We start from the raw sequence: 72,089 nt of genomic DNA on the forward strand, positions 1-72,089 counted from the left end.
GATGTTGTGGAGGATCCAAGTTTGAAATAACATTCACTTAGATCTACCAGAAATTAATTCAATAAACATTATGGGTATATAGATGCTTATTTATCTTATGTGTAGCTAAATCTACCTCTTGGGGTTATGTGTAAATACGGATTAAAGTGTGTGGGCTGTTATTGTTAGCATCTATTAGGTAGTTCTTATTTATGGGTTCTATTATTGCTATGCTAGTTTGTTTGGGATTTGATGGGTGAAAGCTCCAAATACCCACATGGGTTTGATGGGTGAAAGTTCTAAGCTCTAGAAAACCCAAGGCTATCTTCAAAAGAAGGGCTTTAGGTAAATATTAGGAATCTATATCATCCTCAAAGAGGGATGTGGAGACCAAAGCAATGATAGAAAATTATGTGTGTAGTTTCTAAATTGTCACTATATTAGAAATAAAGGTGAAAGTGAGGTTGACTATACCCTGGGTGTCATCCTAGAAATACAGATGCCTTGAGTGAGGTTGTGGTTGTTAATTATTGAACACATCAATTAGGTATTCGAAAGAATCAATGGGTGAATGTTTGGTATTTTGTTGAACTAGCATAAAAATCTATAACCAAACCAACCTATATTTGACTTACTAAATCTATGTTGAAGACTAACTCCCATATGTCACTCCCTTAGTAATGCATGATCCCAAGATCCGTGCATAATTGTTACAACTCTAATTATTCGTAGCCCCAAATTTATATAAGAAAATCCCAAAAAGAAACATTAGTGTAGGAACTCACTTCCCACATTTTATCTTTTTGTACTATTTGTTTGAATTTAACTTGTAACTATCATTTTGAATCAATTTGATCACCACTCACATTGTTCCTTGTGGATTCAATCCCGACTCCAAAGTTGGGTAAATATATTAAAGACAACCGCCTTGCACTCAAATCGACGTGTAATTTGAGCATTATCAGAGATATCCATATCATTACTCGACCTAGCTGCCTTACATTCCAATACCAAATCATGGGACAAACCAGAAGCAAACTTTTTGTCATGGCCTGAACTAGGGCCTGGCTATGATGGGTATCTCAATCCCACAATGGATCAAAGATGTTCCCCATTACCTAACCTCATCAGCACAAAACAATGATGAAAACAATGAGGAAGCCAATTAAGTAGAAATAAAAGATGAATAGTACTCAATAAAATTAAGAGTCAAAACAATAACCAATTAATCCACATCTATCCATAATAGTCTCTATAACCAAAATACCAATTAGGTCAAGATATGCCCTCAACCATGAATAAAAAAATCCAAAAGCACTAAGTCAAAATGAAAATAATTTGGAAATAATAATGCCTTTTGAAGGATGGGGGATCACCACTTCACGGATACTCAACGAACGTGCTAATCCACCTAACACTTCACAAGGGTAAAAGAAGTGTCTTTGGACCCTACATTATGAAACAATATATCTTCCTAGGAGGGCCATTGGGATAAGCACTGGCATGTAACTTAGGGAAAGTGATAACATAATGCCACGTTCAAAAATCAGCCAAAACCACAATGCACATATTTGTATATACAAATATAGGATGCCGGGATAGGGAACAAGGTTTAACAATGAGATTTAAAATCATTATCCTGGAATGTATAGATCTGTTCATCCTAAGGAAACCCAAAGGCTATATAGGTTCATCTCCCCCTATTGATAGTGCCCAATGCTTGTTACCAATATGAATTGGAGAAATCTGAGGAAGGGCCAAAGCCATCGAGGCTCCAATAATTCCAAAATATATATGTAATGTGTGAACTATGCACAAGGTCATAAATACCACCATGCTGGACCTCCCTCCACCTTTCACGGCAAGCTACACAACCCTTTTTAAGCTAATATTAAACCATTACACATATAATTCTAACCATTAACCCAGGAGTCAATCATCAAGGAATTTAAAACTTGGTATTGTCATACCAATATGCTTGCAAGCTAAAATAAACATGCCAAACCAATTCAAAAAAAAACAAATTGAACCCCTAAGTTCCATTAAAATTCAAATCATTTCCATCAAGGCCATCCAAATTTGTTTTTATCCAATTATCCATTAATACAATACAATGAGTTCAAAAGTAAGTTAGACCATGCAATTTTCTATACCTAAAATCAATCAAACAAAGTGGGTTGAGGTTCATGCAATTCCAAGCCAAAATTCATCCAATTTGGGAAAATCCATGTTCTCCATTCCAACCATTTTATTATAGTACGAGTTCAGTCCTAAAAACAATAGTTTAAATCATGAATAATCAATTCAAATCATACAATAAGTAATTCAATCAAAAGCAACCAATATCGCTCAGCCCAATTTCAAAATCCCTAATTTAAATAACATGAAAATTATAATACCCCACAAGATCCTAGATAAGCTTCCAGCTTTTAGTCACATGTTTAAAGGTCTCCAAAGAAATTATCACACTAAATATAAGTGACACGGACATTCTAACACCCCAAGATTTGAAATATTTTATTTTTGTCCATTTTGAGTTTCAAACAATGATTTATTAGCTGAAATATGTTTTGGAATGTTAAAAGGGTCATCCAGGAGAGTTTCAAAATTTTTGAAAGAGGTTCAGAGTGATTTTGGACCATGAAGATAGTAAGCTTCCACGATTTCAATGTGTCATAGAGGATAGTCTCCACGATATGCAGTGAGTAACAGAGTTTAGTCTCCATGATACACAACATGTCACGGAGGTTAGCCTCTATGATAGGCAGTGTGTTATAGAGGCTGGCCTCTATGATAGCTATTGTGCCACACTACAGTGTAAAATTATGCAGCCTTTATTAAGGGGTGAGGGGCATTTTGGTCTTTTCCCTCCTGCCAAAATACCCAATCCATAACTTAAAACTCAAGAGAGGCATTATTTTCCCCATTCATCATTTAACGACGTTCATTCTCCTTCTATTCTCAAAAACACAAAGAATCAAAATCTTCTTCCAAGAGTTCACCTATCGAAGGTCCCAATTCTAACTCTTCTTTAAGAATTCAAGCAAACTCAGGTGTGTGGGGTACTCGTCAATAGGTTCCTTTCACCCATTGAGTCCCAAAAGTCCCTTATTTTTTCAAGTGAAATCTTTTTTCCCTCTTTTGATGAAATTTCAATGTCAAATATGAATTTGTGCAACTTTCTCCTAACAGTTTTGAATAGAAACCATGAAAATGTGTTTCCCCATATGAATTATGTTCTTACATGCTTTATAAACTCAATCAACAATATCTTGTTCATTTGACACCAAGTTGATTATCAATTTATGAATTTAACTATCTGAGCATATTATCCATATAAATTTAAGATCTTCCCATACTCATAATCATGGATTTCATCAGTTTAGTGAAATATCCTATGTTTGGATCTATGAATCATGAATATCCTTACTGTATTATGATGATGTTATTATACATAATTTACTATTCAGTACTAGTGGGTTATGAACACCCGATACCTATATGTTTATGCATGTTTCCAACTTCAAGCAAAAAGTTAGATCTTTATTTTATCTTCGTATTTAAATTATCATATTCATGTTGAGAAATTATCAGTTGTGAGTCCTATTAACTTTATCAATACTAGTTTAAGTTAAATTAAGAGTAGGATTTAGCATCGAGCGAACCTAGGGATAAAGGTTAACCCGCCAGTAGAGGACCAAGACCTTTAGTAGTAGTCCCTACATTCCAGAACTACATAGCCAGCATAGGTTATGGGGAGTCACCCACCAGTAGAGGACTAAAACTCTCTTAGGGGTAACCCTCCAGTAGAGTATTGAAACCTTAGTCCTTTAGGACACCAGGTTAATGGATCCACATAGCCAATATTAGTACCTGTGGTAAGGTACTGACACCCTTCCAACTGGGGTTACAGGTTGGACCCTAATTAGCTCAGATTGTGGAATGTTGGTTAAATAATAGCTCCCACCTTTTTTTGGTACTCAAATTATATCATTTCAAGTTTCCATAACCAAGTTTTCAATTTACCAGCTATTCAGTCAGTTTTATAGATTATTGTAGTACATGCTTTACTTGGTCTTTCATTCATTTTACATGTACATGCATTCATGCTCAGTATCTATATGTACTTTATTTAGTCCTTATATTATTTACCAGTATATTTAAAGTACTGATCGCATACTCTCTTTTATTCCATGTTGTCTTATAACATAGATTTGGATGCTCAGTTCCTCGATCGCCCTTAGTCAGTTTAGTTCTACTCAGAAGCAGTTATGGTGAGTCCTCATCCATCAAGGATAAGTTATTTACAGATATTTTTAATACTCTCTTTATTTAAGTCAGTCGAAGTAATTTGGGGTTTATCCCATCAAATCCTTATTTTTAGAGGCTTTCAGCAAGTCAGACTTATTTCTTATTTTTATCAGAAGTTCAGACATGTTGGGTATTATTTCAATATTACATATTAATAGAATTTCTCATCATTTTAGCTTCCACATATGATGTTTTATTATTAATTCATTCAATGTACACAGATGGTACTAGATTTATGGGTTAGTTTAGGATTACTTGTGTCCTTAAGCATCGTGTAATGACTAGGTGGACCAGATTTAGTGCACATAAAAGAGATCTTAAGTTTCATTTGGTGACTTGGTTTATTTAGAAATTTCACCCATTATAGTGGTAAATACATTAGGTAAGAAAGGGAAGCTCAGTGCCCGCTATATTAGCCCATATAGGATTTTAAGCCATTTTAGAAAGGTAGCTTATGAGTTAGAATTGCTTGTAGAATTGACATCAGTGCATCCGGTGTTTCATGTCTCTTTACTAAAGAAATGCATTGGTGACCTAAATTTTGTCATTCCTTTAGAGAGAGTGGGCGTGAAAGAAAGACTTTCCTATAAATAAGTCATAGTTCAAATCCTTGACCATCAAATTCATAGGTTGAGAGATAAGAAAGTTTCCTTGGTAAAGATTTTGTAGAGGAATCAGTTCGTTGAGGGAGCTACTTGAGAAGCAGAAGCTGATATGCAAGCCAAGTATCCCCATCTTTTCTTTATAAATTCAAATTCATCTTAAGGTAATGGTTTCCCTTAAATTAATTCTCTTATTTTCTATCTCATCTATCAAACCATCCTCATGTCATAGCATGCATTCATAAATTCAATTTAGTCCATGCATCATGTTTCAGATTCAGCTATGTAGTCATGATTCAGCTTATAAGTATTCAATACATGATCTCAGTCTTCCTAGTATCTCATCTCAGATAGTTTCATTCGAGGAAGAATGATCCCAAGGGGAAAATATTGTAATACCCTGTAAGATACTAGACAGGCTTCCAATTTTTAGTCACATATTTAATGGTCCCCAAAGCAATTATTTCACACTAAGTACAAATGACATGTCCATTCTAACACCCTAAGATTTTGAACATTTTATTTTTGGCCTTCCTGAGTTCAAAACATTGATTTATGAGTTGAAATATATTTAGGAATGTTAAAAGGGTCATCCGAGAAAGTTCCCAAATTTTCGAAAGAGGTTCGGAGTGGTTTTGGACCACAGAGACAGTAAGCCTCCACAATTTCAGTATGGCATGGAGGATATTCTCTGTGATACGCATCGTGTCATAGAGGTTAGTCTCTACGATACACAGCATGTCATGGAGGTTAGCCTCTGTGATAGGCAGCGGGTCATGGAGGTTGGCCTCCGCGATAGCCGTTGTGCCATACTGCAGTGTAAAATCGTACAGCCTTAATTAAGGGGTGAGGGCTATTTTGGTCTTTTCCCTCCCCTAAAACACCTAATCTAAGACTTAAAAACCAATAGGGGCATTATTTTCCCTATTAATCACCAATTAACGATGTTCATTCTCAAGAACATAAAGAATCAAAAGCTTCTTCCAAGAATTCACCCATCCAAGGTCTCAATTCCAACTTTTCTTCAAGAATTCAAGAAAACTCAGGTATGCAGGGGATTCATAAATGGTTTCCTTCCACCCATTGAGTCCTAAAAATCCCTTATTTTTTTAAGTTTAAACTGTTTTCCCTCTTTTGATGAAATTTCAATGTCACGTATGAATTTATTCAACTTTCTCCTAATAGTTTTGAATAGAAAACATGACAAAATGTTTCCCTATGGGAATTATATTCTTACATGCTTTATTAAATCAGTGACCCATATCATGTTTAGTTGACACCATGTTGATTATCAATTTATAAATTTAACCATGTGAGCATGTTGTCCTTATAAGTTTAACATCTTCCCATACTCATAATCATGGATTTCATCAGTTTAGTTTAATATACTATGTTTTGGGTCTACAAATCATGAATAAAAAAGGGCAACCCAGTTCACTAAAACTCTCTCTATGCATAAGGTTCGGGGAAGGGCCCCACCACAAGGTATATTGTACACAACATTACCTTGCATTTCTACCAGAGGTTATTTCGAGGGTTCAATCCATGACCTCTAGGTCACATGGAAGAAACTTTACCAGTTACTCCAAGACTCCCCTTCATGAATATTCTTACTATATTATGATGATATTATTATACTTAATGTATTATTCAGTTTTGGTGAGTTAAGAACACCCAATACCTATATTATGCATGTTTTCAATTTCAAGCAACAAGTCAGTCAGATTATGATTTTATCATTATATTAAGATAATCATATTTATGTTTAGCAACTATCTGTTGGAAATCCAATTAACTTTAATCAATACCAGTGTCAGTTCAGTTGGGAGTATGATTTAGCACCGAGCAAACCTAGGGATGTAGGCTCACCCGACAGTAGAGGACTAGGACGTTTAGAATTTGTCCCTAAGTTCCAAAACTATGTAGCCAGTGTAGGTTATGAGATTTCACCTTCCAATATAGGACTGCCACTCTCTTAGGAGTCACCTGCCAGTAGAGAAATGACACCTTATTCTTTCGGGACACTAGTTTAGGGGATCTACACAGCCAGTGTTAGTACTCATGTTAAGGTACTGAGACCTTCCAACTGGGATTACAGGTTGTACCCCGATTAGCTCAAATTGGGGCCTATTATTTGAATGATAGGTCCTACAGTTTTAGTTTTGTGCTCAGATTATAGCAGTTCAGGTTTGCATAACCAAGTGTTTAGTTTACCGGCTATTCAATCAGTCAATTTTATAGATTATTTCAGTACATGCTTTACTTGGTCTTGCATTCATTTTACATATTCATACATTCATTCTCAATATCTATATGTACTTTAGTTATTCCTTATCTCGCGTACCAATACATTCAAAGTACTGATTGCATACTCTATTTTGCGCTATGTTGTCTTATAACATAGGTTCGGACACTCAATTCCCTAATTTCCCTTGGTTAGTTTAGTGCCACTCAGCACTAGTTGTGGTGAGTCATCATCCAGCGAGGACAAGTTATTTGCAGTTATTTTTAGTACTTTTTTATTTCATTCAGTCGGAGTTAGTTGGGGGTTTATCCTATCAACTTCTCATGTTTTAGAGGATTTCAAATAGTCATAATTATTTACAATTTTTATAAGAAGTTCAGACATGTTGGGTATTATTTTAGAATTACATCTTAATAGAATTTCCAAATTCATGGGATAGTTTAGGGTCACTTGTGGCCTTATGTACTGTGTTATGATTAGGGGGTAGTCTCTGGTCATGACAAAAATCCATCAAATCAATACCAAAATGTAAAATTCAAGTTTTCGGAAGAGATACATGCCTAAAACATACAAGATTTTGAAAGAAATTTGAAGTTTGGAGCCCAGATAATGAACCATAATAGCCTTGAATGTTCTTGTGTTTTGTGTTTGGGAGTGGAATAGGGGTATTTGATCTTAAAAACTGATGAAAATGGGATTATTTTATGTTTAAAAGTTGTACTAGGGGTACAAAGACCAAAAGCACCTCATCCCAAGTGAGTAAAAATAAAACTGCACAAAATTTTCACCATGGCATGGAATGCCAATATTGCAGAGACTATCCTTCATGCCTTGCCGATATCGTGGAGGGTAGCCTCTGTGACACGGTGATATTGTGGATCCTTACTGCCTCAGGTTTCCCAAATTACCCCAAACCACTTCCAAAAATTCTAAAACATTCCCCAAACACCCTTTTAACTTCCTTAAACATAATTCAAGTAAAAAATGATATTACGAACATAAGATGTGATGGAAATTTTTAAGGGTCTTACATTATTCCCCCTCACAACCCCCAGGGTCATTCATCCCTGAATAATGAGATAGGAAACTTTTAGCATGAGAATAGCAAGAATACACCAGAATCAAATGGAAAACTCAGAAAATAACAAAAGGAAACCAAAATTCATACCTTAAGCGCTTTCATCCAACCTGGGGAACAAGAAGAGATATTTAAACTTCATATCTTCCTTAGCTTCCCATCTACCGTCTTCTACATTTTGGTATCTCCCAAATACCTTCACCAAAGCTACATCCTTGGTTCTCAATCTACAAACTTGCCTATCCAATACCTCAACTGATACTTTCTCATAAGATAAGGAATATGTAATAGCAACATCCTTAACAGGCACTATCATGAAAGGATCACCTATACACTTTTTCAGCATGGACTCATGAAATAGGAGATGAATAGAACCCAAACTCACAAGTAAGTCTAACTCATAAAAAATGTTCCTAATTTTCTTACAAATATGGTATGGTCCAACATAATAGGGAATGAGCTTCCCTTCTTCCCAAACCTCATGACTCCTTTCAAAGGAGACACCTTCAAGAATACCCAATCACTTACTTCAAACTCTAATTTCCTTCGCCTCACATACCCATAAGATTTTTGGCAACTTTGAGCAGTCTTAAGTCTCTCTCCAATTACCTTTACCTTCTCCATGTCTTGGTGAACCAAGTCAGGAACAAATAACCTAGTCTCACCAACCCTAAATCGTACAATAGGAGACCTACACCTCCTACCATAAAGAGCCTCAAAAGGAGCCATCTGAATACTCAAATGATAACTATTATTATACCCAAACTCAATAAGTAGCAAATAATCAACCCAACTTTCCTTAAAGTCAATAACACAGGCCCTTAGAATATCCTCCAAAGTTTGAATAGTATGCTCCGCTTACCCATTTGTTTGGGGGTGGAAAGGGGTACTAAGGTTCACCTGTATACCTAAACCTTTTTGAAATAAATTCCAAAAGTGAGAAGAAAACTATGTACCTTGATCTAAAATAATGAAAACTGGTGCACCATGTAATTTTACAATCTCTTGAATGAATAGCTTGGCATAATCCTCTCCTGAGTAGTTAATCCTTACATACGAAAAGTGATCAGACTTAATCATCCTATCCATAATGACCCAAATCGAATCATTTTTATTGAGAACCTGTGGTTGAGCCATAATAAGATCCATATTAATCATCTCCCACTTTCACATAGGTAACTCTATCTCTCGAGATATGTCACTAGGCCTCAAGTGTTTCAACCTTAACTTGTTGACAAACCATATACTTAGCAATAAAATTTGTTGTAACCCTCTGCATATTGTTCCACTAATAGATTTCCTTCAAGTTGTGATACATCAATTTTGAATCTAGATAAACGTATATATGGACTAATAAGCCTCGATCAAAATCTTTTCCCGTAGCCCATCAACATCAAGAACACTTAACCTACCTTGATACCTCAGAATACTATCTCCTCCGATCTCAAAATCCATAACCTTTTACTTACCCATATAATCCTTAATCTGCATAAGTATAGGATCCAAAGCTTGCTTGTCCTTTGCTTCAGCACCAAGAGATGATTTGAACACTTCTTGAACAATCACTTCCCTATCCTCAGAGTCCAAAACATAAACTATAAAGTTAGCCAATCTATGAATGTCCTGCACTACTCCTCTTTTCTCTTTATCATCATGGGGTAAGCTCCCTATAGACAACCTGCAAAGAGCTTAGCAACAATATTAGCTTTACCTGGATGGTAGTGAAGACTCATATCATAATCCTTAAGCAATTCAAGCCACTGACTTTGTTGAGATTCAAATCCTTTTGAGTTAATACATACCGCAAGCTCTTATGGTCTGAATAGATGTCTATATGCACCCCATACAGATAATGGTGGCAAATCTTTAAAGCAAAAACCATAGCCTCAAACTCTAGATCATGAGTCAGATAGTTTCTCTCACAAACCTTAAGTTGCCTAGAAGCATAAGCTACAACCTTACCATGCTGCATCAAAACACAACACAGTCCCATATGGGACGCATCAAAAAACACAACGAAACCATTAGTACCCTCGAGCTGGGTCAAAACTGGGGCAAAAGTCAACTTATACTTAAACTTTTTAAAGATAGCCTCACAAGCATCGACCATAAAAATTTAACCTTTTTCTGAGTCAATCTAGTCATCAGAATGACAATACAAGAGAAACTTTCTATAAAACTCCAATAATACCCATCCAAACCTAAGAAGCTCCTAATATCGGCAAGAGTTGTGGGTCTAGTCCATCTCTTCACCACCTCAAATTCTTGTTGATCCACCTGGATCCCCTTACTAGAAATAACATGCCCAAGGAAAGTGAAAGCATTCAGGAGAAATTTGCACTTAGAAAATTTAGCATACAACTTCTGATCCTTAAGGGTCTGCAACACAATTTGAAGGTTGTTGGTATGATCCTCCTTACTCTTAGAATACACCAAGATGTAATCAATGAACACTATCCCAAACAAGTCCAAAAACTGCCTGAAAACTTGATTCATAAGATTTATGAAAGATCTGAAGTATTAGTCAACCCACATGACATCACCATAAACTTATAGTAACCATATTAAGTTTGGAAAGTAGTCTTGGGAATATCAATCTTCCTAATTTTCAACTGATAATAGCTTGAATAGATATCAATCTTAAAGAAATATCTATAACCTTAAAGCTGATTAAAAATATCATTAATCCTAGGAAGAGGGTACATATTTTTCACCGCCATCTTATTTAACTGGCGATAATCTATACACAATCAAAGAGACCCATATTTATTTTGCACAAAAAGCATAGGAGCACCCCAAGGAGAAACACTAAGATAATTGAAGCCTTTATTAAGAAAATTTTTCAATTGCTCCTTTTATCTCCTTTAATTTAGCTGAAGCCAATCTATAAAGATGAATAGAAATAGGATGAGTATCTGATAGAAGATTAATCCCAAAATCTATTTTCTTATCGAGAGAAATTCTAGGAAGAACATCAGGAAACACTTTAGAAAATTCATTAACCATAGGTACAGATTACAAGGAAAGACTTTCAGAGTTATAATCCTTACCAAACTAGATGATACAGACACCTTTTTAAAAGTAATTTTGGAGCTTAACATAGGAAATAAACCTCTCTTTTGGTATTAAAGAACTTCTCAACTATTAAATTACTGGTTCATTGGGGAAATAGAAACTGAACTTTTGGATCCTACAATCCAAAGATGCACAGCACGAATGAAGCTAATCCATCCCTAAGATAATATTTAAATTCACCATATCCAGCTCTATCAAATCTATCAACGTCTCCCTATGGAAGATAGACACCACATAATCCCTATATATTTTTTTAGCAACTATAGAATCACCCACCGAGGTAGACATAAAAAGGGGTTAGAAATACTTTCAGGACCAAAACCAAATACACAGTCGTATAAGGGGTTACATAAGAAAGGGTAGAACTCGGATCAAGCAAATAATAAACATCAAGGGAAAAAAGTTGTAAGATACTAATAACAATATCAGGAGATGCCTCAAATTCTTGATGGGTAGAAAAAACATAGAGAGAATTCCAGCCAGTGTCGGTACTAGAAGTAATGCCCATTAGCACAGGAGCTGAAGACATGGTAACCGAAACTTTACTATCCCTAGTTGTGCTATATCTTGTATTGATGATGATTAGCTAATAACAAGGGACCAGGTCCCTGGGTCTTTATGGAAATATATAGCTGTCACATGGCCTGCACAGTTTTATCATCTAGTGTAACAAACTATGCAGGTGAGATATGTACCAGTTAGCATGCTTGGCCCAATTAGTTTTCTACCCTAATTATTATTTTACTATAAAAGGGAAAGAATTCTTCTAAATTGAGTAGTTTTCACAATCATGATTATTCAAAAAGTGAAAGAGGCGAAAACTCAATTTTGCAATAGTGCTCAATTTTCTTTGTATGTTAGAGAATATGTGTGCTCTTGAGTCGAGTTTTGGTTTGTAATTACATTACTCAAGTTATAAGAGTAATTTTTTCCTTTCTTTCTTGAGAGTTCTTAGGTAGAGTTACTTAAGTTTAACATTGGTTAGAGTTAATCAGTATTATGGTGTGTTCTTGGCAGAGTTGTCAAGGTAGGCTTGTAGTAGAGTTATAACAAGTAGGTGGAGCCTAGATTTAGAATCAAATTAGATTTGTAATCAAGAGGCTAATTAGAGTGTATTTTTAAAGTTCTTGTGAGGGAAAGGTCTTGTTTTTCCTCCCTTGAGAAAGGAGGTTTCCATGTTAAATCCTGGTGTTTTTAAATTCCCTGCAAAGTTTTATCTTCTTTACAGCTTTACTGTGTTATTGCCTATGACTGACTTTATGGGACCTGGTCCCTTCTAGTATGGTATAACCTTTCACATTTCAATAATTGGTATCATAGTAAAGTCACTCTAAAATGTTCATACCTAGAGTGAGTTATTAATTATAGCTACTCCACCTAATTTGGAAGAAAGACAATATACAACTAGATCACCCCAACTTAATAGGAAGTACTATGGGTGGTGGAAAACCAAGATGTTTGACTTTATTATGGCTAAGGACAGTGATTTGATGGTCCTCATGTTCTTATTAGATAAGTCAAAGAAGGAGACATAACAAGGATAATTGTCAAAAGTAGGAAAGAGTTTAATGATTAAGATCAAAAGAAAGTTGAGAAGAACTATAAGGCAAAAAAACTACTTGTCTGCGTGGTACACCTAAATTACACCTCTCTTACAAGAGAGTAAGAGATAGTTGTCAAATATATAACCCAACTAGGTTGGGGTCAAATCCCAAAGGAAATATTGTGTTCACTAAGTATTGTGGTTGTTACTAGATTGTTGATCAAAGGTTCTGAGTTAAAGAGGGGTTTGGGTTTATAAATTTTATCTCATTATTTGTAACAGAAAGTGTTCTAGATAGTGATTCTTATTGCAAATAGTAATTCAATCAGAATAGACAAACCAGAGTTATGGTTACCAAGTTATTTAAGCAGCTAGGGTTGTGAATTATTTTTAATTTCTAATTAATCACTTCTTGCAAGAGTTATTGAATCCTATAATTTACCCATTTGTTTCTCAACCTAAATGAGTAGATTATCCTTTAATTCTCTCAAACTTAAAGAATACGTTAATTTATTCAATTATTCTCTTAACAAACACTTTTCTATTCGAACAAGTGATGTTCTTAGCTCATCCTTCAAGTTTGCAACCAAGAAAGGTCATTATTATGAAGAAGGATTTATACAACTATAGTTAATCATTGAAATCAAATGTTTTCACAACCCCAATCAACTTTTCACATCAAGTCTCCCATAACCCTAGTTATGGGAGCTTAGCCACATATTTCCATAGAAGAAGAAGAAGAAGAAATCATTCTATTTCTCATGAATAAATTCAAAAAATACTTACAAAAATCACAAGATTTGTTATTGAATCTTTAGAAGAAAATATGCATAAAATTTTTAGATCCACAATTCTTTCTTGATACTCAGAGAAAACTACCTTACAATCAGTTTAGCAGATGGAAAAATGATAAAATATCCCTAAATAAAACCTAAATTGGGTATTTATATGTTCACTGAATGTCCCAGGATGTCAATTTCTATTAAGGGCTAACGGTCATGTTAGCGGACTGTCACTGGACTGATGGTCCATTGCATAGACCATCGCTGGGTCTTCTGAAATCCTGAGTTCTGTTTAAGCCTGACGGCCAAGTTGCCGGTCCGTTGAAAGGTTGACGGTCTGCCACTTGGGCCGTCGCATGAGTTCTTTACTTAGAGAATTTTTTTTAGCTCTAACAATTATCCTAGTGGTCCGTTGCATGGCTAACGGTCCGCCAGTTTGATCGTCAGTGGCCTTTTTCTGCTATTTTTGTAAGTTTTCTCTTTCAGCTAACTTCTTACCCTAAAACACTAAAATACAGTATTAAATACAACATCGGTTTCTTGAAAACATAAAATTATCCATTGAAAATGATGTAAATGTTCCATCAAAAGTTGGAACATCACTGTGGCAAAGGACCTGATGAGTATAATAAGATTTCTGCTTGTGAAAACGCTAAAGAAATATGGGATTCCCTGAAGATAACTCATGATAGAACAACTAATGTGAAGGATTCTAAAGTTGATATGTTGACTATACAATATGAAACCATCACCATGAAAGAAGGAGAGACAATTTAATAAATGCATACAAGATTCACTTTTATCACAAATGAGATACACTTCTTAGGAGAAGTGATTCCTTTGTATAAGCAAGTGAGAAAAATTCTAGGTGTTCTTTCTAAGTCCTAGGAAAACAAAGTTGATGCTATTACTGAGGCAAGAAACCTAAAGACTCTCACTATGGATAAACTCATTGGTAATCCAAAGACTCGTGAGCTTAAGAAATAGTAAGGACAAGAGAAAAAAAAGCAAAAAGGGAAAAATCTCTGGCACTAAAGGATTCAAAATCTAATTCAACTCAAGGATACACTAATGTGGCCTATCTAGCAAAAATTATTGTTAGAGCTATGGAGAAAAAAGGACAGTTTCAAAGAAGAGAAAGCAGCAGCAAAAAAAGTGGCAATGTTGAAGTTTGTCTCAAATATGGAAATCCCATGCATTTCATTAGGGACTATCCAATGCACAAAATGGATTATTAGGAATACCTCAAGACTGGAGGTAACAAAGGAAATAATAGGGACCAGTTCCCTATAAAATCAAGAAGAAAAGTTGAAGCTGGTTATATAGTAAGGCAAGCTCTAGCAGTATGAGGAGATTCCTCTAGTGAATCTGATGAAGCTGAGAAGGTCGAAGATGTGTCTATGCTGGAAATGGAGGAATGTGAAGTAACCTATGATTCCTTATTTATTCTCAGGGCAAAAACTAAAGATGAATAAGAAAATGAGGTGACTCTTTTTGATATTAAGGAAAATTTAGAAAACTACTCTACTAGAAAGATAAAGAAGTTGGAAAATATGTTGATTAATTCCATATGTGACATGACTACTAAGAAAAATGCTCTAGAAGAAAAAGTAGAGAATCAAGATCTTGATTTAATTACTTTAACCCTCCAAATATCTAAAATAGAAGAACAGTTTACTAAGTTAAAATCTGATAATCTGAGTCTATTGAGTCGATGGGAGAAAGTAAATGATTCTGATGATAAAAAGAAGAAAAAAGTTTCAAGCTTCATATTGAACTAAAAGATAAATTGAGAAAGTCTCAAAAGCACCTTATGACTACCCTCTATAAGAATGAAGAGTTAGAAATGGACCTGGTCCGTCTAAGAGAAGAACTTAATAAATAACTAAAATGAACCACTTCCTCATAAATCCTTTCTAATCTAACTGGTTCAAAGCTAGAATGAGCAGTGCGAACCACATCCAGTAGGAGAATAATTTTCCCCTAAAGGTTTTACGTCCTTGAAAAATGTGAAGAAGAATTCTCTACCTAGATGGGCAAACAAAGATTTGATCACACCTTTGTTATCTTATTGGGAACTCAAACTCAAGTGGGTTCCCAAATCTAACAAATGACTATGTTTATAGGTAGGAAAAGTGGAATACAGTCAGAACTGGTTCATGGATAGTGATTGTTAAAAGCATATGACACGTATGATTGACTTCTTTCTTTCTCTCAAGACACTTCAAGGTGGATGTGTCTTTTTTGGAAATGGTAAAAGGGGTTAGATTCATGGTGTGGGAAAGATTAAAAGATCATCAGATCAAGCAATAGAAGATGTGTACTATGAGAATGGGCTGAAGTACATTCTTTCAAGTGTTTCTCAAATTTATGACAAAGGCAATAAGGTTAAATTTTAGCTGATGGATGTACTGTATCAAGATTGAAATCAGGGGAAGTTATTCTCAAATACAAGAGAACCAAAAATATGTATGTGGCTGATTTGGAGTCTGTGGTTGAAGGGGAATTAACTTGCTTAAATGTTCTAAAATGATGATTATGGCACAGAAGGTTGGGACATGTAAGTTCCTCTTTACTGAACAAGTTGATTACAAAGGACCTAGTTTGTGGCATGCCAAATCTGAAATTTCCAGAGAACAAGGTTTATAATGCCTATGTTAAGGGCAAATAAACCAGGTCTTTTTTTAAGCTAAAGAAGCAAGTGAATACTTCTAGACCCCTAAAGATGCTACATATGGATTTATATGGACTTGTTAAAGTCCAAAGTAGAAAGAAAGAAGCATGTGTTTATGATTGTGGATGATTACTCAAGGTTCACCTGGACAATGTTCTTAAGAATAAAGGATGAAACCTATGACGTTCAGGTTACCTTTGCCAAGCCAATTTAAATGAAGTTGAATTATAAGATTGCTCCATTCAGATTTGATCATGGAATCGAATTTGAGAACTTCCAAGTTGAAGGATTCTGTCCTAAAAATGGAATCAGTCATAACTTCTTTTCTCCAAGGAATCCTCATAAAATTAAAGTAGTTAAAAGAAAGAACAAAACCCTCATGGAGATTGCCAGGACCATGTTGATTGATAGTGGGTTTCTAAAGAACTTTTGGCTGAAGTTGTAAACACTGTTTGCTATGTGACAAATAGTTGCTTGATTAGATCACTCTTGCACAATATCCCATATGAGTTTGTTTTCAATAGAAATCCTAAGCTTGACTACTTCAGACCTTTTGGGTGCAAATACTTTATTCTAAAAAATGGGAAGAATGATCTAAGAGAATTTGACTCCAAAAGTAATGAAGCAATTTTTGTGGGATATTCCTCAATAAGAAAAGCATATAGAGTTTTCAACAAAATAACTTTGTGTGTTGAAGAAAGTGTGTGTATGGTCTTTGATGAGTCAGGAAAGCTAATGAATCTAGATGATGGTGACAAATCAAAAATTGAAGAACTCGTTCATATTAAAAATAATGATACTGCTGAAAATGATGGTCAAGAGGTAAATGATGCATATGAGATTAATAAAAGTGACGGTGATCCTGGATCTCAGCCACAAAATCCAACTTTAGTTGAAGAACGACAAGAAGGATTTAGTCAAACTACTCAGGGACCTAGTCCCAGTGGAACTAATCTCAAAAGGTCTAACTAGAGGCATATATCTTCTCATCCACTTAAGAATCTGACTACACCTTTGGAATTTGGAGTCCAAACGAGAGATCAAGCTATAAATTCTATGGAATTCTTAGCTTTCCTATCCTAAATTAAGCCTAAATATATAAAAGATGCTAATTAGATCAATGCAATGTAGGAGGAGCTTCAGTAATTTAAGAGAAGGAAAGTCTTGCACCTGGTCCCTAGACCTATTGACAAACTAATTATTGGGACTAAGTGTGTGTATAGAAATAAGCAAGATAAACAAGGAACTATCAACAAAAATAAAGCAAGGTTGTTGGTTCAAGGGTATAGCCAGGAGGAAGGAAATGATTATGATGAGACATTTGCCTGTGTTGCAAGAATAGATCCTATCAATATTATTAATACTTTTGTTAACTATATAGGGTTTAAAATATTCTTAATGGATGTCAAAAGTACATTTCAAAATGGAAAAATGAAGGAAGAAGTCTACGTCAAACAACCTCCAGGTTTTGAAGATAGGGATTTTCCTCATCATGTACTCAAATTGGACAAAGATATCTATGAGTTGAAGCAAGCTCCTAAGGCTTGGTATGAGAGAATTTCAAAGTTTCTTCTAGAAAATGGCTTTAAAAGAGGAAAATGTGAAAATACTCTATTTTTAAAGTCCATAGATAGCATCTTATTTATTGTTCAGAGATATGTTGATGATATTATCTTTGGAACTACTTCTGAATCTATGTATGAAGATTTGCGAAGCTAATGGGGAGTGGATTTGAAATGAGCATGATGGGAGAACTGAGTTTGTTCCTAGATTTGTCGATCAAGCAAACTTCTCAAGGGACAATCATCTGTCAAGAGAAGTATATTAAGGATCTATAAAAAAATACAACATGGGAGATGCCAAGACAATTGAAACTCCAATTAGAACTAGCTCTAAGATAGATAATGATGAATTTGGTTCCTCAGTTAATGAGACCATTTATAGAAGGATTATTGGATCCTTACTATATCTCACTGCAAGCAGGCCAAACATTGTGTTTAGTGTGGGAATATGTTTAAGATTTCAAGCATGTCCTAAAGAGTGTCATTTTAAAGCTGCAAAAAGAACTCTTAGGTACCTGAAAAAGGTACGGGCGACCTGGTCCTATATTATCCTTTTAGAGATAGTTTTGATCTGATAGAGTATGTTGATACTAATTATGTTGGATATTTGGTAGATGAAAATGTACCTTAGGAATGGCTCAGTTTTTCGTTCTTCCTTAATCTCCTAGGATTTTATGAAGCAGAATATAGTTGTTTTATCTACTGCTGAAGCTGGTTATGTGACTGTTGCTTCTTGTTGTGCTTAAGTTTTGTGGATCAAATAGCAATTGAAGGACTTTGTGATTGTATTAGATACTATCTCTCTGACGTGTGACAGCACAAGTGGTCTTAACATGGCCAAGAATCTAGTGTAGCATAAGAGGACCAAGCGTATTGATTTGAGACATCATTTTTTGAGAGATAATGTTGAGGAAAATAGAGTTATTTGCATGAAGTTTTACAAGACTGAAGATAAAATAGCAGACATATTTACTAAGGCTCTTCACAAATAACAATTCGTGAAAAATAGGATGAGGTTGTGGTTGACCAAAATAACCTGACCTACTAGATGAATTAGTTTTTCTCCCTAGAAATAGCTATGATCAGGAGACAGGTATCCTTGGTAGGGTATGTACTTGTTGGTTTAACTCAGTATCATCTCTTTGCAGGTTCACACCTAAGGGAACAACTTTAGAGGGGGACAAATGTGACATGCACAAAGTTGAGGATTCACTCAAGAGAGAGAGGGGCCTGGTTTTATCTCTCAGGTTAGTATCATAAATATGCATTTTTTTATTCTATTAGATAATACCGTGTCCACTCTCTCATTGTGCTAGAAAATTATCCTATTCTAAGAGAAAGGATGAGTCACCCTAAAATTGAAATTAATCACATCTCATTCTTAAAAAATCTCTTTCTTGTGCTTATTTGTTCATTTAAATGTTTTTGTATCTACTTTTTCTCTTGTTAAAAGAAATAATCTAGTCAAAAACAACCCTCTTCTGAAAATAATGTAATGCCCCAAAATCTCATCCTGAAGCGTCACACCATGCTTAAGGCTACAAGTAGCCCCAAGCTAACCCTTTGAGCCTATTGCTACATATAATAACCTATGTGGAGATGAAATAAACAACACACTGGTACTTTCATATCAAATAATAGGAAATATGAAGAAAATACTTGGACCAAACAACCACAATACTAGAAATCTCAACATACTAACAATCTGATAACTAGTCTGACAAAGACTCTACTACTCCATGACTAGAGAGCTATTGGCACAGGCCCCCAACTGACTCAAACTAAACTGAAAGCAATAATATATCTACTAAAATATTGAAATGCTTGAATATAGGTCCTTGAACCATGAGGACTCACCATGTTGGAGATGTAGACAAAGGTACTTGGAAATCACTGAAGAGGCTGGGACTGAGAACCTGAACCTATATTATAAGACAATGTAGCACATAGACGCATATGTGGATCAGCACCTGGGATTGTACTGAGTATATGGGGGTGTATGCATTTAAATAAACATTATCATTACTCTTTATAAAATCATGCATGCATATATGAATAACTCACATGGCTTGAATAAATCTCATGAGTCATTATACTTAACTTTTAAAATCTCTACTCTCCTCTTATTCTCAATACTTGATGGCTAAAGGAACTTTAAACTAAACTTTTAGACTCCTACTTTTATCTCATGAAGAGTAAAACTTCTTTAAAACTCAAGGACTCAGAACTTTTAGGAACTTTCAACACTTGGGAACTCTAGAACTGTTTTAGACTTGGGACAATTAGAACTCGGGATTATATAACTTTGGACACTCGGGAGTTTCTTCTAACCGACATAAACTATGTGAGATACATGGAGTCCAGCATCTTATCCTCCTAAGAAATAAACCTCACATTGGGGAGAGGCATCATACTATTGCCAGGGAGTATAACCTTAACTCAGTAATCACTATCTCAGCCTTGGGCCCATAAATCTAAGTCCTACAGTGGCACGTAGTTTTGGGGTATGAGACCTCAAAATCATTCCCAACTCGGTGCTAAATACTACTCCTATACTCAGCTCAGAACTCTTAGGAAATCTACCTCAAATAAGTCAAGGGTCTATACTGAAGACCAAAATGTATTACTATTTGTTTTAATAGAACATCATTGTGGATTCCAACTCTATTGGGACCAAAAAGGTCAAATATTTCTCAATAATCTCAAAGTACTCAAATCATAGGTGCTTATAGCACTGAAGTTCATAAAATTGCATTTCTCAAGTAGGGTTTAGTGGCCCATAGTTCAATCTCAAGTTAAGACTCATCAAAATGCATACTAGAGATCATAAGGAATCATCTATCATATAGAAATCTGGAATTTCAGCATTATGCATTAAAATCTCAACATACTCATGTATCGCAATTTCTAAAACATGGAAATTATCATAATCTCAAGAACAACAGAAAAAGGTACAAACCCATACTTCAATTTTCATAAGAAAACATGTGAAACCATATATTCTTGTAATTTAAAACAACTTCTGGGCACAAGGACGAAAGGAGTGTCCTTGTTCAAACCCCACATACCTTGAATTAGAAGCTTTGGATGAACTATCGCCTTTGGAACTCTATTCGTACTCTTGAATGAGGGTTCTTGAAGCCCTTGACTTGGGAACCTTGAACCTTGACTCAATTTAGAAAAGCTATGGTCGATTCTTGAGATTCTTGGAAGAGGTTTTGGATACTTAAGGTTTTCGTTGAGGGAAAACTTGAGAAAAACTTCATAGAATGCTTGTAAATGACTTTAATTTGGTGTTTGTACGGTTTAAGAGGCTTGGAAAATGTCCAAAATGCCTATTTTAACTTCTCTACAAAGCTGGAAAAATTGAACTGGGAACCCGATTTTATGGGCCACCGCGACGCGCCACTATCGCGGTGGCTCACTAGAAAATGACAAATGGGAATCAAGGAGTCATCGCAACGTGGAGCCATTGCATTGTCCCACTGGTTAGGACCTGGAACTTCAGTGAGATGCATCATAATCATGCTACGCCACTGGAAATTGACTATTGGAAAATTTGGGTCCTCCGTGATACGCCACTATCGCGGAGTTCCACTGGAATTTTACAATTGTCAAATAGATCCTCTCCGCGATGTGCCAAACACTAAAATGACGTTGTTTTATGACTAGGACTTAAATTAGCTATAACTTCTTGCCCAGGCATCGAATTTGGGAAAATCTTATATCAATGAAAAGTTTATCAAATTTCCCATGTGATAAAAAGTCAAAATTAGGGAAATTCTATATGGTTAAAATGATACTCACTTAGGAAGTCACTCCTTAACCTTCTCAAGGCCTTGAAAATATTCATCCACGAATGTCGCTAGTTAAGCTAAGAGCATGGAGGAAATTGAGTACGTAAAGCTGGAAGAACTCGCTAAACTGACTCTATGTCTTTCTAAACTCTTGAATACTTTAGAGAATAAATGAAATTAATAAGGGTAGAGGCATAGCTAAACAGTAGATTAGAAGGGTTGAATTAAGGAAGAATATTACCTTCGGCTTGATCTGAACTCACGAAAAAGAGGTGCGGGTTCTTGCCTTGCATGTCTAGCTCGACTTCCCAAGTAGCGCCCTCAACTGACTGGTTCCGCCATAAGACCTTAACCAAGGGAACCTCTTTGTTCCTCAGTCTATGAATCTGGTAATCTAGAATATCAATGGAAATCTCATCAAATGAAAGACTAGTCTGAATATCAGCGCTCTCTGAAGGATCTACTACTACGGAATCACCATTGTGGTTCTTAAGCATGGAGACATAAAAGATAGGATAAACGACTGATAAATCTACGACAACTCAACTTCATAGGCTAATTTACCAACACGGCTCAAGACTCTATAGGGGCCAACATAACGGGGGCTAAGCTTCCTTTTCTACCAAACCTCTTCACTCCTTTCATGGGTGAAGTAGACTGAATCACCCACCTCAAACTCAAGGTCTCTTCTTCTCACATCAGCATATAACTTTTGATGACTCTGAGTTGTCTTCAACCTTTCTCTAATCAACTTCACCTTCTCCATAGCCTTAAATACTGCATCAAGCCCAATCATAGCAGCCTCATCCACTTCAAACCAACCTATAGAGGATCTACATCTTCTACCGTACAAAGCCTCAAATGGTGCCATCTCGATGCTAGCATGGTAACTATTGTTATATGCAAACTCGATCAGTGGAAAATGCTCATCCCAACTACCTTTGAAATCAAGTGCACATGCCCTCAGTATATCTTCTAGGGTTTGAATGGTCCTCTCAGCTTGACCATCTGTCTATGGATGAAAATCGGAACTCAAATGAACTTGGGTGCCAAGAACCCTTGGGAAAGCTCTCCAAAATTAAGAAGTGAACTGAGTACCCCTATTTGAGATGATAGACAAGGGAACTCCATGCAACCTGACCAACTCCTAAATATACAATCTAGCATAATCGTCAGCTGTATAAGATGTATGTATAGGTAGGAAATACGTTGACTTAGTCAATCTGTATACAACAACCCAAATAGAATCATGATGATGCCACAAAAGAGGTAAACCAGTCATAAAATCCATATTCGCCCCTTCCTACTTCCAAGTGGGACTACCAAACTCTTGCATTACACCACCAGGTCTTTGGTACTCTATCTTAACATGTTGACATATTGCGCACTTCTCTACAACTCCAGGTATATCCTTCTTCATACCACTCCACCAATAGACTTCTCGCAAGTCGTGGTACATCTTGGTAGAGCTAGGATGAATATAATATTGCGTACCATGCACTTTAGCCATAATTCTCTGCCTTAGATCACCCACAAAACGAATACATAATCTACCCTGCAATCTCAGCACACCATCTCTCCTTGGGAGAAGACCTCTACCTTTTGGTTTTTAACTGACCCCTTTAGTCTGACCAAACTATCATCTAAGTCTTGCTGCTCTTTCACTTTAGAAACTAAGGAGGATTTGAAACTACTTTGCACAAAATTACTTCACTTAGAGAAATCAAGAAACCTAACACCCAGTCTAGCCAAATGATGCACATCATAAGCTAACTCTTTCTTATCCTCCTCTATATGAGTAACAATACCCATAGACAACCTACTAAGGGTATCTACCACTACATTGTCCTTGCCTGGGTGATACAACACACTCATATCATAGTCTTTTAACAATTCTAACCACCTCATCTGCCTAAGGTTCAACTCCTTCTAAGTAAACATGTACTGTAGGCTTTTGTGATCAGTAAACATGTCAATATAAACACCATAAATATAGTGTCTCCATATTTTCAAAGCAAAGAGCACAACGGCTAACTCAAGATCATGGGTTGGGTAGTTCTTTTCATATGACTTCAACTGTCTAGAGGCATAGGCTATAACCTTAACTATTTGCATCAACACATAACCTAAAACAACTCTAGAGGCATTATAATATACCAAAAAACCATCTATACTATCAGGCAAAGTCAACACAGGGGATGAAGTAAGTCGAGTCTTTAACTCTTGAAAACTCTTCTCATAGGAATTTGACCACTGGAACTTAACTTTCTTTTGGGTCAATCGAGTCATGGGAGATGTAATAGAAGAGAAACCTTCAACAAAATAGCAGTAGTAGCAAGATAAACCCAAAAAACTTCTAATGTCAGATGGAGAGATAGGTCTAGGCCGATTACTTACAGCTTCTGTCTTTTGGGGATCAACTCTAATGTCTTCGGCTAAAATAATATGACCCAGAAAGGCTACTGATCTTATCCAAAATTCACACTTGTTGAATTTAGTGAACAACTGGTGATCTCTAAGAGTTTGCAAGACAATTCTAAGAAGATCTGCATGGTCGTTCTCAGTACGGGAGTATACAAGGATACCATCTATGAAAACAATGACAAATATATCAAGATATTGCTTGAACACTCAATTCATGAGTTTCATAAAGGATGCTGGTGCATTGGTATCCCGAAAGACATGACTAGAAACTCAAAGTGACCATAACGAGTTCGGAAGGCTATCTTTGGAATATCACATTCCCTCATTTCCAGTTGATGATAGCCGGATCTAAAGTCTATCTTGGAGAAAAAACTTGCACCTTGCAACTGATTAAATAGGTCATCAATTCTTGGAAGGGGCTACTCATTCTTAACTATGATCTTGTTAAGCTAGCGATAGTCAATGCACATATATAAAGAACCATCTTTCTTTTGCACGAAAAAAACAGATGTGCCCCAAGGAGAGACACTGGGCCTTATGAATCCTTTATCTAAAAGATCTTTGAGTTTCTCTTTCAACTCTTTAAACTCTACAGGTGTAATATAGTATGGAGAAATAGAAATAGGCTAAGTGTCGGGAAGAAGGTCAATCTCGAATTCTATCTCTCTATTGGAAGGTACCCCTGGGAGATCTTCTAGAAAAACATTAGAAAACTCATTAACAATGCTGACTGACTAAATAGTTGGAGCCTTGGAATTAGAGTCTTTGACTCTAACTAGGTGATAGAGGTAACCTTTGGATATTAGCTTCCTATCTTTAAGATAAGAAATTAAATGACTCTTGGGAGATGCCAAACTCTCAGATCACTTAAAAACTGGTTCATCAAGAAACTGAAACTTGACCACGCGGGTAAGATAGTCTATAGATGCATAATAAGAATGAAGCCAATACATACCCAGAATAAGGTCGAAATCCACCATGTCTAACTCTATCAAATCAACAAATATGACTCTATGAAGAACAGTAACAGGATAATCTCTATACACTTGTTTAGCAACAATCGACTCCCCTACTGGTGTGGAAACTAGGAAAGGGTCAGGAATCTTCTCGGGGCTCATTTTGAAATTCACAGCGACTAATGGGGTCACATAATAGAAACTTAACCTGGGGTCTAACAACACAAAAACATTAAAGCAAAAAACATAGAGCATACCAGTAACAATATCAAGAGAATCCTCCTGCTCCTGACGGGATGGTAAGGCATATAATTTGTTCTAGCGCTGACTGCCATCAGTGCTAGATGAAGTGCCTTGAGCAAAGGAAAATGAGCTTTAGGAGCTGGTGCACTAGTAGTCTGTGCCTGGTGTCGGGAATCTTTGTTCCCCTTTCTAGCATGCGGACAATCTCTAAGTCTGTGTCCCATCTTGCCATAACCAAAACAACCCCTCTGGTCTGCTAAACACTCATCGGGATGATCCCTACCACACTTAGAACATGGATGATAGCGTGGTCTATTACATAAACTGTTTTGTGATTGAGACATAGAAGACCTATTCCCTTGCTCCTACCTGTCTCTAGGAGTGGGAGCATTAGCTGATGAAGGCGCTGGCATAGACAAATGGTCCTGGAACTGTGGGTGGTTCCCTCCATGGGACCTAGCCTGACTATACTTATGCTACTCAAATCTAGCCCTCTTGTTACCCCTCACTCTATCTTTCTTCCTTGTCTTGTCTGCCTCTATCTGTTGTGTATATATTATCAACCTAGACAGATCCATATCTCTATTCAGCATCGCAGTCCTACACTCTTTCAGTACTAAACCAGAAATATCTATCATGAACTTGCTCATACTAGCTCGGGTATCAGAAATCAAATCAGGAGCATACTTGGCTAACTGGTTAAACATCAAGAAGTACTTCTTAATAGTCATAGAGCCCTGGCTTAAGTTCATAAACTCCTCTATTTTTTCCTCCTTCATCTCTTACAGAAAGAACTTATCCAAGAACCCATCTTGGAACACCTGCCAAGTAATGGGGGCATCACTTTCCCCTCTACTCTTCTTCTATGTAACCACCCAATCATACGTTATGTCTTTCAGCCTATAAGATGCCAACTCAACATTTTATGCCTTAGAAATATGCATCACATATGTTATATTTCTCACCTCCTCAAGGTATAACAGTGGTTCCTCACCTGCCTTAGACCCATAAAACTCTGGCGTATTCATCCGCATGAAATCACGAATCCTAGCAGTAGCTAAATCACCTCCTTGCTTATTTGGGACTACGGCCTGGTTATTGGCCTAAACATTCTTGGTCACTTCTTGGGCTAACGCCTGAAAAGCCACCCAAAACTCAGTATAAGACACAGTCGCTCTCAAAGGATCGACAGGTTAGGGTTGGTCATTATCGTTTTTGCGGGCGTTCGCTCTTTGAGGAGGCATTTTCTAAAATAGGAGATCATGAATTATTAGATGAGAGGGAAAATTACAGGCACGATAAAATCTGAAAGAAAGAAATAACTTTTTCCTAAAATATATTATAGCCTCTTGCTCATAGATATGGTGCGATACACACCGATGATCAAGACTCTACTTAATGCGGCTTGTCAGAATTCCTAGGAATCCTTAAACCTTAGGCTCTGATACCAAGTTTGTAACTCCCCGAAATCTCATCTCGAAGCATCACATGGTGCTTAAGGCTACAAGTATCCCTAAGCTAACCATTTGAACCTATTACTACATATATTAACTTATTTGGAGATGAAATAAACAATACACTGGTACTGTCATATCAAATAATAGGAAATACAAAGAAAATAGTCAGTCCAAACGACCAGAATACTAGAAATCTCAACATACTAATAATCTGATAACTAGTCTGACAAAGCCTCTACTACTCCATGATTAGAGAGCCATTGGGACAAGCCCCCAACTGACTTAAACTAAACTGAAAGCAATAATATATCTACTAAAATACTGAAATGTCTGAAGATAGGTACTCAAACCATAAGGATTCACCACTGTGGAGATGTATACAAAGGTACTCGAAAATCACTGATGAGGCTGGGACTGAACACCTCAACATACATTATAAGACAATGTAGCACATAGACGTATATGTGGATCAACACTTGGAAATGTACTTAGTATATTGGGGTATATTCATTTAAATAAACATTCTTATTACTCTTTATAAAATCATGCGTGCATATATGAATGACTCACATGGCTTGAATAAATATGAAATATAATTCTCATGAATTGTGAATAGTGAAACATGAAATACTAATCTCGTGAGTCATTATGCTTAACTTTTAAAATCTCTCCTCTCCTCTTATACTCAATAATTGATGGCTAAAGGAAATTTAAACAATACTTTTAGACTCCTACTTTTATCTCATAGAGTGTAAAGATTCTTTAAAACTCAAAGACTCAGAACTTTTAGGAACTTTTAGCACTTGGGAACTCTAGAACTCTTTTAGACTTGGGACACTTAGAACTCCGAATTATATAACTTTGGACACTCGGTAGTTTCTTCTAACCGACATAAACCATGTGAGCTACATAGATTCCAGCATCTTATCCTCCTAAGAAAGGAACCTCACATTGGGGAGAGGCGTCATACTCTTTCCAGGGAGTATAACCTCAACTCAGTGATCACTATCTTGGCCTCGGGCCTATAAATCTCAGTCCTATGGTGGAACGTAGTTTGGGGTATGAGAACTCAAAATCATACCTAACTCGATGCTAAATACTACTCCCATACTCAGCTCAAAACTCTTAGGAAATCCACCTCAAATAACTCAAGGGTCTATACTAAAGACCAAAATGTATTACTATTTGTTTTAATAAAACATCAGTGTGGATTCCAGCTCTATTCAGACCAAAAAGGTCAAATATTTCTCAACAAGATCAAAGTACTCAAATAATAGGTTCTTATAGCACAAAAGTTCTTAAAATTGTAATTTTCAAGTAGGGCTTAGTGGCCCATAGTTTAATCTCAAGTTAAGACTCATCAAAATGCATACTAGAGATCATAAGGATTCATAAATAATATAGAAATCTGGAATTTCAGTATTATGCATTTAAGTCTCAACATACTCATGTATCGCAATTTCTAAAACATGGAAATCATCATAATCTCAAGAACAACAACAAAGGGTACAAACCCATACTTCAATTTTAATAAGAAAACATGTGAAACCATATATTCTTGTAATTTAAAACAACTTCTGGGCACAAGGACACAAGGAGTGTCCTCGCTCAAACTCCACATACCTTGAATTAGAATCTTTGGATGAACTCTCGCCTTTGGGACTCTATTCGTACTCTTGAATGAGGGTTCTTGAAGCTCTTGACTTGGGAACCTTGAATATTAACTCAATTTAGAAAAGCTATGGTGGATTCTTGAGATTCTTGGAAGAGGTTTTGGATACTTAGGGTTTTTGTTGAGGGAAAACTTGAGAAAAACTTCATAGAATGCTTGTAAATTACTTTAATTTGGTGTTTGTACGGTTTAAGACGCTTAGAAAAAGTCCAAAGTGCCCTTTTTAACTTCTGTACAAAGCTAGAAAAATTAAACTAAGAACCCAATTTTATGGGCCACCGCGATGCGCCACTATCGCAGTGGCTCATTGGAAATTCACAAATGGAGGGAGTCACCGTGATGTAGAGCCATCGCGTTGTCCCACTAGTTGGGACCTGGAACTTCAGTGCGATAGGTCACAATCCGCTAGGCCACTGGAAATTGACTATTGGGAAATTTGGGTCCTCTGCGATGCGCCACTATCGCAGAGTTCTACTAGAATTTGACAATTGTTAAATAGACCCTCTCCGCGATGCGCCAAGCACTAAAATGATGTTGTTTTATGAATAGAACTTAAATTAGCGATAACTTCTTGCCTGGGCATTGGATTTGGGTGAATCTTATATCGAGGAAATCTTATCAAATAAAGTTGAAATTAGGGAAATTCTATATGGTTGAAATGATACTTACTTTGGAAGTCACTCCTTAACCTTCTCGAGGAGAAATTCAACTTAGGAAAAATTTAGGGTATTACAAAAGACTTCTAAATGGCTGTAAATTTCCCATTGTTATGTCTTTAAAATGACTCTTAGCTTAGCATAGATAAAAATCCTCTCCCAAATCCTCTTGAAAAATACCTTTATTCTCTTATGTTTCAAAACAAAAACTCCTTCTTCACTCAACTCGTTGGTGAAGAATCATCCTTGAAACCTTATATTATTTTTGGTAGCATATTGATGGATGATGTCTTAGTTTCTAAAAATCTCATTTTGTTGTCGAATATCCTAATAAAGAGTGTATTTGTTCCTAAGGAACAAATTTCTATTAAGATAAAAGAAATCGTGAAGTGGATTCTAGAAGTTTTATTGAGAAGTAGTAAACTTCTGAAGAACTTGGTTCTAAGAAGAGAAAAATGATTGAAGAAGAACCCATCAGTGTTTTTAAAATGGAAAATTGGAAAAGGAAAGAAAGGTTGTGTCTACAAAAGTGAGGAACAGTTTCTTGAAATATCAAAAAATACTGACTGGGAGAATCTTTGACTCAAATATGTTAACAAAACCAGGTATGATAAAATTAGTTGAGCTTGTTAAACAACAGGGATGGCTCTATCTTATGAAAGGACCTATTCCCACAGTTTTTGATGAGGTAGTCAAGGAATTCTATTCCATATTTGATTTTTCTAAAGACAAATTGAAGATGACTAGTGTAGTTCAAGGGAAGAATATGAATCTTGATTTTGTATCACTTAGGAGAATTTTATAGGTTTCTATCAGTGGTGTGAGGACTGTCTCAAAGCAATAGACATTAATAGTGTTCATGGAAAATGCATTAAAGGTTAAAGGAAAGTTGTGGCTGCAGTGAATAGGAAAACCTCAAAAGGAAAGTCCAATTAGTATTTTATTTTCTTAATAAAGTGCTTCTGCCTAGATCATAAAAGAGGAAAATTACTTTAGCTACTGATTTGTATGTAATATAGTGTCTTAGTAGTTTTGAGTTTATTTGTTTACCTATCCTAATGATAGAGCACATGCATAAGGTTGTTCATGAGAAAAATAGAAAACATGGCATGCGTTATGGATAATGGTTGAACAAAGTGTTTGATCATTTTGGCATTGTCCATGAGAATGTAACTCCTAGAACAATGCTACAACTATTTGGTATGAGAACTCAGGTAAAAACTGAGTGTGGAAAAAAGAAATAAGGTGACATCTCTCAAGGTGAGCTTAACAAGATAATAGAAGATTTGAAATTCAACATAGCTTCTAAGGATGAAGAGATCAGCAAATTGCAATTGACAATTCAGCATATTTTCAAAAAGAATCCAAGTGTCTCAGAAGAGCTTAGAACAGAGAATGTTGAACTAAAAAAGAGAGTTTGAACTTTGACTGATGAGGTTCTTAGCTTGAATGCAGAGATAAGGCATCTAACCAAGGAATTACTACACTTTCTTGCTACAGAGAACAATAACATGGTTGTACTTCTCCAATACCTCTTCCCAAGTCCCGTACCTATTAATATTTATTCATTCCTGTGGATTTTTACTCTAGAATATTTAAATTATGAACTACAATGATATTACCTTTTGCATTTGAATAGATCTTAGTTTGTATGTTTCATCTGTCTCTTCCTTAATTTTAAAGTTGTTCTTCATGTTAGTGTTTCCCAGTGGCCATAAGTTAACTAACTTCTTCTTATTTTACTCTTGGTTTACTGTTCTCACTTTTTAATGATGCCAAAAGGGGGAATACTAAATTTATGTGGTAAGGACCAAGGTGTATGTTTATGATATAAAGGACTAGGTACCAGGTGCATATATGTTGAATGTTGGTGAATCCTGATGTCATGACATAGTGACAAGGGGAAGAATTTTCCTAAAGTATTATGGCATATTGATAGGGAGAACATTGATTGACGGTAGTTGTAATCACTCTGACTAAATTAGGTGAATGAATTTGATGCTACAAGTTCTGTGGTCAAGTTATATGGTTTGTCATAATCAAAAATGGGGAAAATTTCTTTATCCTACTTTGATGATGATCAGCTGACAACAAGGGAACAGGTCCCTGGGTCTTCATAGAAATAAATAGTTGTCACATGGCCAGCATAGTTTGTCGTCTAGTGTAACAAACTGCACAGGTGAGATGTATACCATTCAGGACACTTGTCCTAATTAGATTTGTACCCTAATCATTATTCCACTATAAAAAGAAAAGAATGCTTCTAAATTGAGTAGTTTTCACATTCCTGCTTATTAAAAGAGTGAAAGAGGTTAAAACTCAATTTTGCAACAGTGCTCAATTTCCATTCTTTGTCTGTTGAGAGTGTGTGTGTGTTCTTGAGTCGGGTCTTGGTTTGTAATTGAATTACTCAAGTTATAAGAGTAATGTTTTCCTTACTTTCTTGAGAGTACTTAGGTAAATTTACCTAAGTTCAATATTAGTTAGAGTTAATTAGTTTTGAGGTATGTTCTTGACAGCGTTGTTAAGGTAGGCTTGTAGTAGAGTTATTACAAGCAGGTAGAGCCTAGATCTAAGTTCAAATCAAATTTGTAATCAAGAGGTTGATTATAGTGGATTGTTGAAATACTTGTGAGGGAAAGCTGTGGTTTTTCCTCCCTTGAACAAGGAGGTTTTCATGTTAAATCCTGGTATTTTAAAATTCCTGCTAAGTTTTAGCTTTCTTATAGCTTTACTATGTTATTACCTATGACTGACTTTAAGGGACCTTGTCCCTCTAAGTGTGGTGCAACCTTTCACATTTCAACAAGTGGCAACTCTGGTTGAAGGAAAATCTTACTGCATGTGACCCAGCTGACCATAGTTACAACACCTATTCCTCCCCTCCTCACAATAACCACGATGAAGTTGTCCACAAAAATGACAAGAAGGATGTAGTGGGGCTGACTGAGATCCACAAGCTTGAGACTAGGCACCCTGGGCCATAAAACCACTACTAGCCTGAAAATAATGATTACTAGAAGGCTTAGGATAGGGAGCACTAGTAGGCAAATTAGAATTGGCCCTGTTCTTCTTCTTGGTCCATTGTCTACCATCTTTCCCATTATTCTGTTAACCCCCACCCTGCTATGAATACCAAAATTCTTACTCTACATCTCTCCAATCTTCATCTATTTCTTCTTTTCATCCTCTACCTGTTGCACATAAAACATCAGTCTGGATATATGCATCTCATTGTTCTATATTGCATCCTTACACTCTAATACCAAGTCATGGAACAACCCAGAAGCAAACTTCCTCATCTTAGATCTCTGACTAGACACCAACTCAGGAACATATAGAGCCAACTACTGAAATTTCAGTGCATACTCTTTTCACACTCATCTTTCCCTAGTTCAGATTGACAAACACCTCAGCTATAGCTTCCATCAACTCCTGAGAAAATAAGTGATCAAGAAAGGCACCTGAAAACTTATACTAAAATACTGGCTCTGCATCATCACCCCTTAACTTGTCCCACTCTTAGTACCACTGATAAACCACATCATTCAGTTGATAATTTGAAAATTTTTCCAAATTAGCATGCATCACTTTGAAAATTTTTCCATCTCATCGACAAACCCCTACGGATCCTTCTCAACCTTAGAGCCTATAAAGGTTAGGGGATTCAACCTCATGAACTAGCCAACTCGAGTGACCTCAAAAGAATGAGCAATATTACCAATACGATCCACTAATAAGACTAAGAGGTCACCAACTGAGTAAGAAAAAGGATAGACTGACGGAACTTCGCATTACATATGTCCTTTGAGGTGGATGATCATAAGTATCACCACCAGGAGAAGTCGAGGAAGACTAGTAAGGATAAGTGGAACTCTGTGTTGAGCCACACAATCAGGAGCAGAGATCCTAGACTAGGTCTGCACTCTATAAGAAGGACAAGTCCCCTCTATATTGTCCTCATGTAGGATAGAGGTTCTAGAAAAGTTTCTATGAGCATCAGATCTTCAGGGAGTCATGATCTGAAATGTGGGGAAGCTAGGAGTTAAAGAAGTTTCATCATAATAGACTCTATAGCCCAAAATAGAACACAAGAAAGAAAAATATTAATAAATGCCTTGTATCCTCCTTCTTATAAGTGTGGCGCACTACACACCCATAAAAAGGACTTTACATGACATAGCTTTGTGGAAACCCAATGACCCTAAACTTGACTCTGATACCAAGTTTGTCATGACCCAAACCAGGGCTTGGCCGTGATGGGTATCTCTAGCCCACTATGAACCAGAGACCACCCCTATCGCCTAACCTCATGAGCACAAAAAATAACAATAACAATGCAGAAACTAATTAAAAAGAAATAAAAGATGAATATATAAAACTAAGATTTAAAACAATAACCAATCAACCTACATCAGTCCACAATAGCCTCTAAAAGAAGAATACTAATTAGGTCAAGATAGGCCCCCAACCATGACCAAAAGAATCAAAAGTACTGAGTCAATAATAAAAGAATGGGGAAATAATAAAGCGTTCTAAAGGATTGAGGTTCACCACTTCACAACTACTCGATGAACGTGCTAATCCACCTAATACTGCACAGGGGTAAAAGAAGTATCTTCGAACCCTATATTGTGGAACAATGTAGCGTCCTAGGATGGACAGTGGTATAAGCACTAGAATGTAACTTAAGAAAAGTGATAACATTATGCCATGTCCAAAAATCAGTCAAAACCACAATGCACACATTTACATAAACATATATAAGATGTTGGGATAGGGAACAAGGTTTAAGAATGAGATTTAAAATCATTATCCTAAACTGTGTAGCTCTGTCAGTCCTACAGTCACCTATGGGCTATCTGGGTTTAGCTCTCTATAGAAAAGGCCCCAGTGAGTTAGCCGCACGAACGAGAGAAATCCAAGGAAGGTCCAAATCCACCGAAACTCCAACCATTCCAATATATATATATATATATGGTTTCAAGTATCAATCCCCCCAGGACCTCTACCTTCCACGACGAACTACACAACCCTTTTTAAGCCCAAATTAAAACCATTATGCACATGATTCCAACTATTAACCCGGGAGTCAATCATCAAGGCATTTACCATTTGGTATTGTTATACCAATATGCTTGGAAGCTAAATTAAACATGCCAAACTAGTTCAAAAACACCAAATTGGACTCCAAAGTTCCATTAAAATCAAAACCATGGCCATCAAGGCCATCCAAATCTGTTTTTATATCCAATTATCCATTAATGCAATGCAATGAGTTCAAAATCAAGTTAAACTATGCAATTTTCCATAACTAAAATCAATTTAACAAATTGGGTTGAGGTTCATGCAATTCCAAGACAAAGTTCATCCAATTCGGGAAAACCCATGTTTCCCATTCCAACCATTTAATTAAAGTACTAATTTAATACCAAAAACACCAATTGAAAGCATAAATAATTAATTCATATCATGGGATAAGTAATTCAATCAGAAGCAACCAAAACCCATCAACCCAGATTCAAAACCTATAATTTAAATTATATAAAAATCAATCAAATCAATGCCACAATGTAAAATTCAAGTTTGGGGAAGAGATACATGGATAAAACACACAAGAAATTTAAAGCAATTTGAATTTTGAAGCCCGAATGATGAATACACAGTGAAACCCTTGAATGTTCTTGGATTTTGTATTTGAAAGTGAAATGGGTATTTGATATTGCAAATTGATGGTAATGGGATTAATTTATGTTTAAAGTCATACAAGGGATAAAATACCAAAGGCCCCTCATCCCAAATGAATAAAAACAAAATTGTATAGCGCGGAGCCTATCCTCCGTGCCACGTCGATATTACGGAGGGTAGACTCTGTGACACAGTGATATCGCAGACCCTTAATGACTCAGGGTCCAAAAATAACCCTAAGACCCTTCCAAAAATTTCAAAACTTTCCTCGAACACCCTTTTAACATCCCTAAACATAACTCAAGTCAAAAATCAATGTTACAAAAAATAAAATGATGGCAATTTTTAAGGGTTTTACACTTTCTCATTCAGAACCTCATATTAGACCCCAACTCTGGAGCATAGCGATCCAAATGCTAAAACTTTAGAGCATACGCCTTGACACTCATCTTACCGTACTTTAAATTACAAACTCCTCAACTTTAGCTTCACCCATCTCCTGAGGAAAGAAATGGTTAGGAAAGTACCTAAAAAAGTAATCCCACACTTCCTGTTCAGAATCATCATCCCTTTTCACCTCCCATTCCTCATACCACTGGTAAGCAACATCCTTTAACTGATAGGAAGCGAACTCCACACCCTCCAATCAATAGCATACAGCACCCTAAAGTTTTCTCTATCTCATCAAAGAACCCCTGAGAATTATCCTCAACCTTAAAGCTTATAAAGGTTGGGGAATTTAACCTCATAAACTATCCAATTAGGTGACCTAAGATGAATAAGCAACAGAACCAACATGATCAGGCTGATAAAACTGTAACGCCTACAACTGAGAAAGCATATGAAAAAACTGATGAAAATCTGCATTAGAGAAATCTCTATAAAGCGACTTAATATAAGTGTCACTAGCTCGAGAAGCTTGAGGAGGACTAGTAGGGACAGATAGAACCCCATATGGAGTGGTACAATCAGGAGCAGAGACCCTAGATCAGGTCTGCACTCCATAAATAAGGCAAGTCCCATCCACATTCTCCTTAGGTGAAAAAGAAGTTCCAGTGGAGTTCTATGAAAAATCAGATCTTAGGAGAGGCATGATCTAAAGTACAAGGAAGCCAAGAGTTAGAATTTTCATAACACTAGACTCTAAATCCCAAAATAAAACACAAGAAGGGGAAATACTCATAAATGACTTATAGACTTCCCCTTATAAGTATGGCACGCTATACACCCATAAAAGAGACTCTACTCGACATATCTTTATGGATTCCAACAACCCTGAACCTAGATCTAATACCAACCTTCTCACAACCTAAACTAGGGCCTAGTCATAATGGTATCTCAAGCCCACCATGGACTGGAGACCACCCCCTTAGCCTAACCTCAAGAGCACAATAATAATAAAAATAAAGCAGAATTCAGTCAAACTAATGATAATAGTAATAGGAATAGATAATGAAATGATGGTTCAAAGAATCCAAATAACAATCCACCCACACTTGTCCATGAAATCCTGTAAAACCAGAATAACATCTAAGTCGGGACATACCCCCGACTATGACAAAAAAGAAACCAAAAGCACTATAATGATAAAGGAAGAATAATGAAATAACAAGGCCTTCTAAAATATAGGGCTCACTACTTCACAGTAACTCAGCAGAGGTGCTCAACCACCTAACATTGAATAGGAGCAATAAAAAACCCTTTAGACACTACATCATGAATTGATGTAGCGTCCAGGGATGATCAGTGGATAAGCACTGGTAGGTAACTTAGGAAATAAGGATAAAATAGTGCAATTACCATATGCACCACATTCATATACATATATATAAGATGTCGGGATAGGAACAAGTGAAATGAACATGAGAGTTAAATATTTAACTTGAACTATGTAGCTTGATCCATCCTAAAGGCACTCATGGACTATATAGGTCCAGCTCCTCCTGCTGGAAGGGCATCAGTGCGTGTTAGCCACACAAATCGGGGGAAACTAAGAGAAAACTAAATCCACCAAGGCAATAGTTGTCCCAATATATATATATATATATATATCAAGTGTGCACCAAGCATATGATCATATAGGTCCCTAACATCGGGAAACATGTGTCACACCCCAAGCCAAGGTCCTGGACTTGAAAAACACTAGATATTATTGCAATTATGAGAGAACGTTCTATTATAACACATGAGAATACAACCAACATAAAAGAATATAACTGAAATAATATGAGAGTCAAATAAGATTTCTTAAAGGAAAAATATTTCCATCAAGGTTTATTAACACCAATTAATATTATACTATACTAATAATCATGATAAATACTAGAAATTATAAAGTTTGTTTGACAATTGCACCAACCTATGAAGCCTTTAATAATTACCAATATTAAAAGGAAAAAAAAACATAAATAAGTCATCATATCTCATCTAGTATCCCGATATGAAAGAGACTCACCAACGACAGAAGTTAGAGATCCTAATGAGGCTCCTGACTGTGGACTTAATAGTTAGAACCTACATCATGAAATAATTTAGCACTAAAGATGGTCAATACATTGAATGTATTGGTATGAAAAAACATTTAAGGTGAGTAGTACATCAGAGGATTAGAAATGACAATAAAATTCAAATATGAGTGAAGAAAACTTGAAAGGAACAAAAATATAAACTAAATTTATAATTTACCAAGGTAGATTTAATTCCTTTGAATATTTATGGGAGAAAGTAGTGAACTGTCATAAACCACCATGTGAGTGCTTGTAGTCTGATCTCGGCCCAATCAGCTAAGCCATCCTATACCTCATCGGGCATAGGACATGACATGACATAATTTTCTAGCAAGTATCCATGGTTAGACCCTTTTAGGGACACAAGAAAAAAAGAGTCATCCAATTTGCGAAATAATCTCTATCCTATGTCGGTAAACATAGTTTCAGACATTTTTTGTTTAAACCTATGCCTTCACGGTCAGCTAACTCACTCCCACAACTTATAATGTTTTCTTATTATCTTCTTAGTTTTTGATAAAAAAAATGTTAGCGTTATTAGTCTCATGTTCATAGTTTAGCCTTTTTAGGGTCGTGCTTATAGTTTAACCATTTTAGTTTTCATATTTTAGCATTCTTTTGTCTCATGGTCATGGAATCCCACTTAAGGGATCAATTAAGAATTAACCATAATAGGTTCATAATCATAAGTTAAAATCCCTAATGGAGAGCATGATAGGTAATTTCATGGTTTGATATGATATAATTCATGTGCGTGATTGGAAGCATTCTTTTAAGAATATTCATATTAATATTATTATCTTTTAGGTCAATTGGGGATTCTTGGGAAGTTTGTACTATTATACTAAAACTTGAAAATTCATAATGTATAGATCACTGTGCAAAGAGTTTTACGAATGTTGCAGAAAGGTTACCTTCTTATGGATTATGGAACAAGAATTATACTTTTAAGCGTTTCATAAATTATATCTTATAACTTTAATAGAAACACTCACATAAAGGCATGGATGGGATTTTAACATGGAGGATCGGGCAAAGATATTGTATTACAAATCATCTACTGCCTGAGATTCTGAAAAATAGATTAACATGAGATCCCAATGGAAGATAAAGCAGTTATTAATAGTAAAAAGAGAATCAAACTCCCAATCTACGAATATGACGATTTCAATATGGGAAGTTCAATTTTCAAAGAGCAATTTAATGGCCAGTAGGTCAATATTTAGCAAAAATAATAAGAAAATCATAAAAAACAACTAGTGAGGTAGTCTTACAACCGGTACAACAATTGTACTACCAGTGCAGCAGTCATACAACCAGTTATACAAATGCTTATAAAGCTACAATTGGTTCAGACCATATCAACAGTTAAAAGTATGAAGGATGATGAACAAAGAAAGATGTTACTTTTCTTTTCTTACCCAAAGTATCTGGGGAAAACATGTTTATACATTTAATTGAGGAATAGGACTATGAGAGTTTATTCAATCCTAGTTTATTTTGAACAAATTGAATTGGTGAACATTAAATTTAAAGAATACATAAAGATGGCAATCTTACATACCACAAGACATTGAAGAAATTTAGATTGTAAATAGGGAACTAAACTTGAATTCTAGAGCCAATTTTTTGGAGCTTCGTAGGAGTATGAGATCCAAATGAGGCATTAGGATATTTGTTGATGAATATCATATGAAAAAACTGATGAAGAAAATGCTATAAAATCTGATGGAGAAACTAAGGTCTGTAAAGTGTAAACTTGAGGGAAAATAAGGGGACTTTTTAACGTGGAAAACTAATAGAAGAAAGAGTGATTAAACGAGCATTGAAACGTATTGGGGGTTATGGGAAAAAAAGGACGAAATCACCCTCCAAGAATGTGAGAAGTTAAGAAAAAAGAAAATCTTCGTCTGTTATATGGCTATTCTGACTATTCTTAGTAAATCATACATAACTTTTTACTCAAGACTCGAATTGATGAGCCGTTGGTGGCTTTGGAAAGAATATTTAAAAAGCTTTAATTTGATAGGTAATGGGTCATGTAACTCGAATAATTCTAGGAGATATGCTTGTTTAAACTTTCTCTTTGTATGAATGTGTACGAAAACATAGTCATTAAAGGACCTTTCAACTCAAATTTATTTTAGACATTTCTTATGACCTTAATTCATATCCAATACCCCTACGACACATTGACATGACCTTTACACGTAAATACAATAATTATTTCTTGATTCATGTCTAAGTACATATGAAAAGCGGTCCAATTTATTTTATTCATTTTAGTTCGAAAGTGTAGGGTGTTACAACATGGTTTCCAATGTTCGTACCCCGATACTTACACCTTCACGGTAAGGTACATAATTCCCTTTAATACCAAGTTAGAATAATTGACACATAAACCAGTCTATTAACCTAGGAGTCATTCATTAAGGCATTTACCACTTGGTATCATCATACCAATATGCTTGCAAGCTAAATTAGTTATGACAAACCAAATCCGCATAACTAAATTGGACTCCCAAGTTCCATTTAAAATCCAAAATCAAGTCCAGCAAGGTCATCCAAAAACATTTTTATCCTTTAATTCAATGCACTGGGTTCAAAAAAAAGTTAAACAATGCAAATTTCCATATTCAAAATCAAGTTTACAAAGTGGGTTGAGGTAAATGCAATTATCAAGCCAAAATTCCATCAACTTGGGGAACCCCATATCCCCCATTCCAACTATTTATATCATGCACCAATTCAGTCCTAAAAATATCAATTTAAAGCATGAATAATCAATTTAAAACATAGCACAAGTAATTCAATCAGTAACAACCAAAATCCCTCAACTTAATTTCAAAACCCACAATTCAACACATGAAAATCCATTTAATTAATGCCATAATGTAAAATTAAAGTTAAGGAAAGAAAACATGTCCGAAATACATAAGGAATTGAAAAAAATTTGGCATTCAGAGATTGAATAGTGAATCCCTAGTGAAACACTTGGAGATTCTTGGTTTAACCTTGTGAAACCCTTGGAGTTTCTTGGTTTAAGTGTTAAAGAGGAAGCGAATAATCTTTGATCCTAAAAACTAATGGAAAAGGGTGTATTTTATGAATAACGATCATATTAGGGGTAAAAGACCAAAAGCCCCTATCCAAAGTGAAAAAACAAAAATTGGGTGAATTTAAAACAGCGGAGCTGCACACCAATATAATAAAGGTTAGCGCCAGTGCCACACTAATATTGCAGAGGTTAACCTCCATAACACATCTTTATCCTGGATGCTTACTACCTCGGGATCCTTAAATGAACCTGAACCCCTTTCACAAAATCCAAAACTCCTAAAACACCATTTTAACATCCCAAAACATAATTCAGGTCAAAATTTACACTACATACGCAGAAGGGTCAAAAATAAGATTATCAAAATTTTATGGGGTCTCACAGAAGTATGATATAGGAGTTGATTTATTTTAGTTACTTGATTTAGTTGTAAAAATTTTGAAGAAAAATTAGAAACACAAAAAAATACTTTTTACCTTTCTAGATTAGAGTAGTTTGTGTTGGTTTTAGATTTATAGTTTTTCAGTAGAGCATATGACGCGACCCAACCAGGGGACTTATCGTAATGGGCATCCCAAATCCATCCTAGACCAGAGACCATCCCCGTAAACCAATCCAACCTTCAGCCGCTTGCCCTGAGTTGACTGAATTTCGAACATGTAGCAAGATTATGCAACAGCTCAAATGAAGACTCTGGGATAAGATCACAACCGTGACCAACCTAATTGAGTCCAACCATCCCATACCAACAATCCAACCATACCAAAACAAAGGCCATAAGCCAAGCCATAAAGCAGGCCATAACCAAAGATGTTCCAAAACATAATAAAATTAATCCCAAAATGAAATATGATGGAATAGTGAGAAATTATGTTCGATGAAGTCAGCCTTAATTCCAATACCAATGCCAAGATTGACACCTATACTGATCCCGCCCATTCTAACCCATAGAATGGCCGATTTCTGCATAGCGTAGGTATACAACCACCAGTAGACGGGTTAGAGGGTGAACGCTAGCATGAACTCAGGATAAGGATAAAATAATGCCATCTATAAAACCAAGTAAAACCATCCACATGCACACAACCATACATATATATATATATGTATATAAACATGTTGGGAAAAGGGATTGGGTTTAGCATGCCTTTAAAACCATTACCTGGGTTGTGAAGGGAAGTAACCCTTTGGATGACTAGTACATCCCCAAAAATATAGAGTGAAATTATGTATACGGTCACCAAGACCAACCTTATATCGGGGAGATATAAGTTTCTAGTTTTGGTCCCCCCGGGACCTCCACCTTCACATCCCACCATTAATGCCAAATTAAAACCAGTTTCCAAATAACCAAACCATTATCCATTTATTAACCTAGGACATCAATATTGGTATCGTCATACCAATCCTTACTTGCAAGTATCACCCATAGCCAACCATTTATAGGTTTAAGGGAACTTTCAAGTGCCCTTCCATTTACCATATTAAACCACTTGCGGATTCCATTTACCCCTCAAGAAAAACTATTTAGCCATTTACCTTTCCAAACTATTTAAACCATGCATAATTCCTTTACCAAGGTTTAAAACAAGTAAGAGTTCTATTAAAAGTAGTCAATGCAATAAATATATCTTTATAAGCATTTTATCAAACACATTGGTGGCATAATATGACTAAAACCAAATACAATTACTATTAAATCATTCCCATGCAATCCAATTATCCAAAACCACTATCAATACATATAAAAGTATAATTAAAACTGCGGGAAACCATAACCAACCATTTAACATCAAAACCCGCAATTTATATTTGAAAACGAAAATCATACAATCAATGAAATCATGAAAACATTCATAAAAACCATGCCTTTATATAGAATTAATAACGAGGAAAGAGAACATGCCTTAAACCAAGATGATGATGGAAACAAATCACCAAGACAAGCCCCCAAATCAGCCCTTTTGTTAAAACCCTATCTTTCCTTGCCCAAAAGCTTTTGAGAGAATTTTTGAGTGTTTAGAAAAGTTTCTAAGTTTTAATGAATGGAATAGTAGGGTTAATAACATTCCAAGTAGGTTAGAAGTCATGGGACCTTATTAGGATAAGTGGAAAAATATCCAAAATACCCCCACTTAAGTTGCACCAAGATCCTTTTACAAGGATGCAACTGAACCTCATGAGTCGTACCATTCTAATAAGAGTGGTACCCTCCACTCATACCCTATCCTCAACCTTTTGACCAAACATTGTCCAGCATACGACTCATCCAACCAAGTTGTATCCAAAGCATAGAATCCGTACCTTCTACTCGTACCCCTGCCAGATTTAAGCCCACGGAAGATTTAGACACTTTCCACCATACGAGTCCTGGGTACGGTTTGTACCCTAGCTTATGGCTCATTGTCAACCACTCGTACTTAGATCTAACCTAAGTAACCAAGTCTAGGATTAAGTTAAGGAACAAAATGATCCATAACTACCAATACAACTCATACCCATAAGTCCTATCCATTCCAGTAACCAAAATCCATCCCACCAACCAACACTGTTCAGCATCGACTAGACCATACCATCCGTACCCCAACAAACAACTCATACCCATGAGTCGAATTGGGTCCAGAGATCAGAATTTCAGGAAATTTTCTAAGGTCCAAAAACTAAGGTGTTTCAATCTCCCCTGCTAGGAACATTCATCCCCAAATAACAGATAAGGTAGGGGTAACCACACGTATGAGTCGTTTGTATTATCAAATTTATTCCCAATCCTTAATAAAGTTTGAATAGAAAGAGGAAAAGATATTGATCTTTCCTTTAACAAACTCTAAAAATAAAGATGTGTTGAATACACATACCTTCTGCACGAATCCCAGAAGCAAACAAATAAATAGATATTTAGACTTCATGTCCTCCTGTGTTTTCCATGTAGCTTCTTCCACCTTATGCTTCCGCCATAGAACCTTAAACGAATCCATATCCTTGGTCATTAACTAATGAACTTGCCTATCCAAGATCTCTACCGGTACCTCTTCATTAGATAAAGAATTAGAGATACCCCATCCTTACAAAGTAACAGCCGAAGAAGGATCACCAATGCACTTCCTCAACATGGAAACATGAAAGATCGGATGAACTAAGCTCCAACTAGAAGGTACCTCCAACTTATAAGCAACATTACTGATTCTCTGCAAAACCTTATAAGGACCTACATACCAGGGATTTAGCTTCCCCTTCTTACCAAATTGCACTACCCCTTCATTGGAGATACCTTCAGGAAAACCATATCCCTAAAATCAAACTCCAAGTCTCTATGCCTAACATCCACATAGTAATTTTGGTGACTTTAGGCAGCCTTAAGCCTCTCCCAAATCACCTTCACTTTTTCCATAGCCTGATAAACCAAATTAAAACCAAACATATCTGCCTCACCAAGCTCAAACAAACCAATAGGAGACCTACGCCTCCTACCATACAATGTCTCAAAAAGGGCCATACCAATACTAGAATTATAGCTATTGTTGTTAGCAAAGTCCACCAAGGTAGATACTCAACCCAATTGACACCATAATCAATCACACAAGTTCGAAGCTTATCCTCTAATGTCTGAATAGTTCTCTCTACTTTCCTATTTGTCTGCGGGAGAAAATCAGTACTCAGATTCACCTTAGTCCCTAACCCTTCCTGGAAAGATCACCAAAAGTGAGATGTAAACTGGGTGCCACAATCAGAAATAATCGAAACAGGCACCCCATGCAGCTTCACAATCTCCTAAAGATATAGCTTCAGATAATCCTCCACCGAGAAGGTAGTCCACACTGGCAAAAAGTTCACAGACTTAGTCATCCTATCCACGATGACAAAAATTGAATTGTATTGATTTCGAGATCGAGGAAGACCACTAATAAAGTCCACAGTTGATCACCTCCCATTTTTATTCGGGCAAATCAACTTTTTGATACAACTCTCCTGGACTCATGTGCCCAACTTTAACCTGTTAACATACCATGTACTTAGCCATAAAATCAACCACATCCTTCTTCATTCCATTCCACCAATAGATCTCCTTGAGATCATGATGCATCTTAGTTGATTTGAGATGAACAACATAGTGACTCATGCACCTCAGCCAAAATCCTTTGTCGTAAACCACCAATATCAGGAAAACACATCCTTCATTGGTATCGTAAAGTACCATCGCCACCGATCTCAAACACCACTACCTTTTGCTTACGAATGTCAGTCTTGATTTTCATAAAGATAGGATCTAGCACTTGCTTCTCCTTAATCTCTGCACCAAGAGATAATCAAACCACTTTTTGCCACTACACCACCATTCTTGGAGTCCAAGAGGCCAACTCTAAGATTAGCCAAGCAGTGAATATCCTTTACCAATTCTCGCTTTCCTTTATCTACATGAGCCAAACTCTCCATGGATAACCAACTAAGAGCATCAGCAACTACATTAGCTTTACCTTAGTGATAGTAAAGACTCATATCATAGTCTTTAAAAAGCTCAATCTATCTCCTCTACTTGAGATTAAGCTTATTCTGAGTCAACAGGTACTATAGGCTCTTATGATCAAAAATGATATCCATGTGAACACTATACAAATAAAGCCACCATATTTTCAGACCAAACACAACCGCCGACGGCTCCAAATCACGAGTAGGATAATTCCTCTCATGTACCTTTAACTTCTTGGAAGCATAGGCAATCACCTTCCCATGTTGCATCAAAAAACAACCAAGACCTACCCGAGATACATCACAATAAACCACTAACCCATCATTGCCTTTCGACAAAGTCAGAATTAGAGCAGAAGCCAACGTATCCTTCAACTTCTCAAAAATCCCTTCACAGGCATCTTAATAAAAAAACTTAACCTTGGCATCTTAATAAGAAAACTTAACCTTCTTCTAAGTAAACTTAGTCAAAGGAGTAGCTATCGATGAAAAACTTTCCACAAACCACCTATAATACCTGGCTAAACCCAAGAAACTTCGAATATCAGATAGAGTCATGGGTCTAGGCCACCCCTTTACCATAACAACCTTTTATAGATCCACCATGATCCCTTCACTAGAAATAATATGACCTAAGAAAGTTACAGCGTTCAACCAAAACTCACACTTGGAGAACTTAACATACAATTGTTGTTTCTTTAAGGTCTGTAACACTACACAGAGGTGATTAGCATGATCTATCTCACTCTTTGAAATAAACCAAAATGTCTTAAGTAAACACAACAATGAAAAGATATAAATATTGATGAAAAACCCTATTCATCAGATCCATAAATATCGCCGGAGCATTAGTCAACACTAAAAATTCAAAGTGCCCATACCAAGTACGAAAAGTTATCTTAGGGATATCCACCTCCTAAATATTTAGTTGATAGTACCCAAACAAAAGATCTGTCTTAGAAAAAAACTTGGCACCTTGCAACTGGTCAAACAGATCATCTATCTTTGGAAGAGGATACTTTTTCTTGACCGTCATCTTGTTCAACTATCTGTAGTTAATGCACATACGAAGGGAACCATCCTTCTTGTGCATAAACAACTCCAGTGCACCTCAAGGAGATACACTAGAATGAATAAACCACATATCCAGAAGATCCTTAAGTTGGTCCTTGAGTTTCCTCAACATAGCAGGAGCCACTCTATACAGCGGAATACAAATTGGATGAGTGTACAGAACTATATAAATACCAAACTCGATTTCCCTATCCAAAGAAACACCAGAAAGATCATCCAGAAAGATCTATGAAACTCATTAACCATTAGAACTGACTGAAAAGAATGACTTTCTGAGTTGGAATATTTAACTTGACCAAGTGTTAAAGACAACCTTTAGAGATCAACCTCCGAGCTCTAAGATAAGAAATAAATCTCCCCTATAAGCTAAAGAAACACTCTTCCATTCCATAATTGGCTCACTGGGGAACCTAAAGATAACCCTACGGGTCCGACAATCCAAGGACACGTATCAAGAATTTAACCAATCTATCCCCAGAATAAAATCAATATCCACCATACCCAACTCAAACAGATCCACCAAGGTCTGTTTTCCGCCAATAGATACCACACACACCCTATAGAATCTATTAGCAATAATAGAGTCATCTACTAGGGTAGAAATAGAAAAGGATCCAAAATAACTTTTGGATAAAACCCAAAAGATACAGCTATATAAGCAGTCACATAGGAGAGAGTAGACCCCATATTAGGAAAATAATATACATCATGAGTGAAAAGCTATAACGTACCAATAACGACATCAGGTGATGCCTCAGATACCTATCGTGATGCTAAAGCATATAACCTATTCTAACCAATACTAGAACCAGGAGCAGTAACAGAAGTAGATGCAGCACCACTAGGTGTAGGAGTAGAAGATAAAGCCACAGGAATCTTATTTTCCCCTATAGCAACCTTATTAACTAGACAATCCCTGAGTCGATGGCCTGCCTGGCCATACTTGAAGTATGTGTCCCTTACTTCATCATAATAACCCCGATAAGAATGACAAAAGAACTGTTAAGGAGGGCATAAAAAAACTGACTGACCTCTTCTCACCTGAGATTAGGCACCATGTGCCAGGAAATTATCACCACTATGATAACGCCTGTCACCCAATTAGTAAGGAACACTAGCAGAAGAGTAAGAACCAAAACTCCTTCACTTTTTTTCTGCCATTTGCCACCATCCCAACCACCCTGAGACTAAGCGCCTCCCTGGTTATAAAACCTGATCCTCTTACCCTACCTATCCCCAAACTCTACCTACTTTCTATTTTTATTCTCCACTTGTTGTATATGAACAGTCAACCTAGAGATGTTCATCTCTTTAATCAATAAGGAAAACTTTCTCTCCAAAAACAAATCCCAATTCAAACCAGAGGCAAACTTCCTCATTCTTGCTCGCATGTTAGCCACCAAATTTGGAGCATACCTTGACAACTGGTGAAACTTCAAGGCATATTCCTTGATAGACATTCTCCCTTGCTTGGGGTTCATAAGCTCCTCTATCTTGACTTTTGTCAGCTCTTAGGGAAAGTAATGATCCAAAAAATTACCAAAGAAGGCATCATATTAGGATGACTTCTCCACATCTCTCCAATATCTATACCACTCTTCATGCCACTGATAAGAAACATCTTTGAGCTAATAAGATGCAAAGTTTACCACTTCCATATTAGTAGCCTACATCACCCAAAATACCTTTTCTATTTTATCCAAGAAGCCTTATTGATCCTCCTTCACCTTCACTCCAGAAAAAGTGGTAGGACCCATCTTTATAAATTAGCCAACCCTTGTGGCCTCAGCAAACAAAGAACCAGACATATCCCTCCCTTCCTGAGCAGCGAACAATTTAACAATAGCATGAATAGACTTACAAAATTCTGCATTAGTCACCTCACCTTGAGGAGTATAGTAGCAACCTATGGAACTCCAGAACTATCATAGATAGGACCGTGAGATCGAACATGATCCTTTAAAGTAGGATGCACCCCTTCAGAATTGCCTCCAAATGGAAAAGAAGAATTTCTTTGTGTTCCAGATCTATAAGGCATAATCTGAAGAATGAACAAACAAGAATCAGAGAAGATTCCAGAACTGAGACTCCAAGCTTAAGAATAGAATACCAATAAAGTAAAATATTCTTAAATGTTTTATAGCCTCTCCCTTATGAGTGTGGCATGATATACATACCTAAAAGAGACTCTACTCGATATGACTTTGTAGACTCCCAATTGACTATGAACCTAGGCTCTGATACCAACTTGAGATGACCCGACCAAGGGCTTTGTCATAATGGTCATCCCAAGTCCATCTAGGATCAGAGACCACCCCTGTTACCCAACCCAACCTCTAATCGTCTGCCCTAAGTTAGTTAAATTTTAAGCAGTATCAAGATAGTGCAACAGCTCACATAAAGACTCTGGAATAATATCACAATTTTGACCAACCCAACCGAGTCCAACCATCCCATACCAGCAATCCAACCATATAAAGACAAGGTCCATAAACCAGGCTATAACCAAATATGTTTTAAAACATAATGAAATTAGTACAAAAATGAAATATAATAGAATAGTGAGAAATTATGTCTGATGATGCCAACCTTGATACCAATACTAATGCCAAGGATGACACCTATATCGACCCCACTCATTCAAACTCATAAAAGTACCACAAAGCCTCTAACAAAAAGAGTAATAAAATCCTATTAGGACATACCCCCAACCATAACCAAAACCAATATCCAAAAATAAACTAAAATGTATAAAAGTATCCATGAAATAAAATGGAGCCTTCTAAAAGGATAAAACCTCACCACTTTAGTCCAAATATTATCCTCAAGTCAATCACTATGTAGGAGGAGTAGAATGGTCAATTCTTGTTTAGCATGGGTATACAGCCGCCAGTAGGCGGGTTAGCGGATGAATGCTAGCATGATCTCAAGATAAGGATAAAATAATGCCATTTATAAAATAAAGTAAAACCATCCATATGGACACAACCATATATATATATATATATAACCATGACGGGAAAAGGGATTGGGTTTAGCATGTCTTTAAAACCATTACTAGGGTAATGTAGCTTTGCTGCCCTAAACTACCCATAGGCTATATGGATTTAACTCCCCTTGCTAAAAGGGCCCCAGTGCATGTAGCTGCATAACCAGGGAAGTAACCCTTAGGATGAATAGTACATCCCACAAAATATAGTGTGACATCATGCACATGGTCACCAAGACCAAACTCATATCGGTAAATATGAGTTTTCAGTTTTGGTCCCCCCGGGACCTCCAACTTCCATAACTTTGTTACACATCCTACCATTAATGCCCAATTAAAACCAATTTCCAAATAACCAAACCATTATCCATTTATTAACCAAGGACATCAATATTGGTATCGTTAAACCAATCCTTACTTTCAAGTATCATCCATAGACAACCATTTATAGGTTTAAGAGGACTTTTAAGTGCCCTTCAATTTACCATATTAAACCACTTGGGAATTCCATATACCTCTCAAGAATAAAATTTATCTATTTGCCTTCCAAAATATTTAGACCATGCATATTTCCTTTACCAAGTTTTAAAACAAGCAAGAGTTTCATTAAAAGAAGTCAGTGCAATGAACGTATCTTTATAAGCATTTTGTCTAACACATTGGGGGCATAATATGACCAAAACAAATTTCAATTACCATTAAATCATTCCCATTCAATTCAATCATGAAAAAACACCATTAATGCATATAAAATAATAATTAAAACCATGGAAAATCATAACCAACCATTTAACATCAAAACCCCCTAATTTATATTTGAAAATCAAAATCATACAATAAATGAAATCATGAAACCATTTGTAAAAAACATGCCTTTAGATAGAATTAACAATGAGGGAAGAGAACATGCCTTAAACCATGAAAATGATAAAAATAAATCACCAAGACAAGCCCCAAATCAACCCTCTAGTTAAAACCCTAGCTTTCCTTGGCCAAAAGCTTTTGAGAGAAGTTTTGAGTGTTTAGAAGAGTTTTAAGTGTTAATGGATGGAATAATAGGGTAAATAACCTTCCAAGTAGGTTAGAAGTCATGGGATCTTGTTTGGATAAGTGGGGAAATATCCAGAATACCCCCACTTAAGTTGCACCAAAATCCTATCTCAAGAATACGACTAACCCTCACGAGTCGTACCCTTTCAATATGAGTGGTACCCACAACTCGTACCCTAGCCTCAACCTTTGAATCAAACACTGTCTAGCATACGACTCATCCAACCAAGTCATATCCAAAGCATATGATTCAAACCTTCCATTCATACCCATGGCAGATTTAAACCCATGAAAGATTTAGACACTATCTTTCATATGAGTCCTAGGTACGACTTGTACCATGGATTACGGCTCATGGTGAGCCACTCGTACTTATATCCAACCTAAGTAACTGAGTATAAGATTAAGTTAAGGAAGCAAATGATCTGTAACCATCAATATGACTCGTACCCTTAAGTCGTATCCATTCTAGTAACCAAAATCCATCCTACTAACCAACACTATTCAATATACGAATGGACTATTCCATCCATACCCTAACATATGGTTCATACCCATGAGTCGTATTGGTTCCACAAATCAAAATTCTAGGAAATTTTCTAAGATCCAGAAAGCAAGGTGTTTCAGTATACTTTGCCCACCCATTGATTTTTCTTTTCAATTCTTTTTATGGGGAGGCCTTTTCAATTGACTATATTTTTTATTTGTATAACAGTTTTTAGTTTATTATTAGGTGGAATGACTTATTTCGACTATGAATGGTTGACGATCATCTTAAGGAAAGAGTTAGTCATTCGGATCTAGAGCGTCTTTAGGACCAATTGAACATGAGGTGCTCTTGTTAGGTACTACACATTATTAGATGATGTAATTTGATTTTGAGCTTGAAAGAATGTTGTGAAAAAAAATTGAACGACTTCTCTTGAGACACCTAGGCTATTTCACTTGACTTATAGGTGAATTTTAGCTTAGATTGTAACTTTTGTTGGCTGTTGATTCAGAGTCTGTATGGATCCAACTTGAGTTGAACATGTGCCATGTGTGTTGGGTATTTGTTGATATTATATGCTTTCATATTGATGTCTAGAACTTTCGTGGTGTGTTTGCAATCTAAATAAGGAATGTTGAATTTAAAAGATGATATATGTATTTCTTTGACTAGCCTATTTTTATCGTTTTCTTTACCCACCCACAATAGATGATCCTAGTTAGACCTATTGAGACTTTGGCCTATTTTTTGGTACCCTCATACAAAACTAAAATCCTTTTCTTTAAATTGACCTTTGATTTGATACAAAACTCCTAAGCACTTTAGTTTAACAAGAAGAGTTGAAATAATTAAGAAAAATAGGATATAATTGAAGATGGAAACTTGTCGAAAAGTCTAAGGGTGCATGTACATAGAAAATTCATATGTCATTAGTAAGGAGTAGAAAAATAAACAAAGTAAGAGATTGAAAAAGAGTATTTGATGATTGAGTTCCTTACTAATTATGTGTGAATTTTCTTAAAGAGATGGAAAAACAAAGAAACCTATGGGTGAGGAGCAGAAGAAAGATTTTGTTTATTGAAGAGTATGAAAATGATGAAAAATTTGTGATGTATTAAAGTGCTTAGGAAAGTTAGTCTATTTTAGCCAAAATAATCCTACCATCCCTGTCCTAAATTACAACCCAAAAAGTCCTACTTGATCTTAGATTTGACGTTCTTATATAAGTAGATTATTAAAATAAGGTCATGCTTCATTATGTATTGCATGTGAAATTCCTTTTGAGGCTGAGGGAAATCCTATTTTTATACCCATTTTTGCATTAATTTGTATACTTGTGAGTGAATCTGGGTAACTCTCTTGTTGTGAAGGTACATGGTTGATGAAAGATAGGTGAAATATATGATCTCTTGGTTGGGTGAATTTTATGAATTTCCAAGGATCATATTGTCAGTTCTTAAGGCTAGGAGTTCTTGGAGTAGTTGTTTAAATGTTCGGTATGAATGGCGCATGTTTAATAAGAACTTGTCATCTATTATATCGTGATAGTCTTAGCTTGAGTAATCTTATTTTAATTGATGTAGTTGTAGTAAATTTTATGTTATTTGTGTATTTAATATTCGAGGATGAGCAAAGGTTTAAATGTTGGGTGTTCATGTGAGGCTAAAAACCACATTATTTCAACATAATTCACCTTACATTTGTTCTTTTTTTTGTGTCTTATTGAGCTTAAATGATGTGAATTACACATGTTTTCAAGTTTATCTTATGTAGGAGTGTCATGAATTGTTTGGAGCTTAAACAAGAGAAAAATATCACCATGGAACCAAAATAAACCAAGGGAGGATCAAAGTAGCAAGACATAGAAAAACTAGTGAAAATAGCCAAGTAAAGAGTTCCTTGCGCGACTACTACAAAGGAAGCAGTAGCACGGACTTGTGCTAATTTTTTGAAAATATTGAAGGCTTATGCCACTCACCCAAAGTAAGGAGTGGAATAAGTTTAGACACTATTCATCACTATCAATTGTTCCTTGGGCCACAGTTTTGCTTTTGGGATCTCTCCTAATCCGATTGAGATTGTTTATTGACATTCTAAGGGTTACTAAACTCTACATAAGCCCCCTCCACATGTTTTTCTTATCATTAATAGCTAATTTTTGGAATCCAAAATCTAGGACAAAGCTCAATAACAAGGTTTATTTTTATTTTCTTATTTTATTTTTGATCTCTAATTTGTAAACTCATGAAATCTCTTCGTCCAAAGAGATTCGTAAGTAGCTAAACCTCTTAATTTCTAGGGTTGTGGTTCAAAATGAAAGTTGTGTCTTAAATATCATATTATCTATTTTGATTTTCATATTTTTGAGTTATTTATTTCTTTTTGCTTTCAATTTATTGTTTGACTGATCACCTTACGAATATTATCTAGTGCTTGTTTGTTGGACTTGAAAAAGGAAACAACGAGGGTAAATAGGGAAAATTTGTGAACCTTATAGGGAAATAAAATTAATTCGACACTGAGGATAGAAATATACCCTATGACCTAGGTTAGTTGATACAGATGATATCTTTATGCAATTTAGTATTAACCGACAACCATAGAAATATAGGCGTTTAGGATGGTCATGTAGGCTTAGAGTTGTTGAAAATATGCTCAATATAACTATAATTAACCTGTAACTAGTAACTCATGAAATCAAATTAGATGTATTATTAGATAGCTCAGTTCAAAATATCACAGCCCTAGATTTTTTTCTCAAATCTGTATTACAGTACAACCAGTCCATGATTTGGATACAATTATTTTTATTTTCTTTCAAAGCATACAAATCACTCTGCACTATTGGTTACTAATAGAATAACTCATGTAAGAGTTCAAACTATAAATCAATTCATCAAATCCCAATAGGTACGATATATGAACTTACATCCTTTATTACGTGTATGACCATGTACACTTGCATGTGCAAAAGGATGCAACATCTCACAACTTCTCGTAATCCCATTGTCTGAAACACTGACATGCATATTAACATGCTTTAACATAATTATGTCAATATATAGAAATCATTAATAAGATTATAAAGTCAATATCATTTATTTTATATTAATATGCAAGTTCACCTCGATTCATCAATTTTTATCCAACCATACATCATGTCTGCATTGCCTAAACATAAAAATTCCCATCAATTTAATTCATGAATATGATATTTAATTGGAGTCTACTACTCAATAAAACCTAGAATACCAAGACACCAAGTTTTTGCTACAAAATGAACTAGTATTTATTCCTTGGCTAGTTACAACAATTTCTGATGTGAATTTCATGAGAAAACCATAGATATACATTCTCTCAAAGTGTGCCTCTCTATTTTCATTGTTGCTAAGGTATGAGATTAACCCTAGAGTATTTTTAAGAAGAGGTGTTGAGTTGTAATAATTTAATGTTGAAAAAGGTTTATTTTATCATGGAGATACTGCCCACATCCCAAAGCTTTAGAGGGACTGAGCTAGACAGCTCGTAAAATTTCCTTTCAATGAATCAATTCCCATGTACTTCTACCAAGAATTTTAAATAGACATTTTAATTAATTTAATATTACCAATACCCTCATGCCCATAGGGCATGGTGATTATAACAATGATGGGATGGGTTATTATAGTAGACACCGATTTGTCCATCGTTCATCCCTAAGCACACCAATAGTGAAGGATACTAGGTCGATATACTTCCAATTTCATTAACTTCTAACCCACTAATTTAGAGAGTTATTGGACTTAACATCACATATCTTCCATACGAAAAAACTACAAAAACTTTATATGCTCAACTTACCACCAGGAGGTACTCTCACAACATACATAGTAGTGGTAATAAGGAATAATCCTTTATAATGAGCGTACATAAACACCAAAGGTATTCGGGCCTTCATTAATATGTAATACCTCACAATAAACACCCAATGGGATTAAAAAATTTCTTCCCATCCCCCTTCTGCCTTGCTCCCACTATTATGGGACCGCTACAGTGGGAAGTGAGCTACTATAGTTACACCCTGGGAGTTTTATGAATGTTAAAAATGGGTTATTTTCCTATTTCTCTATATTTCAAAACTTCAAGTCTCCCACACACTATGGTCAACTACTCTCTCCTAGCATTAATTTCAAGGTAAATTCTCATTATGACTCTATCTATTTACTCATTAATACTTGTTTTTAAAGATTTGGGCTTTAATTTTCTAGAAATTGCAAAGGTTGGTATTGGTTTATACATGGTTTGATTTTTCCCAATTTGGGATGGATTCACAAAGAATATTTTTTTCCTTGTGTTTCTAACACCCTTATGGCATTCTTGGCATAAGATTGACTAAGTTCATGGGTGTTTAAGGCTTAAAAATGGGGATGACAGTATATTTCCAAAATGATTTATTATCCTTGAAAATAGGGATGACAGAACATCTTCCAAAATGATGTCTTATCCATTAGGGAATGGATCGGGTATATTCGCCTAGATTTTTACATTTAGAAGTCACATACTACTTCACTAACCTGACCTAAGTTAAGAAATTGATAAATTACAAGAATTGGAAAAAGATGTTATTGTTGCATTATAGGTCTTCTAGGGACAAAGAGAACTCTGGAGTGGAATGCTTTCTACTACAGTTGTGTCACTATAGTGGGAATACGACCACTGTTGCAGATACCTTCCAACAACCCTTTCTAGAAATTGCCAAATTTTTTAGTTTTTGAAAATCATGACCCGTTGAATAAATATATGACAACTGACCCTAATTTTGCTTTATTTTAATGAACAACTAAACTATGCCCAACAAATACTAAGGTGATCCTTGCCCTCATTATAGGAATTCTCAACCAAGCTTATTAGTAAAGTTTCATAGATTATAAGAGGAAAGGGTGTTTCCATGTGAGGGGATGCGGATGTAGAAAAAGAGGCACCAAAATTTTGTGTTTGGTAATAAGAGTTTGGGTAGATATTTCTTGTGAAGCCTATCTAAGATTATAACTCTGGATAGGTAAAATTGTTCAATGCTATAATCCCGATTGTGTATTGGGATGACCCATACCCTGCCATCTATATTTAAGAAGTCAATGTCCCCGTGAACATGGCCATAATCAATTATACCTTAGGGGTCCCAAATACGTCCAATGATGCTTATGAGGAAAAGTGCGTAGAGAGTGACTTTCATCCAGTCTGGGCCTATAAGGAGTTTTGCTTTGACTTTGATAAGGATAAGAGGATAAGGCACTCTCAATATTTCTTGTTTGCTACGCATGTGAAAGGCTATAAAGTTCATGTTTCCTGCATTGGCCTGAACTAGAAACTCCCTAAGTTGAAGATAAAAGATTCAAATAAGTTCTTATTCTTAAGAGAGATAGAAAAGGAGGGGTCTAATGCTTCGAACCCCATTGATGGGACCTCCATTTAGTTCCCAGCAGGTACACTCCCCTTCCCCTCTTTTTATTGATAGATTTGGTTGGTTTCCCCTATTTGGGGTTGTATTAAAGAATACTTTATGTTTTGCACTTATGCATGCTTTTATTTTTATGCTAGGTGGTTGACTCCTTTTTACTACATCAAAATCTCATGTGTTAGACTTGTTTATTTTAGTTACTCTAACTATATAATTGTTTGAAAGGAGTTGGGAAAAAAGGTACAAAAATAGGAGAGAACAAGGCAGGCTTACATCCAGGATCCCACTATAGCGGCTGCTCTTTTACAGCTACAAAAATAGGTCACTAAAATGGGATCACTATAGCAGGTTTTTCACTGTTGTAATGGCCGCTTAATAGTAACTCTGGGGGGTTTTATCTCCTACACTTTTTTCCACACTTCCCAACATAACTATGTTCAAATCTCTTTATCCACTTAACCCATTAATCCGAGACATAAATAATTTATCCGACAAACTTTATTATTTACAACTACCAAGATTGAAACTATTAAATTTTAACATATGACCAATTCGTAAAAGTATATATTCAAATCTTTCGTGAAATAATCAATTCAACAATAAGTACTTTGGTCCTTAATTAACATTCAAATTTTCATGTAGGCATTCAAATTATCACATAGATATTCCAGTCACAAAGTAGACTTAATAGTCATAATTAATTTGTCAATTCAACATATTTGGTATGCACTTAAACTGTGAAATAAAAAATCCAACCATCAAATTGGCAACCTATTAAACCTTAAAGTTATAATGAAATTTCAAGCCATCCATTAAGTATATCAACTGCCATTCAACTTAACCAAAACAAATTTCTTTTATTATCAACTCAAACATTGCCTTTTTTAATCCAGGTTTACAATTATATAATCCACTTCTAATGACCACTAATGGATCTCAACACGGCCCTTACCTCTAGATACCAATTAAAGCCAACCAAGTTCTAATTTAATTGCTTGAGATACCAATTTAAATTGATATATTCCAATTTAGTTGATTGAGCTAGCAATTGGAATCAACTAGATAACAATTGAACTCAACCCATATAGATGACCGATCTAGAATGGCATGATAAGAGGGAAAAAGAGAAAACTAATTACAAAAATGTCTTATAGAATCCGGAGGATTTGATGTGGATATCTATACAATAATCCAAGAAAATCTATTCAACATTTACTCTTGAATGCGTGAGACCTATAGCTTAGGCTCTAATACCAACAGCCACAACCCAACTAGGAGTATTATGTAAGAACCTACTCTAATTTATATAGATAAGAGAACCTTGTACCACCCAACCAGAATATATGGAAGTAAATTAAGTATATTCATTAAACATTAAATATTTCCTCTAAATCAAACCACCTTTGAGAAGATACAATGAAAATACAACCCTTACCCAAGACCTAGTCTAGACATGTAAAAGGCTACTAAGAAAAAAAGGACAAAATACAAGACTCATCTTCCACCATAGGAGTAGAATGAGCAGAACCTACTAGAGATCACTAGCCGCATCACATAAGAAATATCAACTGATCCTACAACCAAACTATATTCAAAAGACAATATAGCAAGAGTAGTATCAGAACAACCACATGTACTTGTCGGTTTCAACAACCGATCAAGCTTAAATCAGCTAATATAGAAATTCAAGATCCAATGTAAATAAGAAAATAAATTCCTTTGATTTCTTCTTACATATTACCACTAGGTTTATGATACAATATTTATTAATAATTTATCATTATTCCCCATACGTACACAAATTTTTGGATCTTCCAACAATATTAATATATGGGTGCATACATCCTCAGCAACTAAATGAATTCTACATTCTATTACTAACTAAGAACCTTCTCACCTTCACCTCCCTCACAAGGGAACATATCAATCCAATCATTCACTCAATTCTACATAGTTCCAAATTAGTGAATTTGTATTTCATAAATATTATTCAAACATAGTTTATTCCATTCACTCCTAGCAAACAAGAATTTGTATAATTAGTTAAGATTTCTATAATGGAAACTTACCAAATTCACCACCATGATAGCATATCAATGCAATTTAAGAGTTGTCCACTCAAGGGCCCAATCATAATACCAAGAACCATACCACACAAGGATCACAAGTGTATCATCAAGTAAACAAACCACACAAGGATCCCAAATATATTATCGAGTAAACAAGTCACACAAGGATCCCAAGTATATTATCAATTAAATATACCAAACAAGGATCCTAAGTATATCATCAAGAATGGATCACACATGGATTCTGAGTAAATCATCAAGTAAGCAGACTACACAATGATCCCTTAATATAATATCAATAACTAAATCCACTCAAGAAATTATTAAATTGTCCAGTCAAAGTGTAAACACATAATGTCGCGCATATAGTTGCCCTATCCATGACCAGTAGGGGATAAGCTTTGTCCATGTACTAATCACAGAAGGTAACTATGAGTTATGCCACCCTTATCCCAAACTAAGTATTATGTCAACCTTATTTCAATATCTTCACCCTTATTATCATGATCCAAAACTATACCCTGGATGTAACAAGTATCTCAAACTACTAAGAGCCTGGGGACCTCTAAGTATTCAGCATGAGCATTATAGTACAATTTGCAAAAAAATCTTAAGAGAGAGTAAAAATATCTTATTAAAAATCAACAATCATCTTAATAATCTCAAAAAGAAAATACTAAGAAAATATTGAAACTTCTATTTAATACGAATACCAGTCTTTAAGGCCTTTAACATAAATAACTATCTAACTTGGTGATACCATGAATGAAATAACTAATAGTCTGAATAAAAGTTGCCTTTCAAAAATAGATAGCTCACCAAATCAAACGCAATCCTGATGATCCTAACACCGGAAAGAACCACAATAATGTATCTCTAGAACCTATGTCATAAAATAATATAGCACTTGAGGATGTTTCAAATGTGGAATGTATTGGTATGCAAAACATGTTATGGCCCAAACCAAGGCCTAGTCATAATAGGTATCTCAAGTCAACCGAGGATAGAAGATCACCCCCTTTACCCTAGCAAAAAAGAACACAACATAACTAGAAGAGAATAAATTTCAAACATATAACAAGATAGGTAACTCAAATAATTCAGAATAGAATATAAGAATAACACCCATCCCAATCCATAGTAATCCATAAAGCCTCTAAAATCGAACAATAGCCTAAGTCGATACATGCCCTCGACCATAGCCAAAAAGAGTCCAAAAGAAATAGTCCAAAACATAATCAAATATGGACACAAAATAAGGGTTTTTTGATGATTGTTAGATTACCACTTCAATTGATTCACAATCGATCCGAAAATCACCTAATCACTATACCAAAAATAGAAGTATCTTTGTTCCCCGCATCACGTGAGGATACAACATCAAGGTATAGTTAGCAGGGTGAGTGCTAGCATGTATCTCATAGAAGGGATGATATAATTCCATGAAAAAATTATTTCAAGATCATTCAAAACCAATACACACAATTATATACATATACATAACATGCTGAGATAAGGAAAAAGGCTTAGCATGAAAGTAAAAAAATTAGCCTGGACTGTGTAACTCAACCATCATAAAAATACCCAGGGCTATATGGTTCCAGCTCCCCTACTGAAAGGGCCCAGTCCGTGTTAGCCATACGAATCAAAGATATCCAAGGAAGACCAAGAATGCCCTAAACCTATGTCAATCCAAGATATATGTATATATATATAGTGTGTGAAACAAGCACACGATTATCAAGACCAACCCTCACACTGGAAAATATGAGTTTCCAGTATTATTCCCTCTGAGACCTCCACTTTCATGGCCTAGCTAGATGAAACACCCTGGGCTCCTGGCCCTTGGAAAATTTCCCAGATTTTTGGTCTCTAAAAAGGATATGACTAGGGGAAATGACTCTTACACTGGGATATGATTGGTATGGGTTAGTCATAGACTAACTAGTGTTAGTTGGGGGATTGGATTTGGTTTCTAAAATGGGTATGATTTGGGTGGTATGAGTCATATCGGTGGGTATGGGTTGTTTAGTTATTTCACTTAGTCTTAGACTTGGTAACTTAAATTAGATATTAGTATTAGTTTCTCACCATAATTCTTAAGACAGGGTATGAGTCATATCATGGACTCATATGGCGGTAAGTGTTCAATCCTCTTGAGATTTTATTCTACCAGGGGTACGGATCATGGGTACTAGTCATATACTTGGATACGACATGGATTGGAGAAAGTCATACCTTGGATAGTGTTGGGTCCAAAGGAAATATCCTTGGGTATGAGTGGTGGGTACCCCTTATATTGGAGGATATGTCTGGTATTGATAGTCGTACCCATCAGACGGGGTTTTTGGGAGTTTAAGTGAGATAAATCTGGACATTTCCCCACTTAATGTAATAAGGTCCTGTGATTTATATTCCTATTAGGAGGTTATTTGACCTGTTATTCTATTCATTAACACTTAGAAACTTCTCTTAAACACTCTACAATTCTCTCTAAAGATTTTGGGTAAAGGAAGGCTAGGGTTTCATCTTAAGGATTAATTTGGTGCTTGTGTTGGTGATTCATATCCATCATCTTCTATGTTTAAGGAATATTCTCTTCTCTCATTGTTAGTTCCAACTAAAGGCATGGTTTTGTATATTGTTTTCATGGTTTGATTGTTGTATGGTTTTGGATTTTCAAATATAATTTTGGGGTTTTCGTTATAAATGCTTGGTTATAGTTTTCCCATATTTTAATTATGCTTTTATATGCTTTAATGGTGGTTTTGGATAATTGGTTTCATGGGAATATTTATTTGGTAATTGGCTATGGTTTTGGAAATACTATGCCACCAATGTGTTTGATAAATTGCCTATGGGAATATTTTCACTACATTGTTAGATTTTAATAGAACTATTGAATGGTTTAAACTTAGTAATGGAATTATAAATGGTTAAATAATTTGGAATGGGTTAAATAGAATAGTTAAGTGATCATGGTTATGGTTAATTGAACTCCTTGTGGGGTACAATGGAATCCCCCAAGTAAACATAATAAAGCATAGCTTGTGGGGTAAAATGGAATCCCCCAAGCAACTTAATAATGGAACACTTGTGGGGTACATAGGACTCCCTCAAGTTAACTTGGAAAATTGGTACATGGGAGTCCTTATACCTTAAAGGGTTTGGCTAAGGACAATACTTGCAAGTTATAGTCGGTATAACGATACCACATTAATAGCCTTGGTAAATGATAAATGGAATAATAGATTGGTTGGTTGGAAATGGTTTTAATTGGGCAATAATAGTGGGGTATGATAACTAACTGTGAAAGTAGGAGTTCCATTATCAAACTCTAGAAACTCATGTTTACCGACATGAGGGGTAGGGTATGGTGACCCTTTTATGATACTATGAGGTATGCGGGAATCCTCTAAGTACATTGTACATATGTATCATGGATGGTAAGGGTACTTAGGAATACCTTACTATTATGGTATCTTCGGTTTGTGTAGCTACACCCATCGAGGCTTATTCAGGGAGTTACACTGGACGTATATAGCTCATGGTTGGTTAAGAAAGGTTAAGATTCACATACCCAGGTTAATGGTTTAAAATTGCAATGCCTCGAGTCTGTACCCTAGACGCTACATGGTGCTCATAATCTCGAAGGACCATAAGCTAACCCATGATCGGTACCTACTATAATAACTATGTAATATATACTATAATGATTAAAAAATTAGGCGGAAACATATGCCATAAGGTTCAAATCTGTAAATAAATCTAAATGCGGTATCAAAATACCAAAATTGAATATAAGTGCTGAAAAACTGAACAACTATCTAAAATACTCTAGCCTAAAAAAGCCTCTAACTATTTGAACTGTGGAGTTGATGGGACAAGCCCCCAACTAACTCTATCTACTAAAATAAAACTGAAGAACTATAAATAATAAGTATGTACCCAAACTATGAGGACTCACCACTACTTTGAAAGTTGAGAATCTAAACTGCTAAGGGTGCTCTGGAGCCCGTGCATCTGAACCTACAATATAAGACATCATAGCGTAAATAAAAGCATGCATTATTACTTTGAATATACTGGCATGCTCAGTGAGGTAGGCTGAAATTCATGGGTTCATATGCATGCACAATATTAACTGAATAACATGAGTATGATGGAGTAAGAGTACATGCATGAATACATAGACTGTAACTGAGATCATGCTAATACTAAATACTAAAGTGAAATACTGATAACCGATATCTAAGTTTACAAATACTATATTATTGATTATCTGAATAACTATATCTGATAGTTCTGAATACTGTGGAATCATACTGAGTTCCATACTGAGCTGAGTGACTACATTTGATAGTCCTGGATCTATAGAACTAAATTGAGTTCTATTCTAAGACTGAGATTATGGGTGGTAATCATCTAACCGACATGGCCCTTCTCTAACTAGTTTGGGGTCCAACCTGTAACCCCAGTTAGAAGGGTGTCAACACTGTGCCACGGGTAGGACAAACTGTGAGTTAACCCTCTCTGACAGGAAGCTCTTTTATCAACCCTCGCTGGTAGGATAACTTGGATGAGAAGTATCAAACCTCATAATGTTTGGCAGGAAGATACCTCAACCTACAATGGCTACATACTTCGGTAGTGCAGGGATTTCTGCTAATGGTCAAACCCTCTGCTGATAGGAATTCCCCCATCCCTAGATTAACTTGTGCTGAATCCTACTCCCAACTTAATAGACACTGAACTGATTTTTAGTCTGTACTAGGCTGGACTGAACGGTTATTGAAATTATTGTTTAGCTAAATTGAACTGAGTTCCTGAGTTTTGTTGACTTACGAAATACTACTAAATTTTGTTAGCTGACTGAGTTTACCGAGGTCTAAAATGGATATTGAATTAGACTGGACTAATATGGATTCTACTATGTTTTCCTGAGTTCTATAAATGACTGAGAGTACTACTGATCGTGTTGTGACTGATATTGTTCTATGACTAACCATGGCTCTAGGTAATCAGCTAAATTGTTGAGTACAAATACCCCCAGGACTCAATATCATAAATTAAGAGACATGTCATAACATGAAATATCTAACTATGAACTTGGTCATCATTCATTCATTAGGGCATTTTGACAAACACCTGCATGTTATAACTTGCACTTAAGCTAACTTGACATGATTCATTCTCTTAATTGTTCACATGGATAATTTATCAAGCACTTGGTAAGCATAGTATATGCACATAGTGTTGAACAACAAGTGAGCATCATAATTCATCTCTAATTTCATAAGTCAAGGGTTTATCATGGATTCACATAAATCTACACACATAATGATCAATTTTTGATATGATATATATATATATATATATATTCATGAATTAGGAAGTTAATCCAAATAGCAATCATGGATACACTTTACTTCCAACCATGGAAATCATAAAATCAATTACTTGAAGTTCAAAAGAGATTCTTGGACTCCAAGGGTGGAAGGAACCCTTGGATGAACACTTCACATACATTTGTTGAAGAATTTCTGAAAGCTTATGGTTGAATCTTGAGTTCTTGATTTGAAATTAGATCTTCTAGTGTTTTGTTCTTGAGCAAATGTGAGAAAGAATGACTATATTTGCTCTATAGGGAGTTTAATTTCATGTTTTGAGGGCTAAGAGTCGATGGAAAAAAAATCTAAATGCCCTCAAGAATGTGGTATTTTAATGACTAAAATCTAGGTTACCAATGCGCAGGTCAATGCGGCACATCGATAGCATCAATGCGATAGCCAATGCGTCGCTCCATGTTTGTTTTGATTCACTGAAATTTGACATTGGTAGCTGGGGAAAATAGTAATCAACGCGATAGTCGATGCGGCGTGCCAAGATTGCATTGATTCACTATTTTGGGATTCCTAAGGAGCTTCAAACGAAGTCCGAAAAATCCAAAACTTGTCCGAAAACAACTACGGACAATTCTGATCATGAATTAACCTAAACATTAACATTTAATAGATGTAAAGGTCACAAAATAAGATTTCCAACCTTGGTAGGTTAAAATGACACTAAGTATGAGTACTTAGCTAAAATATTCTAAGTCTGAGACCCTTTGACAAGCCTAAATGACTGAATTAAGCTTAGGATTTTGTGGGGTCTTACATTATCTCCCCCTTGAGAACATTCATCCTCGAATGAGACTATTGAGACTGAGAATACTAAGAGACTGACTTACTTACTGTACATGAACATCTAGAACATGACTATACGACTGATATTACTGGTATTCTGAATTATCATACTGAACATGCATATCTGATGCATGGATACAACTGAACATGATTCATGAATGCATGACTGGGATTACTGATAAACTGAATTTATGTACTAAACAGGCATATCTGATGCATGGATACATGGCTAAACTGGCTCATGAACATATAACAGAACATGCAATGGTAACTGATACCAAGTTGTAACTGAAATCTAAACATGAAATTGATTAAGCTTAAGAAAACTATAACCTAGAGCTAAGTCTGGATTAGTAGAGAATAGATGGGGATACTTGGTTCACATTTCTGCTTCTGCTTCCCAAGTAGCTCCCTCAATGGACTGATTCTACCAAAGAACTTTGACTAGAAAAACTTCATTGTTCCTCAGTCTGAGAATCTGATAGTCAAGGATTTCGACTGTGATCTCTTCATAAAAGAGGTTGTTCTGAATATCTATGCCCTCAATAGGGACTACAACTGATGGGTCACCTATGCATTTCTTTAGCAAGGATACATAGAACACTGGATGAACTAAAGATAAATCTTAAGGTAACTCAAGCTCGTAAGCTATCTTTCCAAAATGGCTGAGAATTCAGTAAGGATGGACATATCAGGGATTGATTTTCCCTTTCTTACCAAAACACTTCACTCCTTTCATAGGAAAGATCTTCAAGTACACATAGTCACTAATCTCAAACTTAAGATCCTTTTTACGCACATTTGCATATGATTTCTGTTAGCTCTGAGCTATTTTAAGGCTCTCCCTGATCTATTGGACCTTCTCTAATGTATCAAAAACCAAGTTAGGCCCTACCACTATGGCCTTACCCACTTCAAACCAACAAATAAGAGATCTACACCTCCTCTCATAAAGCACCTCAAATAGAGCCATCTGACTACTGGAGTGATAGCTGTTGTTATATGCGTACTCAACTAAAGGCAAGTGGTCATCCCAACTACCTTTAAAGTCTATCGCACATGCTCATAGCATATCTTCTAAGGTCTAAATGGTCCTTTTTGCTTGATCATCTATCTGAGAATGAAAGGTTGTACTGAGATGAACTCAGGTACCAAGACCCTTTTGGAATGCTTTCCAGAAATAAGAGGTGAACTGGGTACCTTTATCTGAGATAATGGACAATATAACATATTGCAATTTGACCAAATCCCTGATATAGAGTTTGCATAATCCTCGGCTAAATTAGAGGTATGAACTAGAAGGAAATGAGCTGATTTTGTCATCCTATCTACAATGACCCAAATTGAATCATATTGATGATGTGTACGAGGCAAGCCCGTCACAAATTCCATGTTCACTTCTTCCCATTTCCAGGTGGGAATACTAAACTCCTACATGGACCTACTAGGCTTCTGATGCTCAATCCTACCCTGCTAATATGTTGAGCACTTATCCACAAATTCTGCAATGTCTTTTTTCATCCCACTCCACCAATAGATCTCTCGAAAATCACGGTACATCTTTGTAAACCCTAGATGAATAGAGTAACGCGCACCATATGCTTCTGCAAGAATTTCCTACCTTAATTCATCTACACCTGGCATGCACAGATGACCCTGACAACGCAAAACACCATCTCCCCCTTAGGAGAAAACCTCTACTTTCTAATTTTTGACTGATTCTTTCAACTGTACTAGACTGGGATCCCTGTCCTTCCTTTCCTTTACTTTGAAAACTAGGGATGATTCTGAGCTACTCTACACCCATACACTACCTTATGCTGAATTGAATAAGCGAATACCTAGCCAGGCTAGCTGATGAACTTCCTGGGGTAACTTATTCTTACTCTTCTCAACATGGGCAACACTACCCATATACATTCTACTGAGAGCATCAACCACTACATTGGCCTTACCCGAATAATATAGAACACTATGTCAATCTTTCAACAATTCCAACCACCTTCTTTGATGGAGATTGAGGTCTTTATAAGAGAACACATACTGTAGGCTCTTATGGTCAGTGAACACGTCAACGTGCACACCATACAAGTAATGCCTCCAAATCTTTAAGGCAAAAACTATTGTTTCTAACTCAAGATCATGAGTAGGATAGTTCTTCTCATGGGGCTTAAGCTGTCTAGATGTATAGGCTGTGACCTTACCTCTCTACATCAAAACATAACCCAATCCAACTTTGGAAGTGTCATAGTACACAACAAAACCATCACCTACGGCAAGCTAGTAGTGGATCTGTAGAGGAACGACGAAAGGCTGACGATATTAGATCTCATCAGAGCTTTAGCTGGTAGTGATGGACGGTGTAGAGTTGTTATTGGTCATATGGTGGTGATGATGGTGGACGTGCTCTGACAGATTTTCATTGGAGAAGAGCAGAAAGGCTGTTAAGGGGAGAAAGAGGAGAGATTCATCAGACAGAGAGAAAAGATGGTGTTTGTGTATGTAGTGTGTTTTGGGAGAGAAAAGTGAGCAACCATCTAATTTTAGTGTGTATATATGTGTGGTGTGTTAGTGTGTGTAATTGTGAACATTTACCCCCCCCCCTCCACTTATTTATACTGAAAATTGACACTCCTTTTTATCCAATGGATAAAAGGGGTCCCTACTTCTTATTAATAGCACATCCTTTGGTCCTTAGGGTATTGACCAAAGGATTTTCATTTTTTTGACCAACGGATAAAGTTATTATCCAAAGAGTATTGTCATTGAGTTATCATTGTCAGATGTGACAAGACACTATGTGTAGTAATTGTTGGATGTGATAAGACATTGAATTATTATACCGCACAAAAATAATTGATCCGACTCAGCATTTGCGAACTATAAAATATAGATATTGAATGAAAAATGTAAAGAATATTAAAATTATTAAAATACAATTAATTTAAAAATACTATAAAATATATATATATATATATATATATATAAATATATATAACGTCATGCCATGCACGTGTGCGGGTGATTGTAAAATGTTAAGAACGATAATGAATTGATAAAAATCCTAAAATTAGAAAAATTATTAATAAATTATAAGAAATCAAATTATGACAAAAAATTGATTAAAATCCTAAAGAAAAGATAATTATCAATAATTCATCAAACAATTGTAAAAAAGATGTGAAAATTATTCTTCGTGCCCTTTAACAAACAAAAAGCCTGAAGATGTTAATTTTAATTATGGAGAGCAAAAATTGCGACTTATGGATAGCCTACGGACTATCAATGTAATGCCCCGCACTTTTCTAAGCTAGAAAGCGAACCGTTGTTCGTACATGTGAAACCCCCAATTCTGAAAGCCATATTTGGGCACATGAATTACCAAGAGTACCTTAGTTATAATAGAGCTTATGATTTGTTAAGTGTGGTTATATGAGTCACTTAATGTAGTACAAGCTAAGAGTTTTGAACTCCATCAAGTTTAAATGTTTGAATTCATAAGGCTCATCTTTCAATGAGCATAACTTGATAAATATGTGGTATTTATTCATATTTCTACCAACCAACTTATAGATAATTGAATTATCTTTCCAACGATACCAATTTTATAAAAATCCGACACCCGAGTAAGGAGTTATGGCTTTGCGAAATAGAGTGTCACCTAACCAATCGCACATGGCTACTAGAATAGGTGTGCGATAAGCAACACGGTGCATACCTAAATGTGTACGATAAGTAATGCGGCGCATACTTAAATGTGTGCAATAAAAAATGTGATGCATACGTAAATGTATGTGATAAGCAATGTGACGCATACTTGGTGTTTCAAGTAGTAAAAACACTTTGTTTTGAGTTATTTTGAGGGCAATTAAGTCTTTTGGCACTCCTTACACACCCCAAAACTTAACCTTACGAATTTAATAGAATCTAAACACATCATAACCCTATTATCAATCTAAGTTCATCATCCAAGAGCACTAAGGGAGAAAAATAACTAGGGTTGCACAATCAACATTGAGGGTCCAATCTTTCAACGAATTTGTTACCATAAAGTTATGTAGCGTTTTCAACAAGAACATCCTTTCATTCTTGTGCTCAAAAATTTGTATTCTTTTACGAAGATACATGATTTTACTTGTTTAATTATGAATTTGAGATGGAAACTATTATCCTATATTATTGTTCAAAAAACTATGATATTTTTGTGATGTCTTAAAGATAAATTCCTTGAGTTTTGATGTTAATATCATATTCCAAGTTGAATTTCCAGATTTTCATATGAGTTATACTTGTTTGCTATACAAAGTATGAATCTTGAAATGTTTTGCTCAAGTGTTGATATATGGGATTTAAACCCTCTTTGATATTATGATCTTTGATGAAGAAATGTGTTATACACACCTTGATATTTGAATGACTTGACCTTTTGGTCTTGAAAGAGTTATTTTTGAACTCAAATGAGAAAAGAAATCCACAAGTTCATTTATTATGAAAAAGGGGTAGCATGATGGCTCCTGATATGAATTATTGAATTGTGTTGTTGTAGATTTTCTTTTGAAATGATCTGAGCTCAGTACAGGAGTAGTCTTTAGCACCGAGTGGGAGGTGTAGTTGTGATTAGTACTTCTCTAGAACTACGTACCCCCATAGGATGTGAGCCTAAGGCTGATTGATATAGTTATCACTAGTAAATAAAAAATTAAGGTCCTACTCTGATGTCAAGGTTAGGACAGATCTCCCCAACGTGGGTTGGACGTTGGACTCCATGTAGCTCACATGGTTTATGTCGGTTGTAAGAGACTCCTAGTATGTGTGTGTATTCTTCTGATTGAGATGAAAAATGTAATAGTTTTAAAGTGTGAGTTAAGAAAGTTATCGTTTTTGAAGAATTTGATGAATATTTCTATATCTTAAAGAGAATTGTTATGAAAGCTACTCGTTTTGTGACTTGAAAATGATTATGAAAGTGATTGGGATTTACTATGATAACTCACATGTTTTCACCGATGTGTTTTACTCTATGGTGATTATGATGATTTTATTTCGAGCTATGAAAGTCTCTTATTACAGCATGCATATTTTCCTAGTAATATTTGTGATATAGAACTTTTATGAAAACTTGCATACACCCTCATATACTCGGTCCATATTCTATGGTACTGACCTATGTATTCGTACGTGGGCTATATTTTCCCTATAATCTAGGTCCAGGTGCTCATTCCTAGGCTTGATATGATTCTCCGAGCACATTGGTCTATATTTTCTATAGTGGTGAGTCCTCATGGTTCGAGGATTGGTTACTTCAGATTTCACTCTTTTATTTTGAGTTATCATTTTATTCCCTAATGTTAAGGCCAGTTGGGGTCTATCCCAATGGCTCAGTGTTATACAGTTTAGTAGAGGCTTGTCAGACTAGATGGTTAGATTGATCAGTCTTGTAGATAAGCCATATTTTGTTACTTTCCACATCTATTTTATCTTGAATTATGATATTATGGAGAATATATTGATGTTTGATTATAGTAATCCTGTCGATGAGTGTTGAATGGTATGAAAATGGTTCAAAGGGTTAGCTTGGGGTTACTTGTAGCCTTAAGCACCGTGAGATGCTTTGGGACCCATTTTCAGGGCGTTACAAACTTGGTATCAGAGCCTAAGGTTATTGGAGTCCTAGGGAGTCTGGCAATCCATGTTAAGTAGAGTCTTGATCATCGGTGTATAGTGTGCCACATCTGTGAGCTAGAGGCTACAAGATGTTTTAGGAAAAAGTGTTATTTCTTTCTTTAAGAAGTCCATCGTGCTTACAGTTATTTCCTTTTAGCTATTAATTCGTGCTCTTCTCTTTTAGAATATGCCTCCTCACCGAGCTAGAAGAAATAATGATGATCAGCAACCCCAGCCTGCTGACCCACTAAATGAAAATATATCTCCTGTCAAATTTTGGGCAGCCTTTCAAACGCTGGCCCAAGCTTTCACTATGAATGTTTAGGCCAATCCGGCCCCGGCTCCACAGCAGTAGGGAGGTGATTCAGCTGGTATGAGGATCTGTGACTTTATGTGGATGAATCCACCAGAATTTTATGGGTCCAAGCCAGATGAGGATCCAAAGTTGTACTTGGATGAGGTGCAAAAGATTACTCAGGTGATGCATGTCTCTGAGGAGCATAGTGTGGAGTTGGCAGTATATCGGTTGAAAGACCTTGCATATGATTAGGTAGTTGCTTGGAGAAAGGGTAGAGGTGAGGGTACCGCCCCTACATCTTGGCAGGAGTTCCAGGCTGCATTCCTGGATAATTTTTTCCTTTTAGAGATGAGAGAGGCAAAGGTAGAGGAGTTCATGAACTTGTGATAGGGCTCTATGACTATTAAAGAGTATTGTCTGAAGTTCAATCAATTGTCCAAATATGCTCCTGACTTAGTAGCTGATAATCAGGCCAGTATGAGTAAATTTATGATAAGAGTGTCTAGCTATATTGTTAAGGAGTACAGGTCTGCTATGTTAAATAGTGAGATGAATCTTTCCAGGCTGATGGATCATGCCCAACAGATTGAAGCAGATAAGATCAAAGAAAGGGATAGAATGAGAGGGAATAAGAGAGCTAGGTCCGAGCAGCACAGATAGGGTTAGACTAGATCATAGGGAGGTAATTGCCCTCAGCTTCAGAACTGTTCATCTACACCAACACCATCGTCAGCTAGTGCTCCGTACCTAGGGATGGGCAGGAGCAAGGTAGCAGGTCATATGCAGCCAGGTCCCAGTACAGTGTTGGCAGTAAGCCAAATTATCCTCTGTGTCCTAAGTGTGGTAGGACCCACCCGGGTGAGTGTTGGGGTAAGAAGAAAGGTTGTTTCGGGTGTGGTGACTTGGGTCACAAACTTAGGGAGTGCCCACATGCCAGGCAAGGGCGTCGTGATAATCACCCTCAGATTCAGACTCAGACTCAGACTCAGACTGTTAGTGCTCTAATTCAGGTGACTCATCTAGCCCCAGCTCAGGGTGCTTCTTCTAGCACTTCTGGCGGTCAACGCCATAATAGGTTCTATGCTTTTCCATCTCACCAGGAGCAGTAGGGCTCTCTCAATGTTGTTACTGCTATGCTCTGTATACTTCAGTTTGATGTCTATATTTTGTTGGACCCTGGGTCTAATTTTTATATGCTACACCTCTGGTTGCTGTAAATTTTGAAATGAGTCCTGAAAATATTCTTGAGCCTATCTTAGTTTCTACCTCAGTGGGTGATTCGATTGTTGCCCAGAAAGTGTATAGAAAGTGTCCTGTTATAGTCCTTTATAGAGTCATGTTGGCTGATATGATTGAGTTAGAAATGGTGGATTTCGATGTCATTCTGGGTATGGACTGGCTTCATTCTTGTTATGCCTCTATAGATTGTCGTACCCGAGTGGTCAAGTTTCAGTTTCCTAATAAACCTGTGTTTGAGTGGTCTGGGAGTTCTATATCTCTCAAGAGTCATTTTATCTCATATATTAAAGCTAGAAAACTTATTTCCAAGGGGTGCATTTATCATCTGGTTAGAGTCAATGACACTAAGTCTGAGACTTCAACTCTCCAGTCAGTTAGCATTGTCAATGAGTTTTCTGATGTCTTTCCGGAAGATCTCCTAGGGATACCTCCTGATAGAGAGATAGAGTTTGGGATCGATCTTCTTCCCAATACTCAGCCCATTTCTATTCTTTCTTATCGTATGGCACCTACAGAACTTAAGGAGTTGAAAGAGAAACTCAACGATCTATTAGATAGGGGTTTCATAAGGCCCAGTATTTCTCCTTGGTATGCTCCTATGTTATTTGTGAGAAAGAAAGATAGTTCCCTGCATATGTGTATTGACTATCGCCAGTTGAATAAAGTCACTGTCAAAAATAAGTATCCTCTTCCTAGAATAGATGATTTGTTTGACCAATTGCAAGGTGCAAGTTACTTCTCAAAGATAGACCTTCGATCCGGCTATCATCAACTCAAAGTTAGAGAGTGTGACACCCCAAAAACAGTTTTCTGAACTC

This window comes from Capsicum annuum, chromosome 3 (genome assembly GCF_002878395.1).
Source record: "Capsicum annuum cultivar UCD-10X-F1 chromosome 3, UCD10Xv1.1, whole genome shotgun sequence".
In the NCBI taxonomy this organism is placed as follows: domain Eukaryota; kingdom Viridiplantae; phylum Streptophyta; class Magnoliopsida; order Solanales; family Solanaceae; genus Capsicum; species Capsicum annuum.